We start from the raw sequence: 72,089 nt of genomic DNA on the forward strand, positions 1-72,089 counted from the left end.
TTGCTGAAAATCCCAGTCTGGTGAGCCATGACCTCGACGGCACCTCTGCATCATCATTTTTACCTCCACCAACAAGGCTCAAGATTTCAATAACTTGGTCGAGTAAATCGGGAACAGAATCACTGTCATCAACAGGGGAGGATGAAGGTCTTTGAAAGGGAACCTGTAGCCATCCCACAGGACTGACACTATCCAGGGCTCTGCTCTGTATTGCTGCCACGCTGCCCAACAGCATGACAGGCAATCCCCAACTTGTGGCAGTGGAGGAGGGGATCACCACTCTCAGCAACTGCCTCCCATCTGCCCTCTTCCACCCTCTTGGATGAACACAGGAAAGGGGGTCAAAATGCTGAGAAGGTTCTGTGAAGGCTACTGCTCTTGCCTGGGTTTCTGAATTAGGGGGTTACTGAGTGCCCTAGGTGAAGGGTTCTGAACCTGGTTTAGTTGTCATGACAATTGTGGTGAGGGAACACATCCAAAGGTCTTAACCAAGAGACCGTATGAATGTAAGCCATAAGCAACTGATTAGATTATTGGCTTCTGTAACACTGAAAGCAAAGCCCTCTTGACAGTCTTATCTCAAAGGAATGTATTTGTCAGGCAACAACCAGAGGTGGGGATCTGCATCTTGCAGCATGTTAAAATTCTTCCATGTCTGAAGCAGGGTAGTTCACTCAATCTGCAAGTGACTAAGGAACTCCTTGACTGCAGATGAGGGTGTTCATCTCCACCAAAACACCATGAGACAAGGTAACCTTACTGAAGGTCTCATCTCTTGAGGCAGAACAGGAAAACCACTCCAGGGGTAAGAACAAGGGCCAAGTTGATGATGAGGATGCCTCCCTGAGGTTATTGTGCTCACTGATGAGTGAAATAACCCTTTTGAAACCACTGATCTAACCCTACGATGATGTGGCTTTAGTACAATAATTATCTGGGCCCTTACCACCTGTAAGCATTCAGAACCTTGCAGGAAAAAGTATAGCAGTTAACCATTCGAACAATTAATACTAAGAATATACAACTGAAGTTTTAGTACAAATACATATACTAGTATATATATTCAAAAACATGATTTCCTTAAAAGGCTAGGGGAAACAGGAGCACATTCACTGTACAATTTCTCAAACCACCCACACAAGTGTTTCTCAAAGGAAGAGAGCAACTCACACACTATAATGAGACAGTTGAAGAAAAAGATAGAAGCAAAACCTTAGACCTAACTCGAAAGCATTTTTACAATATAAATACTGATATTTACACTTAGAAAATCAACAAAAGAATCAGTCCATACCAGCTATATACAACTCAACAGGCAGTATGACAACTCTAAGGCACAGCACGGCACTGGAAGCTGCAGGTCAAAAGTAAGTAAAAAGCAAGGCATTCCACCAAACTTGACACCAGAAGCAGCCACTCCATATGCTATAAGACTTGTACATGGTAGTATTAATGAGGGCGACTTCACCACAGAGCTCGATAAGAGAGTGGGCCCAGAACACTATCAACTGAAACACAAAGGTAGATTTACACCTGAAGGTACTTCCCACCATTGTAGAGAGAGAAAACTGTCCTTTCAGTAAATGAGAGCTGATCTGACTGAAATTAGGATTTTGACTCTAAGGCAACGCAACTCCAGCAGTCATAACTATTCCCCCAAAAGATGGAAGCAATGGGAGTCTCCCTAGAGCAAGAATGCTCTTGTTTAGAGAGGACTGGAGACTAAGCACACTGAATGGGGTGGTGGTGAAGTCTCCTGCAGGCACTTAAAGGTGAACAATGGAGAGTGCTTTGCCTGCTGCTCTGATGATGACAGTACGGAGACTGAGCACACTGTGCAGGCCTACTCTGCAGTGGCTCAAATGAGCTTAATGGAGCAGGGCTACCAAAGGATGGGACCCTACCCAAGTCAGAGAGACCTGGAGCATGATGGAGGAGGCTGTTCAGCACCCTCCCGATGCAAAGGCTAAGGCTCAAGGTGACATGGTGAGGTAGCAGGCCTCCTGTCTAAGTGCGGAGATGTTGAAACACTACTGCCATGTATTCAGGTTGCTCGAGGATGGACCGGTGCCTCTGCTCTGCCAATGGGAGTAGAGGTCTGCCTGGACCTCTTCCTAAAGGCCTTGGACTTTCTCTTCATCTTATTCCTAAGGTGAGATGAGTCCCAGGAAGGAGGAGAAAGATGACAAGGACAAGGATGAAGAGCAACGATAATGTTTCTTCATCTTTAATTACATATCCACCTACAAATACAACCTTTGTATCAGAACAACAATTGAACAGAATAGAGAGTTTAGGCCAAAGGCCAACCTGCGGGACCTATGAGGTCATTTAGAGCTGAAACAGAAGTTAACAGTAAAAAGGTTTGAAAGATGTAACAGGAGGAAAACCTCGGAGTTGCACTATGCAACAATTGTTAGAGAGGATGATAAGTGAGATGGAAGAGAATGTGAATGGAGGTACAGTAAAAGGAATGAAAGGGGTTGAAACTAGGGGCCGAAGGCACGTTGCAAAGACCCTGATAGCACTTCCCCTCTAAGGAGGACACTTGTTGAGGCAGGGGTATGCAAGTCAACGTCCACTTGCTCAGCTTTGGGGGATACTCCAGTCACTGCAGGGAACGGGGAAGATGGGATTGGCCGATCTGTGTTCTTTCCTGCTGAAGAATTTTAAAAAGCCACAACTGACAGACTACCATGAATATTGAAGGAAGACCACATTTTATGCAGATATTCAAAGGATGGTAGATCCTTTGCTTCCTATCATCAGGTGAAGGACTGACAGGGTTTGCACTTGAATGACTTACCCTTCCCAGGTGAGGGACAAGGAGTTGAGGGAAGAGGAATGGCAACCAGAAGTAAGAAGGCTCTAGACAGTACGACCAAATGTCGCTTCCATTGGAGAGACATGCTCCAGGGAATCAGGCGAACCCTTCCCAGGCTTCCTCCTCCTCTTGCTGTACTTCTTCCATTGGGGTGATGGCCTTGAAAAGCACTCATCAGCAGGTAGGGCATCTACAAGTAGTACAAAAAATGTATGGATCTACCAGAGTGGGGTATAGTCACTACCCAACTTACAAATGAGTTACGTTCCAGATGGCTGTTCGTATATTGAATTGTTCTAAAGTTGATTTACAATGTGTAGTGCATAATTTTTTTTTTGATGTTTACATTCCTGAGTTAATTTGGGAGTCATAAATTATACTATTTTCACTATTTTTAAATCATGCACTATTATAAACAATTACTTTGGATGTAAGAAAGAAAATAAAATTTAAACTCGTGCAACATTCAAAATTTAGTATTTTTTCCAAGCTTTGAAAATACAAAATTGGAGAGAATTTTGCAAGAGCAGCATCTGACACTGGTTCATTGAGTAAACAATGCACATCGCCATCTGTTGAGAAAAATATATAATAAATGTTTCATATAGGGAGAGGAAATACAGAGAATGGGAATTCACCAAAAAACAAGGTAAATCAGGAAGATAGAAATTAGGAATATTTTAAGAGCATGAACGAGTGATCTTGTGACTGTAAGAAGAATACATGGTAGTTGATCACAAGCATATGAGGGATAATAAGGGAAAGGATTAAAGGAATGGGTTCTTTTTCTTCCTTTTGTTCTGCTCTTTGCAAAAATTCTTACTAGGCAGAATAAGCATGCAGAGCAAAATTTGAACTTACAGGTGGCAAAGGGGAGAGCTCCGAACACATTTTTAACTTGTGACCCTGTCTGTTCGTAGCTCTTGAATGTTTATAACGTGAATGTTTGTAAGTAGGGTGGTGACTATATGAAATGGCTGCAAGGCCACTAACAACCCCCCACAATGATTTTTTTTCCTTCTCCATACGAAAAAAAAAAAAAAAAACAGGACCAAAGGACACAAAAAAAACAACGTAAAGTGACTGCATAATACACAGGAAAGAAACAAAGCACATGATGTCAGAAAATGATGGCGGCCAGAGGAGGATGGAATGGCGTGCATGAGCAGATCTTTGGGTACCTCCACCTCACTAGGTTATCCACCTGGTTTACAAAGATACTATGGCCATTCCAGCCTTCACTGAAGGAAGTCCATATATGAAAAGTGGAGAGTTTCTATCCTGGTAGTTAGAAAAGTATTTTACTACAACAAATTACACTGGTGGTATGGTTAAGCTACTTTACAATGAACCCAACATTAAAATAGAGAAAATAAAAGACAGTGATAATGAAAAATAAAAGGAAGAAAGGAATACCTTTAATTACATGTAATGAAGAAACTTTTTTTTTATACACCAACATGCACTTCCCAGATACCTTGTCCAGTCCAAGCATGGCTGTACTTAAGTCTTTCTTTTTTTTTTGGTAGCAGTAGTTTAAATTCAATATTTCGTCAATATGCAAGCAGAGCAACAATATAGTTACATGTCAATATATATACATTTGATGCTAATAAGGTTTACAATACACTTTAATCTCTAGTGAGTGAGGAGAGTTTTTTTTAATAAAAAAAATACACAATTACTTTCTGCCTCATCACAGACCCAGACATTGTTCTTCATACATTCTTAAGAATCCAAGTTGTCTTCCTCTTTTCTTTCATTAGAATATAAAACTGCCAAGGAAGTACATCCATTGTACTTGGACTAGAAAGTTTTCTTCTAACTTCTCTCAGAAGTCCTTTAGGCTATTGTGTGCCAGTGGTGTGATTGTCATAAACTTTTTGAAGCCAGTTTCTTTTCCACTGAAATGTTTCTTCTTATTTCCTTATGATAATTATTTGTCAACTAAAGTTTTGGGGCTTGAAAACTACTGCCTGTAAATTTCAGTAATCAGATATTTTTACATGCACTGAGAAAAATTAATAACAACTTAGGGGAAAAAAAAGGACAAAGATCTTATCATATTTAAACTTCACTATGGGGATCTTTGTACATTTAGTCCTATAATTAACCTAAAAGCTAATATCATCACAGGGCATGTGTATTCCAGGAATACAATAAAAAACACAATTAACTGATTATTAGTCAGAAACATAACAATAACCTGTGTGGTAAGTGCTACATACAAAACTTGAATGTTAACATCTATATAATGCAATAAAAAACTAAAACATTTAATGCCTTCAAAATACAGCTGTCTGCATAATTGAAATAGCCTGTACAACTGCATATGTACATGAGGTATTGATTAGATATAATTTAATATGCTGATGGAAACTGTACATGTCGATAAAACACCTCCCAGTAAGACCATTCTTGTATTTATGTCTGAAACCTAAAAGTTGATGTAACACACTAAAGGAAAGACTGAAATGGCTATGCCTACATATATGATGTATAAATAAAATTAGCTAAAGAAAAAATCAGAATAATGATGAATGTCTAGCACTACAAAACTATTACACTTATTCCAGAACTTCATGTTCATCATTAAAATTACACGTGCATCTTTGGCAGTGTCCATACTTATAATGTGTCCTATACTATAGTATCTATGTATCAATAATTCCCAAGTCCTATCAGAGATCAAAATGCTGGCACATTTCAAAAATAACAAATCTGTCCAATCTTACTTGACGCACAGAGAATTGATAACACTAGTCATATGTAATGTGCCATGTAATATTTTTTTAAGTGTTATATTACATACCACAATTCAGTAATAGTTTAACTGTCTAAAAATTAAAACAAATTCACGATATGTACCAATGACTCCTTTTCCATAACCTAAAACCACTTCTGAATTAACAAATATACACCGTTTCAAAATTTGTTTAACAATGCAATATGAAATGGTTGTACTTTTCAGAGCTACAAATATGGGGTATATTAAAAAAATTCCCTCTAATTTTACACATATATTACCCTTACAATCAAAGAGTTAGTCTACAAAGCAAAACTGGTGGCCAATATCTATTCAATACTGTACTGCATTTAAATAGACACTGATGTATATTTTTGATGAAAAGCATAACACACTGATCAACTGCAAACTGCTAGATGGGTGCAAATGAAACTTTACCCCATGAATTCACTATACACATATACTGTATTTACATAGAACCTTTCCATAACCCCATCTTCTTACAAACCACTGCCATTTCAATGCTATTGTTCAATCCAAAACTTCGGTGAAGCATACTGGGTATTTTGAAGAACTTTCGTATTTCACAGAACATGTTAAAAAATACTAAATTTTCAGAACAGTATAAAGTAGCTAAATTGAAAATCCTATATCAATACCAAACACACCAGTTTCAGGTAACTTGGCAGAAACATTTGACACTCAACAGCATTCTCATTCACATCTTATTAATACTCCTTTGTATCTGTTGGATCTCTCTAAATTCATGACCATACTTGCTCATGTATTTCCGGACAAAATCTTTGGTCTTGTACTTTACACTGTCATTGCATTCAAGATCTTCAACACTATGTAACTGCTTCAACTCCTTGATCATGACGAAGTGTGTAAGCTGCAAAAGTAAAGCGATATACAAAGATACAAATAGAATAACAGCAGACTTAAAGGTTAAAATAGCACTGTAAATAAAATCATAAAGTAGCACTTAACCTGAAATGTAAGCATGATAATTAATTGGCAAAGAATTAATGATAATTATGAACAAATTATTTTTCATGTTTGTTTTGCCTGATCCTTCTCTTCTTTTCCATATTATCTGATTAACTCTACATAACTGATACTGACTGTATGATATATTTCAGCTACATTACCAGTAAACAAAACTGGAATATACAATTTAGGCCAAAGGCCAAGTGCTGGGACCTATGAGGTCATTCAGCACTGAAAGGGAAAGAGTAAGATGGTTTTAAAGGTGAGTATCCCACTTAATCTAGTCAATTCTCCAAAGACTATATGTATCTGTATGGGTTATAAGTCAGATATTCCCTTTTACACTACAAGGTTACCATGAAATTAATTTTCTACTCTCTTCTGTCATGTAATAATTAATCTAACATCTCCATCTCATCTCCAACTCCAAAAAACTTTCAGATACTTTGCTAATAGAATTCTTAACCTTTCCAAGTATAACTCTCATCTCCTCTGTCCTATGATGCTATAGCCTGCTCTTATTTTCAGGCCACAATACCTGGATCTAACTTTTTTGCTAACCCTTCTCATAACTATTTCAGTTTTCCCAATCCTCCTATTCTACCACAATTTTATGTCCTCCTGAATATTCTCGTTCACGATGCGCAAAGAATTCTTTCATCTTTACAGATTGTCATGATATTTGACTCGGATCCTACTCCTGCCAGGTTCCTTAAATGGTCTAAAAGTGAAGTGGCCCTAAAATTTGCCATCTTTTTACCTATAATTAATTAATCCTACACTTATCCTTCTTGGAAGCAAGCTCAGGTTCAGCCAGTTCCTAAGATATAAGCCATGCTATCCTTCTGTCTACCACCCTATTGCCTTAACTTCTACTATCAATAATGTAATCTACTATCAATAATGTAATCTTAAGATGTCCAAAATCCAACCCCCCCATCTTTCAGAGCACCAATATGGCTTCTGTAAGGTAAGATCTACTTGTGACCCTTCCTGTCTCACGTTTAATCTCTTCTGTAGAATGTATCAGAATCACTTAATACTGCCCTTGACGTCTCTAAGGCATTAGATATTCAGGCATAAGGTCCTGTTGGCCAAACTTGCTGCTTATGTCATCAGTCCTGGCCTCTCTAAGCTCATTACTCTCTTTTCATCTATCTGCAGCCTTCCCCAACTACTCTATACCTCAGGGTTGTTTCTTTTCATTTACTCTATCCTTATCTGTCACTGATGTTCTCCAGCCGCTAAATTTCCACCCTTTTACTCAATTTCCACCCTCCCTATTTCTTCATTCACCTCTCAAAGCTCCTAATCTCAAATTGCTCTATATTTATCTATTCTCCTTTCTCTGCAACTTTTCCAACTTCTAAGAAGGGTTGACATTTCTGACAGCTTTCTTCCACCTGGCTCAGTGAAACACACTGTCCTCTGACAATTGCTTGTCTCTCAGGACTTCTTTAACAACATCCATCCACCTTCGCTTCAGTCTTCCTCACCAGGCAACTCCAACCGCATCACTCTCCTCCCTACATATATCTCACCCCTTTCTCATTACATGGCCACACCGCTGCAGCCTTCTTTCCTGGGCTTTTTTTAGTGGTTCCATTTGTTCTTTCGTTCTTGATCCAGTCCATTTCGTCGCTCCACATGTCTCTAAGTATTTTCATCTCTACCCCATCCAATTTCTTCTCTTGCACTCTCTTTACTGGCCATGTTTCAGCTGGTCTAACTACTGTCTTATACACTCTTCCTTTAATCTTTATGTTGATTCTGCGGTCACACAAGATTCCTGACATCTTTCTCCCATTTTTCCATCCAGCCTGCACTCGATGTTATTTCTACAGCTCTATCTTTATCTAATAACTTGTATTAAGTGAGCCTGACTGAAATGGGGATCCCTAAGTTATCAATTCAATGCCTTCCAGACAAATTTTTTTTGTTTGTCCCCTCTCCAACTCAATTCTTCAATTCCTTTGGATGAAAATTTAATTGAACTCTTCACTTCTAATGTTAATTGTTGAAATGACAATTTTTTATTAATTTGTATTTTTCATAGCTAACAAACCTACTGTCTTAATGTAATTCTTACAGAGCAGCTGGAAACTAGTAAAATCATAAAAACTTGTAGAACAAGGAATTGGTGGCAACAAGGTCCTTGTCTAACAGGTGGCTTCTTTTGTCTCCCCTCCTCAATAGGAATGAATCTGACAATTAATTTCATCTATGATCTCGCTCTCACCTGTAAGACAGCTTCACACACATCTGGCCAAGACTGAGTCAGACTCGGCAACAATTTTATCCCTGGGCACAGGCACCACAGAGACTGAATCACATTTTGTTAAGAAAAAAGATTCTGTAATCTGGGAGAAAGTGAAGTTTGGTACTGTGGAACCTGACATTGAATAAGAGCAACCTAACTGACAAAAACACTAGCTACAACAAATGCCAATGTTTAAGAAGTGGTAGTTCATTCTTCATGAGCATCTGCGCAAATTGCACTCTGGAAACTTGTTTCACTGAGGAGGTAAGACAAGTAGGGGGAAGAAATATAACTGCTGAACCAATTAAAGCATAACCAAAAAGATTTTTGGTCAAAACTAAAACTAACTATATGTCACATGTTCAAGTAAGCTAACCATCACAACTTTGCTTCAGAGTAAAATATGAAGATATAATATACGTAGGTAGAACCGAGTAAAAGATGAAGATATAATGTAAGTAGGCAGAACAGAGTAAAAGATGACTTACGTACAAAATACAAAAAACTGTAACAAGAATTCCAACCTTACTAGAAACCTTGTCACTAAAGAAGCATTAAGATAAAAGAAATATTAGAGCTAACAAAACAGAATTAAAAGGAATAAATGTGCACATTAAGGAAGAGAGGGAATTAAATAACTGATTCTGGCTAAACAATCAGCCACAAGGTCTGAGTAGTAGTGTCTTGTTACCAACATGTTTTGCACAAGAACTGTGGCTCTCGCACACCCAGAACCAAAGGATCAATGTGTCACATACATAGCTGTCAGCCAGCAGACAATTTATTTAGTGAAGACGATGAATATGGGAAAATTATAAGTACTGGGTTTGATGAAATACAATAATAAAAATGTGTTCACATCTTATAACATTACAAAAACACAACTATTGTGATAATTACCTTCCGTGCTAAATACTTGAAATCTTCATTGCACGTAATTCTTCCAATCTTACAGTCATCTTTCCTATAAGGATTTAGAACAGACACAATATATGTAGCCATCTTTGCCCTGAAGTTTTCTTTACATTTGCGAGCTGAATCACTGTTATCTGCAATTGCTGTTGCAGCCCTCTCCTTGCTCTGCAAGCATGAATATAAATCAATTAATTGTGGATGAACAATGATGATTACCTGTGAGAAAATACAAACAAAATTAACCTACACAAACTGCAAAAACTCCTAGTCGACCTACATACTTCAGTTTATCAAAGAAGGCAAAGGATGTTAATAAGAAATTTCCAGAGCATGACATGCAGAAATCCATCTCTCCCTCTGCCATCTTGAGTACTTTGTGCATGAATTCCTATCAGGTCCAGGTCCTCATCTATGGTCGTCTAAATAGAAAAAAAAAATTTTCTGGCCTTTCCTAGCAGTCTTCATCCTGCTAGTTTCATATCTACTTAAGCACTAATTGACCTTTACTCTTCCCTTCTCATCCCATGTCCTAACCATCTCACGTATATTGGCATCAATAACCTAGATGATGTAACAGTACTGGAGGTGTGACATTCTTACATGCATAAAACTGATCAAAAATAAAAAATTTCATGTCCAAATGCACTCAACAATGCTGTTGGAACAGACACCTGCTCCATGTCATAAAAGCATCTGCAAATGAAATTAGTCCTTCACTTTCAACAATTGGGTACACCATGTGCTCAAAGATCTTTCATTAAATATGACCTGTGAAACAAAATTTAACACTACAAACCTATAGTCAATACTGACAGGTTACATGAACTTCCAGGTTCCTGCTGAATGACAAAGAAATAAATGTCCAGAAATTCAAAACGTACCTTGATCTTTTCACGAATCTTGGACTTTTCACGATACTCGTGTCTTTCCTTTTCCATGGCAGCCTCTGTTCTCTCCAGTCTTTGAATTTTTTCACTTAGTGGCTCAATTTCCTCATTTGGATCTAGAACATCTGGGCCAGGGTCATGCAGTCTGTCTTCCTGGCGTTCTTGGCGCAATTCTTTCTGTGCTCTTTCTTTTGCTTCCCGTCGCTCACGTCTTGCTGCTTCTTTATCCATCTCCAAAACAGGCTGTTCATTCAGGATTGAAAATAAAATATAAATTTAAAAGAAAACACTTAAATTTTTTTCAGCGCCACAAAACATTAAGTTATGAAACCTTTAATCTGGCCTCGGTTCAGACATTCCAAATTAATAAATTTTTTTCATATTCCTTTGTATATTACAGTACACTTGTATACACAGATCAAGGTGGTTCCTATTTAGTGGTAATCAGGAAGATCATCATGAAGCAATGACTTGTACAATACTTTATGAAATTAAATACAAATTTTTCAAAAGGCTAATTAAACAAGTCACAATTACAGACATTAAGACATGTGATAATTTCTGAGGTTGATCATTTACCTGGAAAAAAAAGTAATCTGAAGGATAATGTTTAGTGTATTTACCTGTTAACACATTCTCTGCCTAAGGCTTAAATAAACAACACCAAATTCTTTCAACACCATACTTGGCCTTAAAATGAAAACTTATACTGTATAAGAATACAGCTGGAACAAAGTATTTTGCCAAGAAGTCAATGTCAACTGCACTACAGACAGACCTAACAGTACAATCAATTCTACAAAACTGTTCTCAAAAAGGCTGATAAACTGCCCAAGAGGTAAAGAGGTAGATTAAAATTTACATTACCAATCACCCAAACTGAAAAAAAACAACAGCACACACTTGAAAACGAGTTCCTGAAAAAACCAACCACATGTACCTTAACCTATACAAGATCCAAAGACTGCTCTGGAGCAGTTGTTCTTATAAATGTCCTTAGCCTAGCTTATCCCCATATGAAACAAGGATAAAGAAAAGAATAGGAAGAAATGTGGGACCTACCACAATCTGAGAACTGCTGAACTACTCAGTAATGTGGAAGTGGTGGCCTAAAGGGTGTTGCAACACTGTCAGAGAAATGGGATATACTCCTGAAACCTAACATGTCAATAGCTGAAATACTGTGCTGAAAGAAGAAATGACAAAAATGACACTCATAGGCAGCTAGAGAGATGACTCATGTGACATTCGATGAACTGAAGCTAACTTTAGAAGCAGAATTAGGTATTCGAGCACTGTGATCTCCCAAGTTTTAAGAATTTATTATTTCTAAAATGTTGCTATAGGAAAGAGGTTGAGCTGGGCCTGTCAGTTTGCTAGTTGATGGATTCATTCTGATTTATCAGATGGTAAAAGATAATTACCAATCCTCAGCCTAGTATCCTGATGCAGCCTGATCTTAGCCTGCTTTCCCTTTCAGTTCTAGTCTACAATATTTTAAGAGTTCCTGTGAAACCCTGAGACCAGCTGGTGCATTTGAGCTGCACTTTTTTGCTATCCACAGAAACAAAACCAATAACTTTCTGTGGTAGCCAGATATCATCTTATCCAGCTAGTCTTAGTTCTGCTCTCAGCTGAAGGTTCCTTATTGTCACCTGAAAAAATGGAAGACTGATTTCTATCTGTTGACCAAGTTAGTAATCAGATGCTCTGAACAAAACAAAACATTAAGTAAATGCTCTTTAACAAACAATGGTAGTTACCAGTTTCTGTGAAACACTAACTTTCAAGTGAAGACTTCTGAAAGATGGAATTGAAGCACTGAAAGAATTTTAGTTACTCAACAGCCACAATCACTAATGGGGAAAACAATATTTCTAAGAAGATTACCAGAATGAGCGAAGTGTCTCCCCTCCTGACTAAAAAAGATAAAGGAAATATAAAAAAATGGTACATCATCTAAGCCATCACCTCAACAGAAAGCAAAATAGCTTGAAATGACAGCTTAAGAAAGTGAAAAATTTATGAAGACATGAGTAGAATACAGACTAAGTAGATGTCTTTCCCGCTTAGCATAAAGTCAACATCCAAGATGTAGGTGATGCATTAACAAACGTGATTAATACACATTACAATAATGCAACAGCTAGAGCTATACAAAATGTGAAGAGCAGCACATGAACATGAATGCTGTATAAAATATTAAGATTCCTATCTGTGCTTATAAGGAAGGTTATAACATCAATAACATGAAGTTGATATTTAAATACTGACATCCATTTTAGAATATATATATATATGAAAGAAAAGACAAAACTTGTCTGACAAATGTCAAAAAGATACTTTACATGCTTACTTGGTAGACCAAGGTAACATGATGCGTAAATTGGAGGGAACTCCCACTAAAGGGACTTCTCACCTGTTAGTTAATTATGAATGAGGGTATTTGCAATTCTGGATTTGTCTGACCTTCTGCTTTATAAAGTTTATAAAGCAATATTTTTTCCTTCCCATAAAAAAAATCAATTACCTAAAAACTAAACCTTATCACATGTTCTTCCAAACTCCTTTATTTCATTCTAATCTCAAAATTGTTTCCAAGCCCAAGTATGTATACAAGAATCTGCGAAAGATAAAGAGCCCTACTTACATTACTAATATAGACACTACCGTTTCCTTTGAACATATGCATCAAATAAAATCAGCCACCAAATATACAGTAGTACATGTTTGTAATAAGAATGATAGATAACTTTCTCTCCATCTGCATGATTTTTTTGAAGATTTATCTCCACTATCTATACGGCATGGTGCATACAGTACTATAATCAATAGTAAAATGTACTTCATCAATACCTGTCTTTATAACGGATAATAATAATGACAGAAATCACCACTAACACCTACTAGTTAAAGTATACCTAAAATACCAAATTCAATTTGTATTTTTCCTAGGATACGATTCTGCTCCAAGTACTCTATCTACGAAAGCGTAGGTTCATATTCCTGTCGGAACAATCTGTTTACCTTTAGTAATTTTAAGTTACTAAAATTTTTAATAATGGCATATCTACAACCTAGTAAGATGATAAATCCAATCTTTCAAGCAAAATACTCATGATTTTTGAGGTAGCTCCATATAAAAACAAAATACCAAAATACCAGTCCCCAATTTATGGCAGGTCCGGCTTACGACGTTCCGAGGTTGCGACGCTTTTCAAATATGTTCATCAGAAATTATTTCCCAGTTTACGAAGCATGTTCCAGGGTTACGATGCCGATCCGACGAATAAATATGGCAACAAAACGACAGATTAATCAAAATTTGGAGGTTTTTTGATGAAAAAATCAATAGAAATGCAGTTTACATCATTTTCAATACACCCAAAGCATTAAAAGTAAGGTTTTCTTAGGATTTTTGACGATTTTCAACGATTTTTTGGCTTACGATTTTCAGCTTACAATACCGCGTAGGAACAGAACGCCTGTTGTAAACCAGGGACTGCCTGTATTGGCTGAGGAAATTCCTGTAGAAAAAAACTTCAACAACTTCAGTAGCTTCACGTACCTACACGAAAGGCTCACTACCAGCTTGTTTATCCCCTATGCAAACACTGCAATAAACCTCTGCCTGACACAAACTTCTGTACTAATGCCCCTTCATTCAAACTTCCTTTTCACTCTAATTAGCCAACACTTTCTAGGTCTTGCTTCATCAAACTTCTAAATTATATGCACTTGTTTACATCCCATAGCCTCCAATTCACTCCACCCTTAATCTTGGTAACAAGTTAGTTCATTAGTTCACTCAGAGAGAGAGAGAGAGAGAGAGAGAGAGAGAGAGAGAGAGAGAGAGAGAGAGAGAGAGAGAGAGAGAGAGAGGGGGACCACCGCACTTGCCTCAGAATCACCAATCTATCTTTTCCTTTGACTGCAGGAATGAAGTGGGGTGGTTGAGGTGGGTAGAACTTATAAGACTGAGTCTGGTTTGTATGCCTAGGAAAAATACAAATTGCTTCAAAAATGTATTTGTTCCTCTGGTGACACAACCATCACCTTTCATATATGGAGCCTTACCATTCAGGACATTATTTTGGAGGAGCATGACATCTACCATGGAAGTTGTCGGTAAGCACCATTACTCTGGTTATTAATAAATAATGGGTTCAGAAAAAAGTTCTACCATGTCTTCCTCCACCTTATTAAAAGAGAAAGACACAGGGTGACATATTCTAAGCTACTTAGAACAGGTGCTTTTGTATACTTTCCTGTATCTCATTTGATTCCAACATGTATTTTGGCCCAGATATGCTCAGGAATGGAAAGAAAAAAAAAAAAAAAAAGAATCATTCACTCCTCATTCATGCTTCTTACAATGAAATACCAAGCTTATATACTCAGGTGAGTTATGGAGTATCCCATCGGGCCTTGCTGACTACACAACTTGTTGAGCAGCTACCACCAGTCCCGATGAGAATGGGTCCAGGGACTTCGAGGTAACATTCCTAGTTAAGGTAGTCTGGCCACGCCAGACACCTGCCCTCATAACCTGAAACACTGTGTACTTCTTCCAAAACATGAGTGATGAATCTTAGGCTCACTTGATAGCTTCACAGAGCTAGACAGAAAGGGCATTCCTAGACAATATCTTCTTGCGCCTAATACACTAATGAAAAGCATGAAAAGCCTTCTACACTCCAGCCTCAAGAAGTGGGTCCTTTTTAGATGGGTCCTTTTTAGATAATACTTAAGGGCACAGACCAGGTACAACAGCATCTCATCTCAGTTTCCACCCATGATCACCAGGCAGTGATCTGGCACCTATGCTCTCCTGCCACAAGGAAAAGTGATGGGAGATGTCCACCTGGACCTCCTCCAACTAGCCTTGGACTTCCCCTTTCTCTTCTTCCTATGCCAAGGAAGTGTATCCATGGACTGGGAAGAAGGGCAAGAATGCTTCTCATTTTTCTCCAAATTGTCCAATCTCAAGTAGTTTTTAAAAGCTCTTAAGTAGATGATAAACTAAATTCATCAAATTTTCAGTTCCAAACTTTATTTTTTCAAATGCTAAGAGACCTATCTTTTCATTTTTTCCCAGCTGACAGAACACTGATTTGTGGAAGTTACACACACACACACACACTCTAGACAGGCACAAGTTAAAAAAAAAAAGGGGGGGGGAATTCACCTATCCAAACTATTTTTGGTTATTAGAATTTATTTAAACGAATTGCTGAATCAAACTCTAAGCAAACTGCAAACCAAAGATGATGGTTTGGGAGAATGCTGCAGTTATGGGCACAGTGTGGATGCGGTGAGTGATGTTAACAAAAGATGACTGTACTCCGTGGATATCAAACGAATCAAACGTAACAAATTCACAATTTTTTATACCTTCCATCTGTGCAATTAGAACAAACTTCAAGACACTATGGTAATGGGCAAACCTACTAAAAATACCTTTCCCTGAACCAGAGCATTTCCTGTGCTGAGGTATAATGATATTAGTAAAGGACACTTAACATAAAATCCTATGAAGATTAGATAATATAAATAATAACCTGATAATACTATATTAAAAATGCTGGTGTCTGTCTAGCATGAGCATTGGGCCATTTGTTACCATAGAAATGGAAGAAACTACAATGGAGCCCAGGGGTGGGGGGCCCTGGGTTGTTCTGTGCAAATGACCTAATGTTGACCATAGAACCTGAGAAGTGGTAGAACTGTTTAAAGGAAGTAGTGTCGAATGGAGAGAACACTGACAATCAATGAAAGCAAAACAGCTTATGGTGACTAGAAAGAATTAAAAAGAAAAAGTAAACTCCAGAAAAGTGACTGTGGTTAAGGTTTAGGGGTGAACTCTTTATGTACATGTAATAGATGGGGTCACAAGGGGTGCTCACGATTACAAAATATAAATGGAGTATCAAATTTTGATGTCTACAATGAGCAAATAGTGAAGAGAAGAGAATGGAGAACCCTGCTGTGATAGTGGGCAATCTTACAAGATGTGGAGCCTTTCTTTTTCCTTGGGGACACTTCTGACTATGAAGCAGCAGGAGTTAAAAGAGCAGTAATACTATTTGTAAATAAAAATGTTCCATTAGTAGAGAGAACAGAGACTTACAATGGGTACATTGTGCCAAAAACATGAGTTTTGACAAGGAAAATGAAGATTTTGAAAAGGTATGGCCATAGAATGTTAAGAATTATGGTTGGAATACAATGAGGTGGTCATATTATAAATGTGGAACTGGGGAGATGTGGTATCATGGACCAAGATCTCAAAGACTGAGGTGGTTTGGGCATGAGATGGGAAAGGATGGTACAGCTAGTCAGAAGAGCAGTAGATATGGAGGTAGCAGTGGAATGACCTGTATGAAGGCTAAGGAAATCATGGAAACGAGAGATAAATGAAGAACCACACCTTCATTAAGTAGATTAACTCAACCACTGAGCTAACTTATTTAGCTCTAAAAGGGCTGGCTTAAAATATATCTTATTAATGACAAGGTTCAGTTTTTACCTATTAAATCTAAGCTCTTTAAAAACTTTATACTGTAATTGGATTAACTGAAAATGGACACTCAAAAATAATTTCTTGACACTTTTGTTTCCAAAACTCATCATTCATTGTTGATTCTATTTTGGACATTTACACAAAACATTTTTGACAGTAAGTATTACTCTGAACTCCGTACATAAAGGAATTGGGTCATGTGACCTCTTCATCAAATATCCGTGCCCTTTTGACATAATGAATTCTATATATTCCAACACTGAGCTTGATCTTATAACCTATCATATTCATATGCTTTAATGCCTGTGTGAGCTGAAATCCAACATATGCCTACATTTTTACCATCTTTGTGTAACTTGTAAAGTTAAAATTTTATTATAATTTCAAAGGGTTTCAATAGAATTTCTCAAAATGCTAAAAATTACAAATCTCTGTGATGGCATATCTTCTATCACTTCAATGGCTAACCAAGTTGCACATAATTCTGCTGTGAAAGCAGAAGCATTGTTACGCAAGGAAAATTGGCAAGTTTTGTTGGGTGATATGGTTATATGCACAGTTTTTACATAAATATTTCAAGTACATACAAGGAGGAGGTAGTTTTATTACTATTAGTTCTAACTAGGAAAGGTGATAAGTAATTATTTATAAATATTTCTCTTTGATCATAAAGATCATTTGTTGGTGAATCACTTGCATGTATTTTACTGCATGATGAAGAGTTAAGATTTAAAAGCTAATGTGCATATTCTGAGTCCTTCATTATGAACTGGCTCTAAACTTAAAAGTAGTATATGAGGCTGAACTGTATACCCAACATCCATAGACTTGGATAGACATATCAGTTGCTTTGTTAAATCAATATCAAGGTTGGTCTGTCAGATCCTCAATTTGTGCAAAATAATTTTCTTAATTAGGCTAAATATAAAAGCATTTTAACATCTGGCGTCTATGGAAGCTATATGGGCCACCCAGTTTAGTGTTTATCAAAGACTATACCTAAGAATGTTGATGATAAAGAGCTCTGAACAGAAAGCACTGGACAGGAGATGGAAGAGAATTCAATTCACATTTAAGAATATAAGGAGTAAGGGTCATAAAAATGTTTATGATGATAACATATTAAAAATATTTATGTAGAATTCAAGGTACTGAACTACCTAATAACTCCTGTAAGACAGAAAAAGGGGAAGAAAACTCATTTCACTTCTTTACCCACAAAGGGATAAATGGACATAAAAACTTTTGCAAAAATGCATTAAAAAAAAATATTTAAACAGTTCAAAGTGCTGAACTACCTAATATCTATCTTCACACAAGATGACCACAATCATAATAAAAAAATGAGCAATTTTGCATTGTAAACATGAGCATCGTACATTCATATGCCACAACAATTTTCTATGCCATACTTTCTGAAACCTTACAAAACTAAATACCAATTCCATCCACAAGCCACCATCAAATTTTCTGTAACTGTAATGACAAAAGAGAAGTAAAGGCAAAAAGAGACAGACATCAAAGCTGTAACATGGCCAACATGTACATGGGTGAACCAAGAGAAGACCGGGAAGGTTGGCAGTCAGCAGCAGCAGATGATGAACATTACAAGGTCACGATCAACTCATCCATGGATGAATCACCCACAAATAAAATCTAGTGCCAGAGAACATAGGCGACCTTCTTGAACCAGGGAGACCATTAGGAGAGGGAGACATCCTTGGAGGTGAGATCCTAACAAATGTGAAGACAAAGAGGTGGCATATTCAAGATGGCTGAAGTCTATTACAGGCAGTCCCCAGTTATCAGCGATCCAGTTTTACAGCACTTGTTTAGCGATGACGATTCAGCACCAATCTCTGATTACTGATGCCAATCCCCACTTAGAGGGGGTGCCAATCTCTGGTTATCGGCACCGATAAAGCGCTGTTTATTGGCAATTTTCGTTTATTATCACACCATCGGGAACGGAACCCCACGGTAATCAAGGACTGCCTGTACACTGAACAGTCTTACAGAGGGCAGCATCAAAGACGAAACTCAATGAGAAAAAGAGGAAGGAGGCTCACTAAATGCAGTGCTGGATACACAACATTCATATACTACCCTCTGAGTGCAGAGGAATCAGTAAAACATTTTCCCCAACACCAGCACAATTGAAGGTAAGTAAACAAATAATTCAAAATACAAATATCTTAGCAATATGTCAGCAAACATGATATGCACCCATGAACAGCTGAAACAGATCTAGAGAACCAATGGTAACTGTTATTCTAAACTGGTGAAAACGGCAACATATTTACTGAATGACAAATAACCCAATAAGGAAACCGAAAGAGCAAAATTTACTATCTACAAAGTTCATGTGATGACAGAAGGAAAAATTTACAAAAATTTTAAAGGATCCAAATGAATAAAGAGATTTCTGAAAAACTGAAGAAGCAACTACTCTCAGAAAAAATGCAGTAGCAAGAAAGCCACTACATTGTGACCAAATCCATCTGCATGGAGTAAAGCTGTTTTGTGATAAATGAGTTTATAAGCAACATACTGGCTATACCATTAATATTTCTATCTAATAAAATTCTCATACCATTAATATTATCTAATAAAAATCTCAATCACATGAATCACTATAATGGCAAAAAATTTTACACTGATGTAAGTGTAAATACATATTTTATATTTTTAAATGCAGAATATATTAAAACTTACATCAGTGTGGATTTTCTCCCCACAATATTGCTCTCATTACCGTTATAATACATCATAAAAAATAACAATCACGGTAATTATAAATTTACCATAGGAGTATATATAAAAAACAAAGGGAGGATTATGGATATGGATAAAATGGAACTCTAAAAGGAAATTGTCTTCAGTTGAGACAGAAGCAAAACTAGAAGATGACAAATGAAAAATGAGCTTACACAAAATCAATTGGATCATTTCACACACACAAACAGATTAACAAATGTTTAATTGTTCTGTAAACCTTAGATGGTTTGTTCTTCAAGCTATCCAACTGAGACTTGTATAGGACAATAATTGTAGTTTCATGTGAAAAAAAATTACCTAATGTGACCTTCATGTTAAAATACTTTCATTTGCATGTTGATGCTATTACTGACAATAATATTATCAACAGAGTTTAATAAAAATAAAAATGTTACAATTTTCTGGTGAGAGACCTAAAAAAAATTGTCACACATCAGCGTATCATTAAAAAATTTTATAAGCATGAAGAAAAAGGTGTATGGATATTTTGTATATGAAACTGTTTCTAAGGTTGCCTAATTTTAAATTTTATCTGCAATTTTAGCTACCTATCCTTATTTCTATGTTTGTATACACAAAAATGAATCCCATTTCAATGCTTTTGAGAGATTTTAAGACGTTCTGAAGAATCAGAACCTACTCTAATGGAGTGTAAACTGCTGATAAATGTAAACACAAGACTAAACTTGTATACTGCTTGGGAATTAAATTTCACTAGCTTTTAAATAAGAATAATTAGTGAAGATATCCTAAAGCTGAATTCCAAGTAATACAAGATTTATGCCAAGAATGCCAACAGGTGAAATTAAGATATATTTTCCTTGCAAACCAAATTCCTATGCCTCAAAATGTAGGAGTTTCTTATACAATGAACACAAGGAGCAACAGGCTGCAACCTCAAGGGTCACAACCTCACGTATTTCCATAATTCATGTGAACTAACGCAAGGCACTAAACAAATTACTTCAACTTGGCATCACATTAATAAAGAAATATTTCCTTGAACAGCTGAGTGAAAAACTTAATTTACACAGATTCTTCAAACACATTCTAAAAGGAGCCAACATAGCCTTGGATATCTAATAATGTTAAGTTAAATGCATAACCATATTATATACAGTATACCTAATAAACTTCAATTCCATTTATTACAATGGCAAAATGTCAATAATTCCCACATATATGTGACCTACACTGAAAATTACCTAAAGATCATTTAAAAATTATGAAGTAAGAGACTCAGTGCACTGTTATTATTACAAAATTTAAGAACTTTACTGTCTGGAATTTAATTACAAAAGAAATTTACTTGAAAAAAAAGAATGAAAATATACTACTCTCTATTTGTCTTGATATTACTTCTAAAAGCATTACGAAATCTACCCTCTGAAATCATAGTACAGAAAGTACAAACAAAACTGGTAAGCTGAATATTTGATATATCAAAGTGTATCCAGCATTTAATATACTTAGTCTCCCTTAACATGGAGTAAAGTGCTTGACATTTTTGCAACTACCCAAGGTAAAAGAAATTTATGACATGTATTGACACCTAAAAATGCAATGCTGACTCCCTGTAAAGCAGGCATTAACATTAATCCTCTAAGAGCACAATGTAATTTCATGCTTTACTTTAAAACTACCAACAGTTTTGCCACAAGCTAAAAGGGAAAAACAGGAGGAATAGAGGAATGTAGGTGTCAACCATGGGCTACCAGAAAATGACTTGGGAGACAGTAGGGAGTTATAATACAATCATCATTAGCTGTCGGAAACAAATGATTTTACACCAACGAAAACATGTTGAGAAAAAGGTCTCCTACTCGGTGGGGATTAAAGTTCCCATGGTTGTATTGTCATAGTGAGTGAGTGAGTCTCCTCAGCAGGGGGAAAGGGAATCAACATCTCTGTACTTACACTGATCACTCGTTCCTGAACCAGTGCTTCTGATCGTGGTTTCTTTGCCCGATGCCGACGGATCATCTTCTCATCGCATAACTCACCAATCTCGACCGTAGTAACCTTCACCACCTCCTCCTCCTCCTCCTCATCACTAGAGAAGTCTTCGCTCTGAGCAGGTGACACAGGAGCCTCAAATTACATGACAGAACTTGCTAAGGAAACTCTTCCACAATATGACATTAATTCATGCAAAACAGCATAACACTTAAATCTGGTGAACAATGCCTACATAAGCAATAATAAAAATAATAAACATCCCTTTCTTCTCCATATGCATAGCATAAGATTGTAATATCACTCACATCAGTAGTACTGGTTGAATCTGAATCTGAAGATGACGAATCATTTGAGTCCGAGTCTGACCCCATTTCTGCCTCCAACTGCTGGTGCTGTTCAAGAGTAGGTGGTTCCCACTGGCTGGTTCGACTCTTCACATGATAAAAGTAGACATGACCTTCTGAGTCTCTAGCCATTTTCCAACGTGGTGGCAGCTGTATAGTAATTGGTCCTGGAGGTGGTGGCGGTGGCTCCTCACCTACTACAAAAGGTACAGCAAGAGCACTGGTACCTAAGTTAACAGGCATTGTCGTTGCTGGAGTCACTGCAACGCTGGTTTCTGCAGGCACTGGGAAGGTAAGCACCCGAGCACCCTGAGGAGGAGTGCCTTCAACAGGTACTGCTTGACAAGGAAGAGGCTGGGTTGGAGAGGTCTGTCTAACTTCCCCAGGAAGAGGAATAGTCGCTGGATCTATTCTTGGATCATCATAATTTGGTGTGGCTGCTTCACTATCGGGGGCAACATGGCCAGCTATTGTTTGAGATGCAATGACATGACCAGGAGGCATCCCAACAATCATAGGAGAACCATCTCCACTCTCACTTGGACGAAACCCATATGCTGCTGGTACTGGTATGTTTGGCTCTAAAACACAGAAAAAATAAAACCATATTTAAACTATCAGTCCCCTATTATTACTGATGAGTTAGACAAAAAAAATAGCATAATTCATTCATTATACATTAATATAATGCACATTAAATACAGAATACAAAAATCATGTACAAAAAAATACTTAATACATCTAATTTTAATACAAAAACATGGAGCCAATTAACAAGTGCTTATCAATTTACACATTAATTGCAAAGAATTTCATAACTGCAATGTCCAAATAGACACCCTCCATTCTATATTTACCTGTTCCATTATATGGCTGCCATGATGCAGTGTTTGGATCCCAATAGTACTGACATGTTGGATCAAAAATAGGTGTAAGGTAAGGGTCTTGCCCAAGAAGTCGACAGCGATCTACATGCATTGCCCACATTTCCTCCTGCATTTTACGTTGTTTGGCCTCCTCTTCCTGCTGCACCTAAGTATTGGGTAAAAAATTCAATAAAAAGCTTCCTGAAATAATAGTAAAATGCTTGTGCACATTTAAACCAGACCATTGCACCAAAAATAGTTAACTCACCCGATAATAATAAAAAAAAATTACTCAGAACTTTTTACGAGCTAGTGTATTTTAATCTCAACAAACAATACCTAACAATATTATCTTGGTAACTATAAGATTAAAATACTGTCCTGTATAATTGAGAAAGTGACAAAAATAAAATCATAAATTCAAGTTTTGGAAACAAGGTTCTTGATTTTAATTAGAATTATGAGTCATAATCACTTCAGAATGAAAAAGACAGTTTCTATAATGAACAACAATACAAAAGAAAACATAGGACAAAAATCAAATACATAGATTTTGTTAAACCACTGAAAGACCACTAAGACATAAAAAACATATGAATTCCCGATACCAAACCATGATTTTTCGAAATTAAGTACTCCAGCCAAAAACATTACATTTTCCAATCCACTTACACTGAAGCCTCACTCAAAAAAATTCATGATGCAGAGATCATTTTTATGTACTTCAGTCAATTCCAAAATGTTTATGATGCTTTTGCTTAGTTCTGAGAAATAACCTTACAGTCTGCCACACATGAAGATTTGAAGTGTCACTGTAATCAACAGTTCTATCTTTATAATCATGGCATGGTTGGGGGAATAAAGATACCTGAATTTCAAAAAGTTGTCTCCTCTGTTCCTTAGACATTTTTGGGGAATCAGATGATCTATCTTCTCTTGCATCTCTATCCCCTCTACTTGATCTCCTACTATATCTGTCCTTTTCTTTTTCTCTGTCAGGAGACCGACGTCTCCTATCAAAGTCTCGCCTATACCTGGAAGGTGAAGAAAAGCTATACACCCCAAAAATGAGGTATCCAAAAATTAGTATGACTATAAGCTAGCGTTTACTTAAATCTGGTAAATTAATAAAAGCTCACAAATGATATGCAGACCAATTCATGCAAATACAGAATGTCAAAAAGAAACAACAAAAAATTAGAACCGAGACCATAAGGACAAAGCACCAATTATGCTGACAAAATAAGGATAACTGACTAAAGATAAGAACTACTTTGTCTACAGTATTTTACAATGCAAATAAAATAAATTCCAGATTATAGTACTTATCGCTCTACAGGAATCAAGAGTGCATGCCACAGCATAAGCAATTATCAGAAGAAATTAATGCTCTACTGTAGATTCCTAAAATCACAGGATATTTAATGACCCCAGGTATTTTTAAGCCCAACAAATGATGAAGAGGTGCCTTTCTCACCCAAAAGCTCATGCATTTACAAACAAGACCAAACCAAACACTGTCAATTCATGACTTTTAGTGTTCAAGCAAATTTAACAAACACCAAAAAAAAGTTAATCAATCTGACTCTCTTCCAAACAACGTTGTTTTTAAGCTTGATATATACTAACACAGGATCCTACTTTTGCATTAATTATATTATAATTTTTCTTGTGAGATTGATATGCACATATATTAATAATATATGCCATCTTCATTTGATTTTAGTACCTTGTATACATGTTAGCACATGGTGATCCAATTACTTGCATTGTGGCCTCATATAATAAATATATCCATGTTGTCTAAAAATATACTATGAATATAATAGAATAACAGTTAGCAAAACTAACTTTATCAAAATATTAAAATTTTGTAGTAAACCTTAACTATATTAAATTTGATAACAAAATTTATAACCTACAAATAGGTATCCCCATGGGCACTAATTATAGCCCTAACACTGCCAATTTAATTTACATTTTCATGAATAAAAATTCTTGAAAAATAATCCCCTACAAGGAGGACTTAGATATAAAAATAAATACTGATCTACAGATGACCTATTATCACTCACAACAGATATATTATTCGATGTCAATTCAATATATACCAGAAGTTTCTAATAAAAATAACGACCCTTTTAAAACAGGGTCATTCTTAGATACTGATATAAAAATTAATAAATTTCTAACAAAAGTTTATGATAAAAGAATATATTTTACTTTTGAAATGCAGTATGCACTTTGGTGGCTTGAACCCTAGCTCATTTTTCACACACCTTAAATGCTTTAATGCCTTTCTTATCAACGTCACCTGGTTACATTTATGACCACAATCTAATCCATTCTTCAAGTGAAATTACCTTTCCTCTCCCTTTTTCTCTGGCTAGACAATATTCAGATATATCCAGCAACCCTTCTCAACTAGCTCTTGCATCTTTTCTTACCCTTTTCCCATTCCTTTTTTAGTTGTTACTCCTTTGGAAACCATTCCCAGATATTTCTGTCAAGCCTTCCACTAACTCTATACCACTAAAAAAAATCTACCAAAACATTCTCTATTACTATTTTCCTTTCCCAAGTATACTTATTCTTTTTTGGAAGCCATGCATACCACAACCACCCTTTTCCATCCTCCAAACATGTGGAGTGCTTAAAATGAAACTTGTTGCCAAGAAACACAGTAGAATACATATTTTTCCTCAAACCAACATGCAAAACTTACTTGTCCTTCTCTTTTCGATCCTTGTCTAGCCCCCTGATTTCTTCCTCGACTTCCCTCTCGTGCTCTTTCATCAATTCAATTCTCTCCTTCTTGGGTATACGGAAGTATTCCTTCAAATCCTTCCACTGTTCCAGAAGTTTATTGGCTAACTCCACCATACTTCCATGAAGGATGAGGAGTTCTCGTGAGACAACTTCATCCTGTGGGGTAGCTGCTGCAGCTGTATCCCCTTCCCCTGGTTCAACTGCACTCTTTTTCTCATCACTGAGGTTTGAATCACTACTATCATCTTCTGCTAAGCATCCTTCCAAACTGGGTTTACCCTTCAGCGCTTCCTGTTCTACATCAACGGAGTCCATGCTGATGTCGTCAACACTTGAAGAATCTATTGCAGCTGAAACAGGTTTTGTATCCATTTCACCATCTGAGTCCTCACTCGTGTCACTTTAAAAGAAATGAAAAAGACATAGCTATCAAAATGAGAAATCAAAGTTGTTTTTAAAGTATGTCTCAAGACACCCAAAAACATAGTACTGTTATGAACTATTTATGTAATAACTACTAATTTCTAGTAATGATATGTCTTTCAAGAAAAACAAACTAACTTTGATATTCAAAAAGTTATATGAAAATACAAAATCCAATAACCAACATACCCACATACTGTACATGACTTTCCATAAAATCAAGAATTGATACCCACTTTGCAATAAGGTAAACAAAGCATTACATTTCCTTCAAGCATTTGTTCCTGAATACAGCAATGCAGATTCTTTTCAATTTCCATTTTATTTTCTTATTGTTTTTGTTTCTATTATACTTGTCATCTTTTATAAGCCTTGAAACTGCAAACCTAATCATCCACTGCTCTAAAATAGAGAATATTAAGTAGGTACAAAATTCTGTACACTGATGTATGTTTGTAATGACTTCTGCTCAGCTTACCTCAATTTCTTCCCAGAATCAGAATCAACATTCATTAAAACACACCCAACAGGTCTGGGTGGCGGTGGTGGTGGGGGAGAACCTGAGATCGGCACTTCGACTGACTGGGTGCTCCATCGTTCTACTACTCCAAGTACACGACTGTCAGTCAACTGCGTCTTATTGGTGATTGGCAAACACTCAAGAGTCTTCAGTATCTAGTAAAAATATTCAACCATGAACTCAATGTAAAAACTGTTCTTAACAATAAAACATCAATGTTGATTACACATTTCAACATACAAGGTATTTATAAGTTTCAAGTTTTTTAACAAATAATAAAATACAGTAATGTGATTGCTAATGAAAATAAACCAAGAAAGTACTAAGGAATGGTAAACAGTAGTTACTTCCTAAATATCATTTTTCAAAAAACAATTGTAACTCAAAAAGCTTTCCCAATCAGAAAAATAGCCTCAACTTGTTACTCAAAAAGATTTCCCAATCAGAAAAATAGCCTCAACTTTTTACTAGACAAAATATTGCCCTTGCTGTACACACGTCATTACTGTGCTGGGATGGGTTGTAATTAACTGTGAAAGATTTCTGAAACAGTAGAATAACATGAGACAAAAATTCTAGTTGTTAAATAAACCTGGAAATATGTATACTGTCCTGAGGTTTTAAATCATAAAAAAAAATATTTCTGTACTGCATTTCAGAGAATTTTCTTACAAGTTATGAGAGTTGGCTGACTCAGGATGGAAAATCTTTATTTACTGGTATCTGACTCTGATCCAGAAAACAGGGACATCATATATGTCCATTATAGCCCAAAAATACCTTTCCATGACCTTTCCACTTCTTATCCCCTTTCAATTTTTCCAAAATATTTATATACTAAATTTATATACAAAATGCAGTGCAAAACAGTAGCTACCTGCTCGGTAAAAAATTAGCCGACAAATGCACTAACACACTCACATGCAGTGCAAAGGCACTTTTAATACTTTATTAATCCTACGTATGTTCTTTCAGTTCATTACTGAATTCAACAGCTAACAAGACCCTCAAACCTTATGATGAAATAATGCTACTTAAGATAATAGGAAAAAGAATGAGACAGAGTTACAAACAACTGTTAAACTGGCTCTGGGGTATCAAGTAGCCTATACTACCATGTCTTAGAGTCTATGTTACTTATCAGAAGGTCAGACCACCATGTTCATTAAGCTGAAGTGCAAGTGTAAACTAGAAAGAAGTTATTAGCAAACAGATGAATACATCTCACAGTCATGGTAAATAAGGAATTCCTAAACTTAAGAACAATTATGGACAGCAGCAGATGTAACTTGTCTACAAGACAAAAATACATGAAAAATATAATAGAAAAAAAGCGAACAAACACCATGCCTAGACATATCAAGGCGGATGGTTAAGGCCAAGAAGGTAAATCATGAAAACTATGTTAACTTGAAATTTTTAAAGGCAAGCACCACAATCACCCAAACCTTCCCTGTAGTCTCCAAAATAAAGTGAAGTAAAGAACTGTACATTACTCTTCGGGACAGTACAATGAACAAAAAAGAACATAAATGGGTAGCGCTAACAAGTTTACAACTCATTAGCTAGTTACAGGGAAAACTACAAGAGGAAAACCGTCACCAAATGTATAGAAGTGATTTACAAAAAATTAATAAAACAAGACTGGAATGAGAAAACTGTGAGAGAATGAAATTCTCTGGTAGCTAATATACTGAGTTCACAATTAATATAAAAATAGAAATTTTTATAAAATTTATTTTCTAAATAATTACCTATATACGACAGCTATAAAGTCCAAAACCAATGGGAGGACAACCAAGTATAACAAAAAGAATTATGTAGATCTACCCTACCAGTTATACCATCTATTGACCCCTCCTTGTCAGGGAGAACAATGGTTCATGTGTCTACTATCCACATGAGTGGGGACGTTGGGGGTAAGTATTTGAAAAATTAATTCTATCATAAAAAATTTCTATTTCTGAAGTGAATCTTACCTCTCTATTATGACAGTTGATTCCCACAATTGAAAAGGAAGGTGAGTAAGTGTATGAGGACCCAAAATTTAAAACCCAAAAAGAATAAAATAAATTCCATCCAGAATGAGATACTACATACCGATGAATATTCAGGATACCAATTGGTAAATATACAATTGACTGGTTTGTGACCATACAAACTTGACTTAACCTTTATCACAAACATGGTATTGCAGTCTGAGAGCAGACCACCACATCAACTTAAAGATTAAACCAACTGAATATGTGTCTGGACCTGTTACGAAAAGACTGGATTCTGTTTGCTTGTCATGTGCCCAGTCAAATCAAATATTATAAACTAGAATGGGATAGTCTATATTGGAAGTTTCCCAAAAACACAACCCTTAAAATTACTATAAAAGAATATCAACAGAACATCCCATGTGATACTAAAGCCTCAATCTTGATGGAAGCATGTTCATAGGCATAGCCTAAATCAGCCATCCAGGACCAAAGAAGAGAAAGTCCATGATAGTCCATAAAGAGCCTTTTGCAAGCTGAGGTGCTGCACTGGACAAGACGAAGGAGCATTACTCTTGAATTGGAATTGTCTGCTCTAACCATAAGTCGACACAAATTGAGGATATCCTGTCGTGTTCTCAACTTTTTGGCATTGAGTTTCTCTATCTCATCTTCAAGCTGCAATAAGTAACAACTGATAATTATGACAGGAAAAATTAACTGTTACATAATTAAGCAATTTCATAACAAATGAGAATATTCAGGATAATTTGTCCTATTTTTCCACACAATACTGAAACGCAACTAAAAACACAAAAAAATTCAAGGATTAGCCGAAACTATTGATTCCATCATTTTTACTACCACTACTGGTAGTCAGATAGTTGAAGCAATATCTCCTATTGCTAAACTGAGACTTGTGATCTAATGAAAGGTGAAATTTTGACTATGACATGGATAAAGAACTGGACACCTTAGAAGAAGGAGCTCCCTTCCATATTAGACTAAGTAGAGCAAACTCTAAGAGATAACACCATTGCGGAGTTTTATGACAGACATTTAGTATTCTTTATGACATAATGTACAATGCTAAAATGGTATTGGCATGATGTTCGTCCATATCACTAAATTATATTTTGTTTCCGTTGTCTTACTTTTCTTTCTTTGAATTTTCCCTCTGCTAATGCATACAGTTTTTACTTCTAACTGTTTTTAGTACAGACTGAGGACTATTTTCTTATACTGTATTCAATTTTTTATATAAATTGTTTTTATGGATGATACCTAAATATGCTTATTGTCTCTTCTCTTTTCATAAAAAATATACATTAGTAATATACATTTCAGCATGTGATGAGTGGAACCAAATACAGGATTTAAGCCATATGCCAAGCACTGGGACCCATACGGTCATTCAGGCCTGAAATGACTGAAGATGAAGTTCAAAACTTGTGTATATATATATATTTGCATATACCGTACATTTAAACAGGTATACAAAAACATTTACACAGGTTTACCTACACATAACAGGTAATCTATACACACACAAATACTGATAAAAATTAAAACTTACAAAAATAATTTATATAAGATTGTATAAATTTAAATATTTTTTAAAAACATCAAATCTAATGTACTGCCGCTGTCATCTAAAATTTCACAGAAGTTTTTGCCTTGCAGCTGATGTCTGTGGCAAGTACAATGATAAAACTCACATCTACAACTACTGTATGTGGTCCACTGTCAGGCCATCTCAACAGTGGGGACACACAGGTGGATTACCATTCTCCAATCAAAAATGAGTTAAAAAGGAGCAGCCAATTATAACATGAGAAAGACGTGTCTTGTAACCTCTATTAATGTTATACACGAAGGCCAAAGTTGTACAACTGCCTGTATTTTTTTATGTTCTTTGTTATTTAGGAGTGAGGGACAGGCCCACCTCTCTTGCCACACTTTTCTTATGTACTGACATACAACAGGTTTTATGTCAGTATGTGGCACCTTCCTGTGACTGACCACATTTTCTAGAGACACCTTCTTTGGTGCCGAGTTACGTAGTCTCTAAAAGCGGGAAGTCAGTCAGTATGCTTAGGCCTTGACTGTGATCAGTCCAAGTGACAGGAATCCATTTCAAGGAAGAAATGTTACATATAATTGATGGGATGGTAATGAAATAACCGACAATAACTCATGCATATTTAAACAATTCCTTTTCTATCACTAAACACTTGACCAAAAACTGAAAAATGATAAGATGGGCAACTTATGCCCTTATCCAGCCTCAATTTCCCTGAAAAAATTGTGAAAAGGTGATGGAAAATCATCCAGCCCAAAAAGGAAGGGTAAATGTTGCTTTTAAATGAAGGAAGTTACACAAATTAGGGAAAAAATATTAAAATGAAAACTTACATCAACATCTTCAACATAAGACCGTTTCTCCTCTCGTTTCCTTCTGTCTCTTTCTTGTCTTTTCTCCTCTTCTTTTTCTTCTTTTGTTTTTTCATCAGGGGATTCACCCAGCCAACCACGGCATATTGCAGTTCCACAGTAACATTTTTGTGGTTCACGGCTAAAATTAAAATGAGTAATAAAACATTAAAAGAATTTCACTTAAGAAAAACCAAAGTTCTGTAGTATGTTGTTAATCTTTAAAATCAAATGAAAGCCACTGTAAATTGAAAAAAATAAAACATCGAAAATTCAATTGTAGCACACTAAACCAACCTATTTTACAGACATTTTTTATCAACATTCTTTGCATCTAACACTAAAATGTCTAGAATAGGTTGAAAACGCCAAGAAAAATGAGTAGCCGTGACATATAAAAAAAAGCTTATTGTAATCATCAATAGATTTCCTTAAGCAAGGATGACTGTGAAATAAGCTCCCTCCAATTTCTACCTGGTAGAGGTCAGATGCTACACACCACTCTAATTTTTCAGTCTTTCTACTGGTCTTCATTATGCAATACCTACTACTTTTCTTATTAACAGCTCTTCCCCTTTCTCATCACATGCCCCCATCTCCCATTAGCTTCTAATATAGTTTGATCTTCCCCCCTCTAATTCAGTTGTGAGACTTGACCTTGTACTGTATGGAGTTGTCACCACTTTCAAAATCTCCATTTTCTTTGCTAGTTCTCTGTCTCTGTTCCTGGTTTAGTACAGACATTTTCACAGTTGATAAAGTTTTTATTCTGTTCACTGATGGGTTGTCCTTACTATTTTTCTTAATGCCTTCCTTAAAATCCAGTGGCTCCCCTAAAACATAACATAAATGTCTGCTGCTACCTGGTCTTACACTTTTAACACAAGATTGTCAACTACTCTCTTTCCTATGTTCTCTACTTAAACATTTCTGGTATAAAAAACTGCCTCATTCCAATTTATATTTTGCAATTATGAGCATTTCTTATAACAAATTTCAATGAGGACAAGGATGGGAGGAGTAATATACCACACACAGAGTGCTGCAGTAAAATTTGTGCTCATAATACAGACCCTATTTAACAGCCATCACTGTAACAAGCAGCTCTTTTTCCTTATTTTGTTCAAATAACTGGCATGATTCCAAACAGATGCTGACAGGGTGAATTCAAGAATTTTCCACTACAGTACCCCATTTATAAAAAAAAAAAATTCATCCCACTGAAAACACTTACCCGTAACGTTCTAATCGATAATCAAAATTGATTTCTTCACCAACTTCAATCATCTTCTGAGCAAAGAAGCCAACTCTGAGCTCACCATTGACTGTCCACTGAAATAAGATAAATGGTTTAGATAAAACATTAACTAATGAAATAAGATAAATGGTTTAGATAAAATGTTAACTAATGAAGACTAAAAATAGATAAAACCAAATCAAATTCCCATAGAAATACTTGACCAAGTTGCTATATACCCAGTCCAAGTTAGCATACAACAAGATATGATATAATGCTAAATTTTCCTCTTAGCTGAAAATTACATAAATAGAACCAAATAGAGCTTAAGAGAAATTTAAAGCACAAAAATATAAATAGTTACAATATACAATAAAACACAAGATTATTTACAGCTGTATAGCGTATATGAAGGTTTTCATGCACTTCTTGGCATACAAACCCATTAATCATAAACAGCTGTATTTGGAGCAAACAGCTCTCCCGTATCAACAACTTGATATATCTTGAAAGACAGAAGACCTCACTGAGTGTAACCAGATTACACCCTATCTTTCTACAAGGGGACATTCTTACAAGTCAACCTCAACCAAGAAGAGTTGTCTAGGGATGACAAAGAGCTCCAAATTAAACTTAATGGACAACAAAGGTGAAATTGCACTTCTATATTTCATAAGCCTTATTTTGAGCTAGGAGAGATCTACCAATTATCCTAATGAGCCCATAAGATAACCTGACATTGCCAGTAAAATATCTAATTCTGCAGGACCCTAAGACTCCTATAGCTGGTATGAAGGAGGAAGCGAGAAGGTCTTGGTATTTGGGCCCACTGGAGATGGATACCGACAGCTCTCACTGGACAGAAGGAATTAAAGACTTTCCAGGTCAGAAAATATAATTAAGTCAGACATAGCAAAGAAATCTGTGGAGGAACAATGTTTCTGTGAAGACTGTGGGTCTTAGTTGATACTGTGGAGAAAACCAAAGTGATTTTGTTTCATTTTGTGAGCAAATGCTCCGAAATTCTAAAATCTGTGGTTAAAAGGATAGTGACTACACTGTATGTGTACTGTAGAATAGGAAATCATTGTTAATAAAAAGTATACAAACAATCCTTTCAAAAAATTTCTTTTGTGACTGTGCCATGCTTCTTCATTTTACTGTGCAAGTATGGCCTCTGAATTTCTAAGATTTGTGGTTAAAAGAAGTGCAATCACAGCCTTTAACCTCCACATCCTATGAACTTGCTTTATTATATACCAATGAAATTTAGTAATTCTGACTCTGACTAAAATCTCAAGTCACCACAAACCCACAGGGATCTCGCTACACCAATGCAAAATTTCCTGTACATTAGTTTGGTATTTTGATAGCCTTGTACTGTATCGAATGTTCTGGTTTTCATATTTTGTCACCTTCAAGGTAAGATTTTGTGCTGCATGTGCAGTAATTATTTTCTAAGTCTGTGCTATGTGCATGTATCAATACATAAACAAGCATCACATCAGGAAACAGTGCAAATGTACCATGCCCTGTGTCAGCCCTCCTCTCTTTCTCAGTATGCATGTGTATACTATACGCATGCAACACATCAAGAAAAATTCCATATATACTGTTACCAAATGCAGTAGTTCTAGTTATTGGGTATACTTACCAGATGTGTAAAAAATAATAATTGCAGTATTTCTAGTTATTGGGTATACTTACCAGATGTGTAAAAAATAATCATAAATTATGAAAAAAAAAAAACCATAGGCATCTTTGTGATTGTTTGTGCATAAAATATTTGCGCTTAATGTGGCCTCCTCTGCCGCCTCTCTCTCCCTGGCACAGCATTTTTATTGACTTTTATTCACGGCAGCACAATAGTGTACCTAATACACCAATGTAGTGTTACGTATATATATTTTTTGCAACCACGTATTTTTCAGAGTGTGAGAGAGAGAGAGAGAGAGAGAGAGAGAGAGAGAGAGAGAGAGAGATGAACTACCACTTATCCACTTACTGCGTGTTTAACTGATAAATTTGAATCAATGAACTATGGTGATAAAGTAGGAATGCTATATGCATATAAAGGACCTAATAATGAGACAATCACAAACAAGGAAGCAGTTAAAGACAGTGTGATGTTGAATAGGAATATGTTATGCAATGATCAAATAGCAATTCTATTGGCAAAATGCAAAGCAAAAATGGGAATGTTGTTCCGCACTTCAAAACAAGAAAAGCTGAAACACACATGATTATGCTTTATAAAACGTGCGTGACGTAGTCCACTTGAATATTGCAATATAATATGGTACCCACACTACAAAAGGATATTGCACAAATAGAGAGTGTACAAAGGTCATTTACAGCTAGAATAGAAGAAGATTAAGGACCTTGACTACTGGGAAAGACTACAATTCTTAAATTTATATAGTCTTGAAAGGAGAAGAGAACTACATGGTAATTCAAGCATGAAACAGATAGAAGGAATTACCAAAATATCATGGAACTAAAATTATCAAAAAGAGCAAGCAGAGGTAGATTAATAGTGCCAAAAAACTATACCAGGAAAATTAAGGAAAGCACACAGGACATTAATCCACCACGCACCAGCATCGATAATGCAGCGTCCTATTCAATGCGCTACCAGCTCATCTGAGGAACATAACAGGAGTGAGCGTAGATGTGTTTAAGAATAAGCTCGACAAATATCTAAGATGCATCCCAGACCATCCAAGACTGGAAGATGCAAAATATACCGGAAGATGCGTTAGCAACTCTCTGGTAGACATCAAAGGCGCCTCACACTGAGGGACCTGGGGCAACCCGAACGAATTGTAAGGTCTGTAAGGTCTCTCTCTCCCTCTCTCTCTCTCTCTAGTGTATTCTTTAAAAACAAATAAAATACTGTGTATGTATGCATGTGTGAAAAGCAAGTGAAAGCAAAATTCTTGAGAGAGAGAGAGAGAGAGAGAGAGAGTACGGTAATTCCATACTTTACCTTAGCACAATGCATGTGTATGTATACACAGGCACACATACTGACTTAAAAATTTATGTATAGCACACTATATTACTATGTTAGATATGATACTGTCCTGCGTGCAATAAACATCAATAAAAATACTGTGAGACACACAACATTAATATTCTAAACTGAATGAAAATTTCAAAAGATCAGTTAGGCTAAACTATTTATTACTTTACAAGGAACAGGTGCTTTACACTACAAGCTAAGGAAGTTGCTCTAAGGTACTGTATTTTGCATTTAAGCTATATGCCAACCTTTATTACTTAATGGATTTTATCACTTCATAGTAGTGAAGTTTGTGATTAAGAAACCTTTTTTTTCTGTTAATTTTTTAATCTGTTGGTAACACTTATTCTGCAGTTTGTCACTTCACTAAGATAATTATAATTTGATTTTTAGATCTGTGAGTGACCAGTTGTAAACCCAAACTTACAACATGTGTCACTGAGGGTTTCTTATTGTGTTGTATATTTTCATGTGACTTGAATTTTCACTACTTGACTGCTACACCAATGCTGCACAGAATTGTTAAAGCTAATTTTATATTGTGTGTGTTGTGGTGATGATGTATAGTTCTGTGGATACAAGGAAAAAATAACTGTTTTGAATCTAATTATGTTCTTAGAGGAGAGCCACACTTGTATCACTGTTTTATGTAATCAGGCTGTTCCTTCAAGCATAGATCTGTTTGCTGTTTACTGTATGAAGTTTACAGTTATTATTGTAGTGACACATACAGTAAATTTTGCTTAGTATAAGATTACTGTTAACTGTAAAAAAATTCTTAACATTAGTATTAGTTGTATGACTGTGTGTGCATATTAATAAAGGTACATTTCAAGAAAGTAGTTGCTTTGTAAACCACCTAACACACATACTTCACCCCTATCACAACTTAGTGGGAGAAGTAGAAACCCCCAGCTGCCCATTAAGTTGAGATGCCACTATCTGTATTATGTGGATTTTAATCTTTATTCTATTAATTAGTTTTATTTGGGATGTCAAGTTCATGAAGTGTTTTTAAAATGTGTGAAGGTGCAATATAATGTTATTCCATATTTCTGATAATTTCTATTGGCATTTAGTTTTCCTTTTTCTCAGAATATACGCAACTGTTGCACAAACCTACATCCTCTGTACTCCCACCCATTTGGCACACACTGAGACTGTTGGCCAAAACAATATCTGATGAAATGCTGCTGGGCAGTTCAATACCAATATGTTACTTGGTTATCTGTTCAAGACTTTGCTTTCTGGTTTGTTAACTTCAGAAAAGCTTACTAATATAAAATCAATAAAGTTGAAGCAACATAGAGCAGAAAATTTTCAAAGTACAGGAACTGAAAAAGTTACAACAACCAACATGCTGTATCAGCCAAAGGCACAGAACCTCATTGTATTGAAACAGTCGAATGCAATTAGTACACCACCCAAAAGCATTCAGCTCATGAAAAGTTGTGTAACTTTCTTTTTCCAAAACTTTGCTAGTTAAAATTGCTAGGTAATTCTACTCCCAGTAATAATGAGAGTGATTCCACCAACCAAAAGTTAAACAAAAACATCAATAAACACTGCAAAAACTCATCAATCACTACAAAATCTTCAGAATATAGCAATCATAATAGAAATTAAAGAAATAAATGAATGGAAGAATAAGACCGTGGTAAGATGAGTTCTCCAGGTGCATGCAGTGGTCTTTGTCTTTCAATTTCTTACAAGCTCATGTGACTGGAGAACTGTTTGGAAAGAATAAAGCTATTTATGACTAATGGGTCTGTATTAATCTGTATTAACCAAAAACCTATGAGGCAATTTTCATAGGGGGAAAAAAGTAGTCTTACCTTTTGGGTCTGAGCATTAGGATCACACGAGTGATTAATGAATCTTGATATATTTCCCTTCCTGGTTGCATCAATAAAGAGATCACCCTTAAGTGCCATGAAATAAAAATGGGCACTGTGATTACGGGAATACTCTTTTCTTCGTCTCTTAAACTCACGGGAATCAAAGACCTCGCCAACGTACTCCATGATAAAAGTTCCTCTGAAATGAGAATCAAAATTTTAAAATACATATCAAAACCCACATTTATTCAATCTTTAAAATACAACAGTTATCTCAATGGTCTCATTAAAATACCTAATAACACACTATGGTCCCATTAAAATACCTAATATGTAATAATATAAACAGATTGAAATTTAAAAAAAAAAAAATCAGAGCAAAGTTATCAAATTCAACATCCCCTATTTGATATTTCCTAAGCAATAAACAGTTGATTTCAAAAGGAAAAACTGTTGCCCACATTGTAGTCTTTATCTAGGTTAGAACCTTGTACTGTATTAAGACACGTCAAGATCGTCAGCCTCATCCAAATCTGGATTTAATCATATTTTCACAATGAATTACAAAACTTAAACTATAAACATAGCATTTGCAAATCAATTTGAAAAACTGAAGCAATAAACTTGAAGCAAATGACACCCACAACCTACAAATAAGTTTGTAAGGGATAAATAAGTTTCGAGTCAATGGAGACATGATAAAATTTTAAAGTACTTTGTATTTTCCTTTAGTATATATACCAGAGCCTCTTATGTAGGGGTATTCCTCAGTGCTGAGCTGTAATTGGTCTCTGAAGATCGGTAAGATGATAGTTCACTGGTTGTTGGTGGATGGAAGGAGGGGGGAGGGGGGAACTCACCTGCTGTCATAAAGCATTTTTCTTTTGGCAATAACGGTAAGTCAGGTGATGAAGGTAGGATTAAGATAAATGCAAATTCAATCTTCACCCAGAAAAGTCGGGTGGAACGACGAGTCCTGTAACCTACTATGCCAAAGCAATAGGGCCCTGAACCTGAGGGAGAGGTGGCTTAATTATCACTTCTGTAGGAAACCCTCGGAGAACTAAGTGTGACCCCTATGAATGGCTGACAAGTTAGAAGACAGTTAAATCTTGTCAATATAAACTGATTATCTCTTTACTGTACCACCTTTCCTCACCCTTGTTACAAGGGAGACCAGAAGGAGTTGCACTAATATGCCAAAGCTGTGACACAGGATGCTCAGTGGTGGACTTACCACATCTGTGCCCAACCCAGCATGTGCTTGGCCCAAGCTGCTGCCTCGCACAGAGAGGAAAAGATGAATGAAGAAAGAGATGAGCCAGTCATTTTAACATTCAACCTCAGCCTTATGCCTCCCACTACCTTAGCCAAGATGCTTTCTTTGGGTGACTACACAACATATTGAACAACCACCAAAGGTCCCATGGCAGAATCTGGTAAAGGTGGTCTGGTGTCAACATACACTCGTCCTCATTACCTGTGCTACCAAGAAGATACTATGAAATGCAAAATACAGTCCCACACTCAACCTGACAGCACTTGACTTAACTCTATGTCTGTTCACTTCATAAGCTGTGTCATAGACTATTTTTAATTGTACCAAATAACCAGAAAGAGAGGGTGCTCCTGAACACCTTCCATTGCCTGCCATTATTGACAAAGAGGCACCCCACTCTGGCCTAACAGAGGTCAAGGTCTTCTTAGGTAATACCTCAAAGGGTTCACACTGGGCAAAAAATCATCTCATCCATATCACCAACAACAAAGTTCACAAAACAACAAACTGACACTCTTGTATCTCTACTCAGGAATCAGTGGTTTCTGAGCTTCTGCCACAAACTCATAAATGAATAAGGACAAAACATTCCAAACCACCTTGAGTGCCAACAAGAGAGGACAGGTCATGTAACAAGCCATTATGGTTCATCAAGGTTAAGTCTAGCAAGAAGATGGTCTTGAGTGTGAGATTTCAGTCCAAGCCCTCCACCGAGGGGTCATACACCACCCAAGTTAGTTTGCGGATGATGAGAGCCATGTCCCACTCTAAAGGTTAAAGCTTCCAAGGAGGGCAAGACTGCTTGAAGCTCCTCGCGAGCACAGATAGCTGAAATGAAGCAGTGATTTATGCCCTTCAATCTGGAGACTTGGTTAAATGCTGAGCAACAGCCCTTCACCAAGGAGACTGAGAGGAGCTAGCCTCAATGATGGTTGATGAGTAAGCCTGCAATCCACTGTGCAGAAGTTGTGACGATGATGTTTGGAGGTACTTTGGCAGTCTTGCAAGAAAAATCCTCACAGGAGCTGCTGCATAACCTCCAAACATGTAGCTGGAAGGTATATATAGACCCTTGACATCTCTGAACATGTGGCTGATGAAGGAGAGTGGGCCATGGGGGAAACTCTCTTGGCATCTTGGTCAAGAAACCTAGGAAGTCAATGACAAGGGAAGGAGCTTGCTCAATCTGCTAGTCAGCGAACACTCCAGTCAGAAGATCAGACTGACCACCAGACAAAACACTGCTAGTTATCTGTGACCCTAGCAACCTGAACCACCGTCTCACTTCAGAATTGCATCTGTGGGTGACATCAACATACAGGTACAGATGGGGTAACAGGATTGCTTCCCCAAAATCACTGCACTTACTATTGAGCTCAATGATCTCTCAAACGTGGTGTTCCAACTCAGCCTGCTGGGGATCTGATGGAGCAGGATCCTCCAGTCCCATCAGATATTCAAGAGCACAAGAAGGATCCCCTCCCAAGAGAGAGGATAACACCTCAGCCTGACCTAGTGACCATTCACGGGAGTGAACCGAGGATGACCAATGAACAGAACGGGGTTCCAAACCATAGTATCCCATTTCGTGAGACTCCCCATGCTTTGCCAGAGCCTAAGCAGAAGTAGCCATGGGTGAGTGAGCACAAATGCTACTATGAATGCACACGCAAGGGGCTCTGAATTAACAAACCAGGAACCAATCTAAGTGCTTCATGGTTATGCACATGCAGACTGTCACAATACCAGTAGGTATCACACAGCAATGACCTGACGGCATGAGCATTGCCTGCACCTGTACGATCAAGAGACTGTGCCTGCACCAAACAAAATGGCAGTGCTGACTCTACTCCACATACCTCAGCATAAGTACAGGACTATGAGTCTACGGCAATTCTCCTGTCCAAGAATGCACAGGAAGACTCCAGACTCCCAAAGAAAACACAGGAACACTGCAGAAGAGCAAACACTGCTGCCAACCCTAGAAGAGGAAGATAATTCTCTTAAAGCCTACCAAACCTCTGATAAGAAGACTTCTTTGAAGACTTCTTCTTCCAGCAAGAGGAAGAAGGGGCAGAAGACAAGGAGGAGAAGTAAGAATAAGCATGCCTACAATTCTTCCCTTTACTCCTTAAATGTGTCTGACTCACCTTGCACAGTGTAAACCGGTTGGGGTGTGGAATGCTAACTTCAATGAAGTACAAGCCATGGTTGATGGTGCAAGGGAATCTCCCATGGGTAACATGGCCACTACTGGAGGCTCAACAGAAAGCTCCTCAGCTGGTACAGCAACAGTAGACGAGATACTGATGGCTTAACCAAAGCAAAGAGATCAAAGACTGAAGTAAAAAACTGACTCCTCAAAATACCATGAGAAGGCTATAACTTCTGTAAATACTAGAGTGATATCGCTGTCCTGGGAGCAGCCAATGTAGCAGGTGTACGAAGTGGCAAGGTACACACATAGTTGGGGGTCTCACCTGGAGAGAACCCAACTTGCCCACTTGTCACTTTACAGAAGAGCTCACACTGGTCACTCACTTTCTTACACAAACCAACCTTTGACCAAGCAAGTGGTGTTTGCATGGAAGGAGCATGGAACAGCTGGGGGAGGCGGGAGCTGAAAAGATTCAGTGTTATCAAAGGGGAGCATTCTCTCCAAATGACACCAGTGAACACTCTTTAGCCTTCCTCCTCTTCTGCCCTAACCTTTTCCTCTGCAAAGGAGACCAACTCACACATTCTGTGCAAGGAAGGTCAGGACTGCATGCCCTGCCTCTACAGAAGGAACAAAATTAGTGGCGATCCACAGACACAGAGGACAAAAACCATGCATACAAAAACCCATGTCCTTTACATCTCTAATGTCCTTCACATCTTCTCTAATCATTTTTCTTTGTTCCAATTAAGAAGCAAACAAATCACCATACATACATACATACATACAAAAGAAGGAATTGCTTCAACATGAAAGGCATAACACAGCCAGACATCTATCCAAAGCAGTGTTGGAAGCAAAAAAGCTTAATGACATGAGGTGAGTTGGGGGTTTTCACCACTCACCCACCTACCACCAGGTTACGACAATAAAGGCAGTTTAGCATAATTATTATTATTAACAAAGTGGTTTAACAAGACCACAGAGTCACACAGCTAGAATTTCACAGGACTAACCCAAAGGATTTGTTTTCAGAAGGAGTTAAAAATGGAACAAAATAAACTCAAGGAGTTAGACAACTAAGTGATAAGAAACAAACGGGAACACATAAAAAGTACAATGCTGAAAGCAATGAAGCTGGAGCTAAATATTGTAAAGAGCCTTAGTACCATCTACAGTGTGCCTTGCTAGGGGCACCAAGGTGAGTGAAGTAAATAAGGGGAAAAATAATAAAATGATTCTTGGTGTCGTAATGAGTCCGTCACATGCCACAATTCATCCATTCAGTAAGGTGTCTTTATGAAAGTCCTAATAATGAGAGCAATAAATAATAACAAAAGAAGAATACAATGTATCTTCCAAAAATACCTATGGTCTGACCAAAATTTAAAATACTCACGCAGGTATTGGTTTGCAAGCTCGAATCCCACATCCTTTATCTCCTGCATTGAAGACTTCTACATCTGCATACTCATAATTTTGGAATCTCTTGTTTGTACATCTCTCTCGAAGTGGACACCGTGAACCACTGAAAAAACAACAACATCCACCGTAACCATATACTTTCACATTTTTCTCTGTGATCTGGTTTGTTCTTTCGGCATTTTTCCAAAAAAGGTGAGCAGCCTAAAAACAAATCAAGACAACAATCATAATAAATAGATATAAACAAATAATTCAAATAACTTCACTAAATGTACCATACCTCTCAGTTCTGCATACACTCATGCTTACTGGATACTAAAGACCTTTCTTTCCATCCTTATTCCACTGTCACACAAGTACTTTTATTACCGTTTCATCCCTCCTAAAGGGAACCTAAGATTACAAATTATTTTAATAAACCCACTCTGTCTCTCTCTCTTACTACCAAACCAACTATTATACCTCAATTCAATAAATATTTTGACCACTGTATCTATACATTTCTCATCAATTCAATCATTCCTATGAAAACAATACAATCTACTGTTTTCTACAATTTTACCATCCTTCACATTTAACAATACTTACCTTTCATATACGTAAAATGTGGATCAGCAATCCCTTAACATTCTATCTTTTAACTAGGCTTCGAGCTCTACACACAAATATCAAAAATCTGGCTCAGTGGGTTGGCTAAATTACAGAAAAGGTGTCTGTTAAACTAAGTGGGCACCTGCTAGATCATGGATCAGCAATCGCGGCTTCAGTTAATCGCAGGTTTTTCTGTGGAACTTATCTCCAAATTTATCACAGAAATTTCACTAATTCAAAAATTTTTTTCGGAGCAATATTCACTAATTACTGTATTTTCATTTTATTTTCATGAATAAATACATACACATCCTTTAAGGAAAAAAACGCAAAATATCAATAAAATGTTACAGCAAACCCTCCGTATTCGCAGGGGATGCATACCACACACCCCTGCGAATGGCTAAAATCTGCGAATACTTAAAACCCTTCAAAAAATACTTAGAACTGCCCATTTTGATAGTTCAAACAAAAACAACATAAATAAAAATGCTTATACAGGTATTATCCTACTTACGATGGGGTTAGGCTCCAAAAAACCGATTGTTTGTTGGCAAAAACGTATCTCGAATATAATCTAGCCTACACTAGGGTATTCAGTACCACGTAGACATATATGGTAGCCTGGCCTACACTATAAAGTATATTTTATACATATACAGTATAGTAATTATTAATATTAGCTAATTCTGGAGGTTCTTGCAGACTGACTTATGATAATTCAATACCAAGAGAAATTGAATAACAAACAAGAATTGGCTGAGCCTACACTATGGTGTATCGTATACATATACGGCAGCCTAGCCTACATTATACTGTATACAGTATTCACATATTAATATCATATTATACAAACACATCAACACAATGAATATGCATCTTTTCATTGGAACTTTAAAATGTTATGCTTTCCTTCACTGTATCCAATAATATTGTATACAGTATATTCTTATATTGCTTTTTTGTTATAAATTGCAATCATAGTGATCAATGTTTTGGTTTGCAAATCGATTATGCGGTAAGTTTATTTCGCGGTATTCAACTCGGTTCAGAGCGCTTTTCTTGCTTCTAATTAGCGTCAATGAATCTCCAGATACTTTATTTATATAGGACAAAGTTATTTTTCGTTACAGTGTTTTTAAGTCGAAATATAACTCATGTCTCATTATGAAATTAATTTAGCTATTTCTTCATCTATAGATGACGTTGGCTGTCTGCGGGCACGTTTGTTTTGTGTAAAAAAAATTGAGATTCCGTTCCCTATTTTCACTTGATTTCATCACAATACAAGCTTCATGTATTTATCTTTTATCGGCATGAAAACAACAGTAATATGTGTTCTTTATGCCCAGTAGTTTTGAGTAAAATACTTTCTCTCCAATTTCATTTACGGTCAAGTTTCATCCACGTTGCCAATGCACGAAAATTTATAGCCATTTGCAGCTTGAACATTGTTTTCTCAGCTTCAACTACAACTTCAGCTTAGATTTAACAGTATATTTCCTTGGCAATCTTTTATCCACAGTGAATAAAGGTATAATGTCAATATATATCAGTCCTATTCTACTTAACGTCATTTGTAACACAATTACGGTAATTGTTTGACTACCATACGATGGTTGAAATACAAGCAAAGGAGCTGTTGTTATCAGATTCGGTTATAAGCAAAACGACAGTTTCTCGTTCGGTTGTTTTTGACTGTACGCATTTACGCAAGAGTATAACGTTAATAACAATACTTTTATCATTCTCTTTTACTTTTTTAACCAGAAGATGAGATTAAGAGATGAAGGAAAAGATGCACTAGTGCTCCTGGTTAGTTGGCAATTCATTTTTAAAAACAGCTCTCTTAACCAAGTTCATATTCTTTAAAACACAAATACACCCATACTATACTCATTGTATTGAATCTTTGAGATAGTGAAAGTAAAACTTTAGGTATAAACAAAGGCTACTTCTGATAAAAGAAAGCAATCTGTTTAACTAATCTATCAAGAATATTCTAAAGAAATTTACCTCAGTAGGAACAGCATCAACTTACCATTCTATCATAAGCAGTCGGTTGAGACAATCTTCACCACAGCCAACTTCACCACGAGCAATTTCCTCTTTCGTGAGAGAGCAATCACACACCATTCTTCTTACTTCCTTACTTCTTTTTGACTTCTTTCTATCACTAAGGTATAAATTTTCTTGGATGTGACCAAACAGTTTCATTCGTTGTTCGACGACAATTTTGTTTCTCTCCTCTTTTGCTTCTATATCTCTCTGAATTTTCCTTTGATACTCGAGTTTTTCATCTTCTGAAAAATCTCTTTCTTCTAGTTTTGGTTCAAGATTTTCTTTGTCATCATGAATTTCTTCTATCCTGCTACTTCTGACTTCAAAGCGTTCATCTCCGTCTTCCTCATCCTTAACAGATTCAAAATCTTTCATATGTTCACTTTTAACATCATACCTTCCTACAGAAGGTCGATCATGCCTGCTAGGTGGATTTCTCCAGGTACTTTCAAGAGAACTACTTCTAGTTTCTTCTTGGGGACTTATACCTCTTACAACACTTATAATTTGCTGATTAGTTTCGGAACATTTAGGAGGAAATTCTGATTTACCATACCCACTACCACCAGTTCTCTCTTTTCTTCCAGTTGGAAGTTCAGATTCACTTGGTAAAGGAATGCTGATAACATCATGTTTACCAGGGTAATGGTGCAAATCTTGTGAAAGGACGGAATCAGTTTCATTCTGTGATGACACAAGTTCTTGCATCTGAGGTGTTAATTTAACCTCCATGTTCATTAGCGATGACATTAGCTCTCGACTCTTTGGAGACAGAACAATTTCACTGCTACGTGGAGACCAAATTCTCTCTCGAGGTGGAGAATTCAATTCCTTGTCACTTGGCATTCTGTATGTTTCTCTTGTGGGAGACAATGACCTTTCATCCTTTGAAGACCAAGACGACTCATGGTTTTCAGATGATGCTTGCATTTCACTATGATAAATATGTGGTTGACTATTACTGGACAATGCATCCTCCCCTGACTGATCCAACTCATCTGCATAGGACTCAATGAACTCTGAAATTCCCTCCCTATTCCCAAAGTCAAGGTTTTCATCATCTGAGGTACTATCCTTAGTATCTTTATCAGACTCTCTAAATTTGTCTTCTAGCCTTTCAGACCCATATATCTTGTCTGAAGATTCAAACTCCCCTTGATTTTGGTTATGGCTCCAATTTTTCCAGGATGAGCTCTGTTCATTCCAAGTATTGTAAGGCTTACTGGCAGCGATGTCCTCTGATACATGAGCTCCTCTGTCACTTTCTTTCCTACCAGCTACTACAGGATGATGCTCTGAAGGTAAATCCTCCCACTTACTGTAAGAAGGAACTCCAACATTTTGTTGCTCTGTCCATTTAATACTTCTCCCACTGCTACTTTGCAAAGTTAAAGAAGAGCTACTCTGGTAGCTTTGTGCATTTTCCCAATGACTCCCAGATGTTTCCATAGTGTCTTCCCTAGCAGACCACCTAGATACTCTTCTCTCTCTAGTTTTAGGTTTAGGCAGAGTCTTACTTTGGGATGGATTACTTTCTTGCTTACCAAATGAACTGTAACTTTCATCTCTTGTGTGAGAAGATTTTCTTGTAGATTCAACAAAGTTGAATATTTTACCCTCAGTGGTTTCTGGAGAAATTCTGTCGTCTTCCTTGCTCTTCACATCATCCTGCTTAGGTGGCGCACCTGACTGATTGCCCCGTTTCAAAAAACTCAAGATGTTTCCTATTGAACTATTTCTTCTTTCCTCAACTAAGTTGCTTTCATCATCTGTTACCTTACCATGTGAATCACCTACAGGTAGTTTAGGAGTGTTTGTTTCCAAGGTGCTCTTGGATGTCTTCTTTTTCTTGGTTGCAAAACTACTTGGAATAAGGGGAGTCATGTCTTTTATACTGTCCCATGTTATATTTCCACCCAGATCATCATCATCTTTTTTTGACGCATCTCCACATTCAACAGTTGAAGAATGTTTTTCCTCTTCAACATTTCTCGAGTCATCTTCGTGACTACTGGTGTGATGTTCTTGACTGCATAGGTCGTCATCATACTTAGCTTCTAATTTTTCTTCTGATGCTTTCCACTCCTTTTCATCTTTCATTTTATCTCTTACAGAAGAGTCATGGTCGTCCCTCCTCCACTTTCTATCATCCTGCCGCTTACTTTCCGAAAACTTTGAATCAGCCTTATAATTTTTGCTACTACTCATACTTTCTAGTTTCTTGGTAACATCTGGACGTTTCAAAAGACTTAGAATACTACCCACAGAGCTCTGCCTTCTTTCTTGAACATCAGGCATCAGTTTCTCTACACTAAGTGACTCATTCTGACCTCTTTTGACATTTCTTTCTGAGCCTGACTTACTTTCACCTGATATTTTTTTCTCCTTCACAGTTTTCAATGCATCCGATGCACTAAAACTTTCTCCCGTTAACACCGTAACTGGCTTTATGGACCCTTCCTGTTCTCTAAACACATCTGTATCCTGACACTCCAAACCAGGTAGGTTTTCTATTCCCTGATTAGCATCACTGGGTGTTTCTTTCTTTGCTGAGGCGTTGAATAAACTATCATCACTTCTCCGTCTTTTCCTTTGCACCTGTTCTTCATCTTGTTCATCCTGACGTTTGCGTTTTAGGTCCCCTTCCTGGCCTGAATCTAAAGTACTTCCAGGCATATCTCGCTTCTTTTTATGCACTGGTAATCCCTCTATATTCTGTCCACTTTCCTCAGTTTCAGTGTCACTGCTCTGCTCAGTTCTATTTCTTTTTCCTTTTGAAACTAAACCTTCTTTGGCTTTTTCATTTAAGTCACCTTGTGCCTCTCCACTGGTCCTTACTTTTTCTTTTTCTGTTTCTTGTGAACTTTGAGAAGGGGGAGTAATTTCCACATTATCATTTTCTTTTCGTGCTTTTACCTCCAAAGGAGGATCTTGAATTGAGGGTATGAGGGAAGCACCAGATGTGTTCACCTTAGTTCTGGTGTTTTCTGGAATATTTGATGTTTCTACTGGTAACTTCTCTTCATGAACAGTTTTAACATTTTCCTTGGAAGTCAGTTTGGCACTCCTACCTCTTCGCCTCATAGGAGAGGAAGTCTTATTCTCCAAACTGCTGGTACCCACTTCCGGTTCATTGCCTAATGAAGAAATTCCACTAAGCTGTGATGAAAACACAGATTCAACAATTGAAGAACTGGACTGGGCCCTGCAACCTGAAGCTTCATTCTCTGAAGAGACTGAACGTGTATGACGACGCTGAGGGGTATAAACTTTTGCACCAGCCAAGTCCAATTGCCCGCGAGGAGTGGAAGTTTCAGCTTCTGAAAAATCAACTTTCCCTGGTTTTGGATTTGGCTCCAAAGACATTTCTTGATTGCCCTCATCTTTAGAACTGTGCTGCTCTATTTTCTGAGAGCATGCCACTTTTGATTCATTTTCTGCTGGGAAACCCAAAAGCCCTTTTTGTGCTGGATCTTCCTTATCTTTCACCTTCAAGTGAGAATTTGCACATTCCTCCTCATTTTCTCCAGAAGATCCAACTAAATACTGCAAGTCTGTCCTATCTGATTTTATGTTCTGAGCTACATCATCCTTCATTTCAATTGTCGACTGGTTCTCAAAGCTCGGCACTACTCCATCATTAACATTCAATGTATCTGGTGACAACTTAAGTTCATCGGGCCTCTTTTTGTCCACAAATTCATCCTCATCTTTATAGGATGTGACTACCCCTTTCTGCACAACTTGTGTTCCTTTGACCTCTAACTCATATACTTTTCCAGTATACCAGAGTTTGGGTCCCTTCTTGACATGCTGCTTTGTCTGTACTTACTGAAGAATAGACGTTGTCTATCTTCTCACTGGTTACTTGACTGTCAACTGGGTTTTTTAGTTTTGGAGATTCACTGTGACTGCTGGCCTCCACTATACCAGATGCCTTGGACAACTCAGTGCATGACTTATCTTTATCTGTACTTGAAATATTTTCCCTTTTAGAAGTCTCGGATTCCACGGTCTGTTCAATTTCTACTTTCTCTTCTACACTTCCTTTGATTTTCCCTTTGGTACCTTTCCTACCACGTTTCTTCTCCTCCGGGGGCAAACTTTCCAAATTATCCTTCCTTGCATTGCTCCGTGTTCTTCTCTCCTGGGGCTTTTCTTGGGAGGACTTTAACCTACCCATACTGTCAGAGTGAGCTTCGTTTTCATCCCCAAGACCATTTATAGAATCATTAGTTGTGCTGGGGGTCTGAGATACAGTGCTTGCAATGTTAACAGTTTCTTTAGATGACTGTGTGCTCTCATCAGTATCCTCACACTCGCTCTCCCTTTTTTTACCTAGTTTCTTCTGTCGTGTAGGTGTGCCACTCACAGAACCAGTAGTGTCTGAAGTTGAAACACCAGCAACAATCTTTTTAATGCAACCATCTAACTCATCCTCAGCAAAGCGAGAATTAGGTTTTCGAGCACGGGATGAGCGCCGGACAGGAGTGTTGCATTCTCCCGACTCTCCATTCATTATGATGATTACAACACCAAGTTTTCTTGAGTGTGCGGCCGCTTTCAAAACATTCCTGAAACAAAAATATTTATTTTGAGCACATTTTCAACATTAATTATATAATATTAACACCCTACATTTCCATGATTTCAACTACTTACAGTTAAAGCTCATTCTTAACAATAAATAACTTCCAACATAATATTTTTTTATTTTTATTATTCCTAGGTATACAAACCAGACCCTTTCATTTACGAGTATCTTTCAGCATGAGCTGGAAACGGTTGCAAGCACTTTTTCCTTTGTCAGAAACTGACTCAGGAATGGAACCACATCCCTACAAGTGCCAAACAAGATGAGAAAGACCATGTAATTTCCTTGATAAGCTTTGCCTAAGGTAATTCTAAAAAACCCATCTTGAGTCTGAATTCTTAGCCTGAAGCTTTATACAGCACTTGGGTTGCACTGTAGAGGAGGAGGATCAATCCCACGCGGGCAAGGTGGAACAGTCGATTTCCTCTTGTATTTCTTCTTCTTACCAAAACACTTTGATGGCTCAGGAGACCAATCATGACAATCAGAACACAGGTTACTTACATTGCAACTGCTAGATCTGCATCTGCTACAAATCGTATAAGGATCAGTACCAAAAGAGGCTAAACAATGAAAGCAAGGATTGTCACCTACCCCAGGGCATCTGAGGCAAAGCCTTCTTAGGTGAATCAAGCATCTACAGTACAAGCAAGATGGGAAGACTCCAATTTTTTATGAAGAAAATCAAAACAACATCTTACGTACTCTAATGGAACTAATACTAGAAACTGATATTAGCTGCTTCCACATAAACAAGCTTTGTCGCGAATGTGCTTATCGAGTTTATCTTCATACATCATGAATACAAACTTTAAATGCCACTCTTTCTTTTTAACTAACAGAGTACAAAGAGTATCCATAATTGTTGACTGGCACCAGTCAGTAAAGGAATGTAATCTCTGGTGTTCCCTTGGAACATATTCTTGGTCCACTACTCTTTATATCATATATGTCAAATATGTAGTTTCACCTTGAAAACATGTTTACTGCTCTTGCAGATGATGCTATTTCCTTGCATCAATCCCATCTCCTGTGTATAAACCTGAGGCTGAGAGATAAAGCACAAATAAATGGATGGCTCAAATTCTGGGGATGAAATTAACTGCTAATAAATCTCAAGAATAGCTATTGGTAGGTCTAAGACACTGAAATCATCACCAGAAATTTCAACTGACATGTGTTTAACAACAAGAAACTCATTTAAAATTATTGTTGTCACCCTAATACTAAATCACATTTATAACACATTATCTCTTTTCCAACTGCAAAAAAAGACCTGTCTTGGAGGGTCTTTCTGGATTTTCAGAAACCTAATCATGATTATCATCATCATTATTATTATTCAGTAGATGAAGGCCATTCATATGGAACAAGCCCTCAAGAGCCACTGACTTGAGATTCAAGCTTCCAAAGAATATGATGCTCATTAGGGAGAAGTAAGAGGAAATACAGAAAGAAGAGATCTCACTTGTTAAAAAAAAAAAAAAAAAGAACTAAGATAAATAGATAAAAATGTGCTAAAATGCAGCAAGAATATTATTAAGGTAGTAATGCATTGCATTTCTGCTTGAACTTCCGAAGTTCCAGTTGCACGACATCCTCTGGGAGGCTGTTCCACAGTCCAAAGGTGTGAGGAATGAAGGACCTCTGGAAGTGAGAAGTTCAACAGCCAGGCACGTTTACTGCTGCATGTTGGTGCTGTTGTTCAGTGATTCTGCTTGCTCTTGGCAGATAAAAGGGATCACGGATCAACTGTGAATGTGAAAGATCACTGTTGAAATACAACTTATGAAAAAGTAAAGGAAGTACAAATGACCTAAAACAGGCTGCACTGATTTTATCACTGTTATATATATATGAGGCCCTACAAACAATATGGTACCTAACTTCCATGCAGCATTTGCTGAAATTTTCCATAGATGTTTCTTAAAAGTTAGGTGTATGTCAAAAGTTACACCTAGAATAGGTAAAGCTTCAGACTCATTCAGCAAGGTTTCATCCATCTGAAGGGAGGATGGGGTGGGAAACCTGTACAAGATCTGCTAATCAACAGTGTTTTCGTTTCACTGGAGTTCAGCCTCATACCCCACTGACTTCCATTCCCTGATCCAGACCATGTCCCTATTGAGGCCGAGGGTTGCTTCACTTCTCGTAAGTGGAGTCTTTACTACACTCACAAGTGTACACACAAGTGTACTACACCCACACAAGGGAATGTTTTTAATCTTTTATAATGCTGTTTTAGATACTGTTCCTGTTTGGTCTTCAACAAGTGACCCACACCTTGAACTGTTAAACTAAAACTTGAGCTCCATTCAATTTCTTATTCTTGATCTTAGTATCAGCCTCTGGCACCAACATTCATTTAGCTCACTGTGCATGCTATATAAAAATTTTCACGATTCTCATCTTTCACAATATACCACACACTGTAAGAGGCAAGCAATTAACTCTCACAGTCTTGTCTTCTCTTCTGTGAAGTTTAATATACAGTTTTCTGGAGTTTTATTCTTGCTGTGACTATATCTTGGAATGATCTTCCTAGTTCTGCAACTGAATTATCGGAAATTCATAAAGTTCAAACTTCATGCATATCAATTTTTGTTATGCAAGCTAACTTGAGTCTCACTTCACAGTACAGTATAGCACTCAATTTCTCTTTGTTAACCTTATTTTACTTTGATATTTCTCTTTTAGTTTATTCCTTGCTCAATTTTTTTTTTAAAACTGGGCTGCTTTCCCTGATGGCAGATGAGTGATGGTTCCGAGTTTTTGCTACAAACTCAGGAAAGATGATAAATAAGAGGGATCCCCAAACCTCACTGTCACACTGAGTAAGAGAGACCATGCACTTCACAGACTCTCAGAGATGCTAAGGCTAGCAGAAAAACTGTCTTGAGAGTAATGTCTCTGTCCTGTGTCCACAGCTTCCCCAAGAGGGGCTGTGGGTAAGAGTATGGAGGATTAGTCAGGCCCCACTCCAGAGGCCAAGTCTGCTGGGTGGGCTAGACAGTTTCAAGCTCCTCAGGAGCTGAAAACCACTACAGAGAAAGAAAGGTCCATGCCCTTGAGCCAAGGGGCAAGGGAAGGGGCTAAACTTAGCCCTTCACCACAGAACTGAGAGGAGCTTTTCTTTGCAGTAGTGGTCTAGAAACACCACAGCTGACAACAGACACCCCTCTGATGACATCAACCAAAGATGGTGCACTCGGCCTGGTAAAAACCTACTAAAAATTTCCTGAAGGTACCCAATAACTCCCATTCAAACAGGAGATGCTGGATAGTCTCCAGCTGTGAAGATTGAGTGACTGCAGAGGCTGGTTAATATCCTAGCAGGTGATACTACCTAAGTAGTGTGATGAGACACAGATGCCTTGAGAAGGCACAACAAAGCAGGTTACCACTTACTTTGAGGCCAGCAAGGAGCCACCACGGCCACCAAAAGATTGTGAGTGACCATTACTCTGATCACTCAACAAATCAGACAGAGCAGTGGAAAAGCATAAACATCCACGTTGTTTCAAGGGTAATGGAAGATGTCTTAAGATGTCTTCCAATGCACCAAAAGGATCTGGCACTGTGGTGAACTGATCAAACACCAAGGTTTCCAAAACCTCAACCCTGCTACATACAGGTGTAGAGACCACTCCATCCCTAAGACCTACCCCTGGTGATGAGCAGACCTAGGATGTATCTAGCTAACAGCTCTGACATGAAAAACCACAAACAAGTGTGCACCTACCTTGCCAACCCCTGTTGTGTTGTAACTCATCAACACAACTTAGCGTCTTGTTAACAATACCTGGAATGATGCTTACTGTGCCAGAGGTATTTTGCCCCATCCTGAAAATAATGTGCAAGTGAAAATACTTTTGGGGCAACACACCTGTGATGGACAAGCTGCTCAAGTGTGCTCCCCATGCAACTTTAAAAGCATCCAAGAACAGAAGCACCTCCAGTGGGGAAGCGTTCAGTGAAACTCTCATAAGGAGATTCCTGTAGTCTGACCACCAAGCAAGATCATCCCTCACCTCCCTGTTAAATGGAATGGGGATGGTGGGGGATCAACAGCCTGTGGTGCTGGAGTTTTTCCATAGACAATAGGTAATCAAGAAGAATTTGCCAAAATCAAACTGGTTGTTCACGTTGCGACAGAACTACTGTACACCAGTACCTCTAAGTCTGTGGATCCAAGTGTCTTTGATCAATCCAAGAAGCAACTTCATCTTGAAGAATGCATGATCATGATACAACACATGGATCCCAAATAAATGAGCCCAAAACAAGTACCAGAGGAACCCTTTGTGTGAAAACCTGTGAAGTTGACAGGAAAAAAAATTGGATAGCCTGTCCTGATGCAGATGAAGCAGAGCTACTTCTGAGAGTCCTGAATAACCCCAATAGATATGATACTTGAAAAGCATATACTTCAGATCTATTGAAAGCATGAAATCAAGGTCTAATAAAAGCCAACAAAGTACATGGGGTTGCCATGATAAACAAACTGATGAGAGAACTCACTGGGACGGACCGGTCATTGACAAGTCTCCTACCTCCAGTTTACCTTTGCTACCAAAAAAAAAAAAAAGAGATGACTGGAAGCCTGGCAGAGTTATCTACATGTTCCTGTGCATCTTCCAGCACTGTCTTCACATCCATTGTCAGAGCAGGAGGTTTGGATGACCCTTCAGACTAAGGAACTGGACCAGCCTGTGAGCAAGGGAAGAGCATTAGTCCTTGAAGAGAAGTTTGTAACCATCTTACCAAAGACAACATGGTGCCCAAACAATGGACCCAATATGTGACAGGCACCCTCCAACTCGTAAAGTAATACAAACAATGGTTTGTGTGGATATCTGTTGGAAAAACTGTTTAATCTTACTATTATTTCACTGTACATTGAGATTATAGTTCTCCCTTCCCTCTGTTAAACTTTTCAATTTCCGACTGTCTCTTAAGCCTGAGTCCCAACTAAATTTTTGTCTCTTGCTTCATACCATAGGACATAAAGTAGTTGACATTTTGTTTAATGCCTGTGTGCATTCATCCTGTTGGGAAATTAAGGGCGACAATCCCTCCTGCCTGAACATCTGCGTTACTGTGACTTACTTAAAGCTTTGTGAAATCAGGCAATTCCAGTCTCTCACCTGTATAAAAAAAAAACTACCTTTATGGACTGGGTGTATTTCTTGTCATTCAAATTGATGAAAAAAATTTCCAGATTGTGTATTATTTAATCTCTATATTGAGATTTTATCAAAATTATCAGAATTACTGTAAGAACAGCTGAGTGCAGCCAATTATGGCTTCAATGTCCTTTCAGCATTCCAAATAAACTCTGAAGGAATCTATACAGAGGATAAAGGATTCCCGAGTGTCAATTTGCAGTTTCTTTACAGCCATCTCGACCTTACTCTTCGGGAAGAGCGAGGAAGAACCCGAAATCAATCCACTCCAAAGAGCAAAACCCTCTCTCCATTGTAACCTGCCTTGAAAAGGGACTTACCACACTGTCACACCATTGAAAGACCACCCAAGCCCAAAGATTTGTGGAATGGTGGGAGGCAACTGTCCTTCCTTCACCCTTATGCTTCTGAGTTTCCAAGCTTAATCCTTCAACAGGCCTAAGTAACGACTGTGAAAAAAGCAATATTAGGGTTTTGACTGTTTCTGTCCCCAAAAGGCACTCAGTCCACCAAAATATGTTTGCACAAAACACAGTCGCCCCTTCTAACTTTTGGTTCCATGTGACGAGGGCAAATTCTGCCCTATGTCAGGCTACTTCTCCTGCATAGGCTAGCCCTATCCCAAAGTCAGACTGCCTGCAGTTTTGAATTCTTCCAAAACAAACTGACTAAGCTGCACACACCTGGTAAGCTAGCCTGCGTACACACAAATAAAATAACGTTGAGTAAGAGGGCAGGAACAGCTCAGAGAAGCCTGAAAGTAAACAGACCCACTGACAGCCTTACACAGGCTACTTACGAAGCCTAGTCTGGCAGGCCATCCAACAACGACCGAGAAGCTAGAATCTGAGCAGTACTTATGCACAGAGCAAACGAACGTAAAATTAAAAATGAAAATAACCCGGCCACAGCCAGCTGATAAATCACAAAATGGGAGAATGCCTTCTTTTCCGTCACCCGGGACCACTTCTAGGTGTCAGTCCCCCAAAAATCCCACCTTCATCTGGACGGCCCCTGACGAGCAAATTCAGCACGAGAGCCGAACGACGGCACGGACGACATGAAACCTCTGAGTAAGATTCGTTTCCCCATTAAAATACCTGGAGTTGTGTCCGATCTCCAATGGCTGTCCTCGTCCATCGACACACGAAATTTCACGTCCCTTCGGTATCTCTACCTCAGTTCCAAAACGGGGGTCCCCACGACACTCGCTGTCTTTCAGTGGCGTCACTGCTTCATTGGACTGTCCTTACTCGATATATGCTTCAGATAACGTTAAATTAATTAAATTACATCATAGTCGCAACGAAAACTCAAACGGATACAGAAGACCGACTACACTGTTGTGTCTCTCCCCACAGTTTAACACACAACCATGATGGCTGGTCGGGACGGGGGTCACGTGACTAAACCATTCGGAAGAACCGCCCGTTTCGAATTGCTCTTACAAGAAGCGAGGGCATAAGGCCTGTTTCATTAGCACTGTCAAGAGATTTTCCTTATCATAAGGGTGGATTTGTGCTGTTTAAGGGCTTCGCGAAAGGCGGTTTGCAGGCCCTCGCTTGTATTTTTACGTACACGTTTGTAGGGACGCTAACCGAGTTGCACTGCATATTCAATATGATTTATCGAATCCTCAATTTAACAATGCTCAGGAGCAAGCAAGAACGCCTTTTCTGTTTGAAAGCGTTCAGGACCATAAGGTAATCAACAAATTCGGCAACTAACTTGACAAAATGTTAATATCAAATGACTTTTCGTTTATCAACAATTAATTTTCAGCGTTCTATTACAACTCAAGACAAACATTTACAGTACATTCACGATTAGGAAAAAATTGTATACACTCTGTATCCACCTCCAAGCTTTGCAGTTTCTCAGATTCACGCTCGAGGTGCCCAACTTGTCATAAAGAAATTACAAATTTCAAATTGATTTTTTTGTTACCCAGTCTAAACTCAATATGAATTGTGAATAATCAAACAACTGAATATGTCAAATTCATTGTTGGTTTGCATGCTCGAGGTGCAAAATACAAAGTATTTAAGGCTAAAACTAAATGAAAATAAATCTGATTTCATGTTGATAGGGAAGAAATTAGCTGAAGTAACTTCGATGCTAATGTGGTTCAAAATACTGATAAGGTCTGTCACAATCAAACATGGTGCTTGATCATATAATATGAGATTGCATAGGCATTTTTGAAGGTATGACCAACATGCTTAAAGTATAAAACCTGCTTGATCGTGTGTGTTCATGCATGTGCTTGTATGTATGTATGTATGTATGTGGTGATGTATGACCAAGCATGCTCAGTCTCACAGTAACCGTCAGTTGTATTACTGAAGAAGATTTTGAGTATTTGAAAGCCTACTTGTATGACAGAAAATATCATGTACAGATTGGGAACGCATACTCATTTTATGAAACATTAAGGAGAGTACCTGAGGTTGTACGTGAGTAATAATTTTTATTTTAATTATACATTGATTGGATTGTCAAACCTACTCATACGGGGACGTTATTTGCAGATGATATCCAGTTTTATCTTTACATAAACAATATTAGATACATATGAGAAAGGATGAATTATATTTGAGCAGTTTACATTAATCTAAAATGAAACTGATCTTAAGTTGGTAGGAAGGAAAAACTATTTAAGAAACCTTGGCGATTTTCTGGTCAATTTAAATGGTAATGTAGCTCCGGTCGCTGTGTACTACTAGGCTTTGACTCTTTGTGCTGAAAAAAATAATGTTGTAATGGTTATCGTCATCATCTTAGATATTGCTTTCATTAAGAAAAATATTTTTATTGGTGTTCTATATAAAAAAAAAAGCTTATGAATGATTGTGCATTAAACAGACTGGCGATTGCAACTCTGTCATAATCTCCATAAGATGCAACTTAGGAAGCTGCCAAACATACTAAATAGAACAGCAAGACCAATAAAGGGTGTTGCACTGCGTAACAGGATTACGCTTGTATTATTTAAGCTGCATTGGCTCCTTATCCAAGCTAAAATAATACGAGGTATCTAGACTGAGTGTCCAAATGATCTGAATGACTTGTTGCGTATAATACACAAGAATAGCTACAGATGGTATCGAGTTATTCAGACCAAGATGCAATTCGAATATAGGCTTTAATGCCTTCAGATTTGTCACTCCAAGACTTTACAATTAGCTCCCATTCGATATCAAGAAAAAATTTAAGACTTTTTTCTGAGTGCTACGAAAGTGTAGATTCGACAATTAATATGGAGTACGCCATATAAAAGCGAAAAAATCTTGTAGTGTCTGAATTGTTATGTATATGACGAGTTGATTTTGAGGGTCTCACAGAGTGCCTTCAGTAGGACCCTAGAAAAAATAAAAAGGAATAAACAGTCAACAGTCAGCAAAAGGGCAAAACTCTCCTGCGTTTCGAAGAAGTATATATATATATATATATATATATATATATATATATATATATATATATATATATATATATATATAAGCATCTCACTCTCTCTTGGCTATCAGGAATGACGAATAGTAGTACGGAGCTCAAAAAGAAGTGTTAAGAAAACTTAGTTCATAGACTGAGAGTGTTGGCCCCACAAAGACTAAGAAATGTAAATGATTCTCAACAAATGAAATGTCTGGTAAAGATACTTGAGCACTACTTTATACGCTTCTTCAGAAATCAAGGAACTTCAGCCTTCATAACGTAAATGTCTTCTTCTTCTTTCTCTGCACCTTTTCCCACTTCTATGTGGGGTCGATATTTCTGACAGTTTCCCTCCACCTGGCTCGATCAAACACATCGTCCTCTGACAATTGTTTGTCTCTCAGATCTTGTCTAACTGCATCCATCCACCTTCGCTTTGGTCTTCCTCTTGCTCTCCTCCCTACATATGTCTCATCTCTTCTCATCACATGGCCATACCACTGCAGTCTTCTTTCCTGGGCCTTCTTTGATAGTTCTACGACTTTAGTCGTTCCTCTTATTCTTTCATTTTTTATCCCGTCCATTTTTATTACTCCACACGTCCACCTGAGCATTTTCATCTCTGCCGCATCCAATGTCTTCTCTTGCACTCTCTTTACCGGCCATGTTTCTGCTCCATACATCAAAGCTGGTCTCGCTACTGTCTTATACATTCTTCCTTTAACCTTTATATTGACACTGCGGTTCATAACCTAAATGACACCTATATATATATATATATATATATAATGTATATATATATATATATATATATATATATATATATATATATATATATATATTGATAATCTTGGTGATGGCATAAATGTAAACGACAGAAGTCTTGTTGATGGAAATTGGTAGTTGGAACGACCCAGTAAAAAGCAGAGCAAAGTCGAAGTCTTGTTTAGTGTTCCACCCGACGCCATTGAATAAGCTTAAGTTCCGAGTATTAGGAAACTCCGTTTGTTTTTTATTATTATTATTATCATTAAGGGCGTCTTTTTTTAATATTTATTTTATACAGCGGATGAAAAATATGAAGAAAAAACTCACTTATATAATTTTAGAAGGTGGATTTGAGGAAGTTAGCTATTTGAAATTAATGTTACCACATGTAGATGAGATACTGATGGGAGGGAGATGGGGATGGCTGGACCATGTCCTTCCAAAAACCCCGGGAGAATAGTAGCCTATATATATATATATATATATATATATATATATATATATATATATATATATATATATATATATATATATATATATATATATTTTTATATATAATGGTATATACTATATGGATTATTCTCGGGGTTTTTGGGAAGGACATGGTAATCTCCTCTACTCTCGTCAACATTATTCCCCTAGTATCATTTCTCACCTTCGATGTCATCTGATTCGCAACATTCTTCTTATAACTATATTCTCAGATCAAAATATTTTTGATATAGTTTCATTGCCATATCATGATTCAAGTACACATAGCAAAGTCCATATTTTCTTTCTCGATATATTTTTGTTTAGTTTTTCACCAAATTTGACTCGAAGCAGCTCTTAACAGGAAAAAAACAACACTTATAATGGTAACTGAAGATCTTCAGACGGTAACAGTTCTGATATGATCCATGAAAAGATGTGTATAATAATCAAGCATTAATACATTAACATTATACAATAATAACATGAACCAGACACTTTTCTGGCGTGCTTTCAAATCTTTCTGCCACCCTTCGTTCTGGGTACCCTTTCAGAGAGAGAGAGAGAGATATAGAAAAACGCGGTCAAGGGTTACGGTAAATCAAAAGCAGGGACGACTTTACTAAAGTTAGATGTGCCTACAAATTCAAAGCAAATTTCTTTTCATATTTTGTCAAAGTGATTTTCTTTGTATTTGATCACAATGCCTAACTACTGTACAGAGTTCATTTCTTATTCCTCTTACAGAAAAACAAATGGGAACGTAGCTTTCATAATTTTTTTATGTATTGTATACAGTACTTCGAATACTTCTGCCATTTCTGTTCTTTAGCGTTCCTGATAAATTTTAGGTTCATATTACTATACTTTCGTGCCAAGAAAACTTCAGAAAAATTCAAAATTATAAATAAAAGAATTGTAGTAGGAGTATAAAATATGCAGTATGAGTAAAATGAATGCAGGGCTTTTTGTTATTGCATATCTTATTTATCTATTTATTATTTTGACTGAATAGGTAGGGTGGATGAAAACTCCCTCCTGCTTTTGTTGATGCATTCTATAATTTCTCACAGTAAATAAAAAGTATTATTACATAACTGTTGATTTTCTAGGACAAAATGTATACTTTTTTGTACACATGATATTAGGCATGGTTCAACATTTTTTTTATCCAACTGAAGACACCCATTAACATGGCAAAGGTTTATTGATGAAAAACAAGCGTGCTTAAATGTCCTGACAAAATCGTGTTTAATTCGTTCTTTTAATATCTCGTCCACTTACCCAAAGTTCTGGGACAGATGTAAGTTAAAGCCCCCTTTTATTTTCTTCAAGAACAGGTAACATAACATGCAAAAGCAGTGAGCGGTGACTGAAGCCTATTTTCATCTTTCTGCGCACACACACGAAAATTAACAAGAAAACTGAATAAAAAGATAAAATTGCATACCACTACCGCGACCCTTTAACTCGGCAACTACCGGTTTACGTGCAAGATGGACGCCGTGTTTTGCACCAGCCCTTCGGGAAAGAATGTCAAAATTCAAACAAACGTCGGCAAATTTCATAAACATAAACGAAAGGCATATAAACGTGAACAAAACTGGGCAAATATCTCGGTTGGTGATTGACGGGGATCAGGCCGCGGTAGTAGTCCGCAATTTTAATATTAATAATAATAATATAATATAATAATAATAAAAATAAAAACAAGCTTGGGTAGGCTGGTTTAAAAAACGAGTTACACGAGTTTAGGCTCGGAGGTCTACTTTCTATGACGGATACTTTGCCACGATCTGTTCTGTTATTGCTGTGTCACCAGTGACACTTCAAGTTAAAGTTGCTTGGTTTCAGTTCTCCACCACTTTAAGGTGCTCAGGCGCACGTCAGCTAGGTTAACTTCGGATAAATAAACTGACTTTCCTCCATTATGCGCTGTCACAAAGATCATGGACAGGCCTCAGCTTCCTTTGTGACGTCCTGAGCGATGGCACGCGAGAAAGATTCTATTTTACCTAGTTTTTATGTCTTTAAGGGTGTTCGTAAAATATTAAACCAGCTTTGTGCTGGCACGGGCTTTCGCTCCTCGGCAGCCCGTGATTTAAGGGTGGAAAGAGGAGATACCAAAGGCACGGGGAGAGAGTAATTACGGGTTCAACAAACTCGTTCTGCACCCGGTTTATCATCGCCAGATAATGATGGACTGTTTGGACTCTGTATCAAAGGTGCTCTCTCCTAACTCTCGTGATAAATATTATACTTGCTTTCCTTTTCCATTTTCAAGTAGTTGTTTCAACTTCTGATACTTTCCTTTTCTCATTCTGAACTCATGGAAATATTCTCACTTACTCTCTTTTCACTGAATTAGAGGCAATATTCTTACAAAACTTTCGAAGGAAGCCCACCAAGGGCTTGGAATGATATCACAGGTTTTAACACTAAAACTACTTAATTTGGGAGTCTTACCTACTGTATACGATAGCTATAATAGTAGTAGTAATACGAGTATTGGTGTAGATTTTCTCTAGAAACGACTCCTTTGCTTGTTTTATTTACTTATGTTGAAAATCGTTATGAACAAATATCAGATAAAAGGGCTGGCGAGAGGAACTATCCAGGATCAGTATCCCCCCCAAAAAAACCCATTCAACCTTCGATCATACGTAAGAGTATATTATAAATATTGCCACATAGAATTGGCCTCAAGAGTTATCAACTTGTACCGTTTATCACTGAGAACAGCATTTGAGAGGGTAGTTTCTCACATTACTAAACGTTAGGGAAGAGTCAAGTTGAGCTCAATTCGCTAGATTAGATTACGCTTTTGTTGATTATATATGCAGTCAGGACTCTGAAATTAAGGTTTAGATATTCAGACTCCTCACAGGGGAACGTACATTACAGAAAACTTTCATGCTCGGCAAAGGATCCGCAGCCATTGTCTTTTTCAGCTTCAGTGTCCAGTATTTTTACTCCCATTGCTATAGACTCTATAGCAATGGGAGTAAAATTAGTGTCCTTTGAGGACATTATCTTAGTTGAATCTTGGTAAACATTTATGAAGTCGTGGGGTTACCAATTCAAGGTCTATGGTAGTACGATCGATGACTTTAAGTGTAATATTTATTATATATATATATATATATATATATATATATATATATATATATATATATATATATATATATATATATATATATATATATATGAATAAATATTACACTTAAATATTATATATCCTTTTGGCTAGTATATGTCTAGACCTGTCTTTTATCTCATAGAAGCATCTGGCAACTAAAAAGTGCTCTGCTTAACCTTAGTGTCGGAAATGTCTTGAGTGTTTATCACGCCATCTCCTTAATAATATGCATTATATAACCTGCAAAAACATCAGCGTTGTGAAGGAAAGATCCATCTCTATCGTTTAAGTAGAGATCACGAGGGTGAGCGTTCGTAGAAGTGATAATAACTTAAAAAAAGAGACCAGAGTAGCCATCTTGTCCAAGAAACCGTTGGCATTAGGCCTAGTTTAGTTAATACTCCACACATGCAAGGAGACTGAAGGAAGATGCTGTTCGTACCGGACCATACCAGCGCCTTAATTTTAATACCGTTTTATTGCCTTTAAAATACTGCAGTTGATTCAGGTAGGATATCTGTCACATTATTTTTTCCTCTTTGGTTTACCTGTTACGTAGGCCTAGGTTTCGTAGCATGTAAGGTTAAGGCGAATGTTGTGCCTAGGCCTATATGGATACTCCTCTACAAACAAGACAAACTTTTCCTGTAGTGCCAGGTCCTGACCTAACCAGATATAACCAACCTAACCTAACAGAGGGCGGCGTGCCCTAACCTGGCTGGGGGGCTTCGCCCCCCTGGACCCCCCAAAAAGCGTAGGTTCGCGGAACTACTTACCTTGGCAGAGTTATTGTAGCGCGGGCAGAAGGTGTTACGTGGCCTGGCAACCGAAACTGTAAACTACCTGCATTTTGCACTCGAAAATATCGTTTTTAACGTATGCTGTGAATTTAACATATGCTTCAAATTTAAAGTATGCTTTGAATTTAACGTATGCTGTGAATTTAACATATGCTGTGAATTTAACATATGTAATTCAGTGTATTTGAATTTAACGTGTGCTTTAAATTTAATGTATTCTTTGAATTTCACGTATGCTTTGAATTTAACGTATGCTTTGAATTTAACGTATGCTTTGAATTTAATGTATACTTTGAATTTAACGTATGCTTTGAATTTAACGATTAATTTACGTATGAATTTAACGTAACGTATGCTTTAATTTAACGTATTTGAATTCAACGTATGCTATGAATTTAATTTGCTTTAATTTAACGTATGCTTTGAATTTAACGTATGCTTTGAATTTAACGTATGCTTTGAATTTAACGTATACTTTGAATTTAATGTATTCTTTGAATTTAACGTATGCTGTGAATTCAGTGTATGCTTTCAATTTAACGTATGCTGTGAATTCAACATATGCTGTGAATTTAATGTATGCTTTGAATTTAACGTATGCTTTGAACTTAACGTGTGCTGTGAATTTAACGTATGCTTTGAACTTAACGTGTGCTGTGAATTTAACGTATGCTTTGAACGTTTCTAACACTTACATCGTATAATTTGGGGAACCACAAACCCAACCTAGGACGCTGGGTCCTCAACTAGACCTAGACCCCAGAGACTGACCTAATCTTGGGGGCGGCTTCTTTATCCAGTCGGTTGGTGGGCTGTATCCTTAACTAGTCCCGGTGGGGGAGATCCTTCCCTCCCTGGAGACCCCCCATGTAATGAAACTTAGAAGGTTTGGGGTCCTTGCCTAGACATGAGGTAAAAGTTCGTTTCTGGTCCGAACTTCAAGTTCCACATGGGGCTGGTAACATGGGGAAACAGTGATTCGCCTACACTTTTTCGCCGTGTTTGGTACTAGCCCCTGGGGGATCAAATGTATTTCGCTGTATTTAGTACTAGCCCCTGGGGGGGTGTCAAATGTATTTCGCTGTGTTTAGTACTAGCCCCTTGGGAGTCAAATGTATTTCGCACGTGTTTAGTACTAGCCCCTGGGGGATCATATGTCGTTAAGTGCATTTCACAAAATTGAAACATGGAAAAAATCATCAATTATTTATATTTTATTTTTTATTGTGGTAAATATTATTTTCCAAGAATTATGTATATAAAATATTTTTTTCATTTGTTTATGAAGATTTGAAAGATATAATAGAAAATTGAGTAGGGATGTTTGGACCAGAAACGAACATTATTCAACCTGGGCCCCTTACCTAACCTTACCTATGTGGGCAGTGGGGCTTTGCCCCCAGGACCCCCTACAGACTAGTCAACATCTTCCCTAGATGTTGAAGGCTGTTGGGTGTCGAGCTGTGGACGGTTAACCAGTGGTTCAAAAAACAAAATTAACTCTCATGGTGGAAATGACATCACAGTATTTTTTTACTTCATAAGTTTCACTTTAGCGCATCAATACCATAAGTAGCTTTGTTCCTTATAATTTAAGGAAGAGTTACACTTGGGAAACTGCGAAGAATTGGGTAAAACATGTTCCCGAGGGAAAACGAGAGGGCCTGTGTAAGGAGAATGAAATGTGGCATGGAATTAAGCCATATAACAATCTCTCCCATATCTGTATTAATATGTCTAAGGCCCTGCCAGATACTGGCAGGGAACTTCAGGATATGGTGAAATAACCTAGCCTATATGGGTGTAAAATGGTTGCTTTATACCCCTACACCCCCAACTTTGCCAATGCTAAATAACCATTGGCTGTACACTAAGTATATATGCTGATTAACAACAATGCATTTCAAATTAAAAAATGGATGTTAAACCTTAAGTTACTACCCTTTTTCCCCACATTTGTAACAAGATAGGCATACACAACTCATATAGGGTGGGCACTGTACTTGTGGTACCGTACATTACTGCACTGTATGTTGCGTGAAATGACTCTACTGTTAAAGATGGCTATATATTCTTGTTCTGGCAGGCAAGTCAGCATTCAAAATAAAAGATTGCTTGGCTGACCCAAATGACTCACTAGTTCACCTCTTCTCCACAGGTGCATTTTGAATGTTTTAGCTTGTTTCAGAATTCTTCATGCCACAACTATGGGCGGTTGTCAGTATTTCACTGATTTTGCTGACGGCTGTTTTCACAGTATTGTAATGGTGCCTTTGTTCTTTAGGAGGTCTTTAGGTCAACTTTTGTTTGAGCTGAATAAATCGTGGGTAGCAGCAGCCAAGCCTTAATTTGTCATAACAAAATGTAAGAGCAGGATGTGAACCTTATTTTAGAGTCATTCAAAGTTTAATGGATTATAGGGAACTGTTCTGTGGCCATCCATAGTGTGCAAATGTTTTTGCATTCATCTGTGAGAGGTAAGGTATTAGTGCTCTTGCCTGAACTCAAGACTGCCTTGCAAAAGTTAGAAGAGTGTACTGCCAGGGCAATGTGGTTCTGTGCCCTCCATTAACTTCCTTTCATTCACCATGTTCGGATACCTGTGTAGTGTGGTTGGCAAAGGATCATTTTCAGTAAATGCAAATCGTATCGTCATTTCAACTTCACTGTTAAAATGATCTAATAATGATGTTAGCACTGCCAAGATTAAGAGTATAGGTATAGACAGTGTTATTTAAGAAATAATATGTCTGTAATGTGTTGTTCTAATTTTGATGTTATGTCAACTTATCAATTATTGAACTAATCTCATTTATGTCTAATTTTTATTCTAAATCCAGGTCTTCAGCCTTCTTTTTGTTGAAGATTCAGTTTTATTTGCTTGTCTTGGTTCTTTGAAGAGACATGTTCTTAAACTAGCAAGGTGCTTTGGCCGATGCTGAGGTGGAGGTTTTGTCCAGGTCTCTGTTTTGAGTTATTGAAGTTTCCTCTTATGCTGAACTTTTCTCAGTACGATGGTCTTTTCTCTGCATCAGCTGAATGAGTATGTTCGCCTGCTTGTACTGTACAAACTTGGGGGTGGAGGAGAGAGAACAATTACTGTATTCTCTTGTCTTTCATCAAAGTTTCTCATGCACAGGAGATGGCAGCTGTTTTGGTTTCTTCTTTGTATTGCCTTCTCAACCCGACTTTTTTTTTTTTTTTTTTTTTTTTTTTTTTTGTAAGTCGATAGGAGAGGGTATATTGGTACAGGATAATAGAGAATTTCTTAGTCTCAAGTCTGGAGTGAAAAGGCCTGCCTCTTCTCTTCCTTCGGACCCTTCAGTTAAAAGTCATCCCTCTTTCTCATAGGACTCTTTTTCAACTGCTAAAACCTTTTTAAGGTTCATTCAGCCCTCAGATTCCAGTAGGAGGCTGACTGCAGGCCTTCTGACATGTCTGGGGAGACTTCAGAGCAGAACCTTGGGTGGTGGCTTCTCCAGCAGAAGTATCTTATTTTGCAGAAAGAGGTTGTATTTTGGTTAGAGATTACAGCAGAGCAGGTGTTGTAAATTCCCCAGGGATTTTACAACTGACTTTTTTCCAATGCCACAAACATCCAGAGATTGGCGTCCATTTGTATATGATCAAGATTTAACTTGATTTATATATATCCCCATTCTCCATGGAATTATCCAGCACAGTTCTAGTGGCTTTCCAAAAGAACAACCTGATGATTTGGTAGACATGTAGGATGGATATTTTCACATACCAATAAATCCCCAGTCGTTCCAAGTTCCTTCCTTTTGTATTCACGGGGAGGTATACCAGTTTAAGACAGTTTAGCTGAAAAGTTTGTTTCAGCCAGTGTACAGCACCTCAATTATTTACAAGGATTTTGTCACCCATAAGGGAATGGTGTCTTCTTTTAGGAGTAAGAATTTTTTACTCAGACAACTGGTTCATGTTGGCCAGCTCTTTTGACAGGATTTCAAGGGCCAAGGATCTTTTGCTGCGTCTGGCGCAGTCGCTTGTCATTGTGAGTTTCAGTAGTCTTTCCTGACCCCTTCTCAGCCTATGTTCTATCTGGGGATGAGAGCAGGCTCTCGCAATTTTAGGTCTCTTCCATTGGAGAGATGAATAGACACTTGTTGGTTGTTCTTGAAGAATTTTACCCCTTAATTAAAGAAGCTTCTTATGAGACAGTTGCTTTCTTTGTTGGGACAATGGCTCACTGGAAAATTTGTCACAATAGCAGGGTTCAGAAAGCAGCCAATTCAGTTCTTTGCAGCAGACTTGGGCCAGGAAGTCTCTTCCAGACTCAATTTAATCTCAGTTTCAGTAAATGTTCCAGAGACGTTAGTGTGGTGGAAAGGCCATTGAACATTCCTGGCAGGTTTATCCCTAGGAGTAGTGAACCCAGACCTCACCTTGTTTTCAGATGTATCAGTGAGAGGTAGGGAAGTGTGTCTGGGTAACTTAGAGAGGTCAAGAATGTGGTGGTCAAAAGAAAAAGTTGCACCTAAATAACCCCAAACTCTTGGCTAAATGGAAGAAACTTCTGCAATGTGAACACCTGGCCAGAAACTAGGTCTTAGTAGTATTTTCAGACAATATGACCTCTTTGGTATAAATCAGGGGCCATGGTGGCTTGAGGTTGTAGACAGTGTTCCTAATAGCAGAAATACTGCCTCTTTGGGTGAAAGAAAAGGATGTAGTATAGGTATCCCAGTTCATTCTGCAAAATGACAATGTTGAAGTGGCTGGATTGATCAGGAAATGACAAGTTTGTCTACAGAGTGGTCATTACCACCAGTCACTGTGGAATTGGTGGGGCGTTCCAAATATGGAATTATTAGCAATGTTGCTGAAGAGGATCAGCCAGTCTCTTGCTTCCCATTCCAGGGCCCTCAGACTTGGTTGGTGGATACGCTTCAATGAATTTTGAGTACTGCATAAGGAATTGTGCAATGACACGTGCCTTAGGAAGATGCTAGTGGCCGATAGATTACATAGACAATTCGTTAGGGTACACCATAAGCCTACTCAGTCTTTTCCTTTTGTCTTCCAGTGTTGCTTCTCCATTAGCCTACCTGGTAGACTAGGTTTATACCTCTCTCACTACTTCTGCTCTGCCTTCTTTTGCTCCCTATGTGGTTCAGGAGAAAAAAATAGGTAATTGAGAAATGTTCTTTTATTATTGTTAGAAATGTGACCGTATATATTAGGGCAAAGATTCCCCCTCCCATCCACCACACCCCCCATGATCAACTTTTTTCTATTTCCTCGTGAGAGAGAAGGTGTCAGAGCCTTGGTGTCTGTTTGTAGCCTGCCCTCTGGACTGCGCTGGGTCTGTTGGCCTAATTGTGAGGCAGAAGTGCCTTTGAATTCGGTACAGTATTTCATTCATAGCACTACAGCTTGATTACTGCAAGAGTACAGTAATACATATGTTTGATTATACAGTACTCTATATATACAGGCAGTCCCCACTTATCAGTGGCTTCGGTTAATAGTGCTTTGGTTTTACAACACTTGGCTAACTATGTTGTTAACCAGATTTTTGCCGTCGGTAAGTAGTTTAGCAGCACCAATAACCGATTAACAGCTCTGTTAAGCTGTTTATCGGTGCTTACGGCTTCGTAAACGCCATTTATTACCGTAATTATTGTGATGTTCTGGTTAACGATTTTTGGTTAGCGGTGCTTGGTCAGGAACGGAACCCAAGCCATTAACCAGGATATACAGTATATAACAGGCAGTCCCCGGTCATCAGTGGGTTTGGTTATCGGTGATCCGGTTTTACGACGCCTTTCAGTTCTGTACTGCCAACTAGAGATGTGCAAAAAAGTTAAGTATACCTTAGTTTTACCAGACCACTGAGCTGATTAACAGCTCTCCTAGGGCTGGCCCGAAGGATTAGACTTATTTTACGTGGCTAAGAACCAATTGGTTACTTAGCAACGGGACCTACAACTTCTTGTGGAATCCGAACCACATTATAGCTGAGAAATGAATTTCTATCACCAGAAATAAATTCCTCTAACTCTTCATCAGCTTTGGCAGAATTGAACTCCATTTCATCAGGACAGTCCGCAGCTCTACTGACTTGCCCAATGAAGAGCTAGAGCAGAGGAAGGAGCGTGTATCATTGCTCATAAGACATTACAGCACTCTTTATTGCTTCTTAATACTGCACTAATCTTCAAGCTCTTACAGTAAATTTTCTTCAGCAATATGCTTCATGTATAGAACCTTCCTTATTTGAACTTCACTTAACTCTGACATTCAGAACTTAATTAATCCAATTCCTACCCACTATTTACTCCTTGGGGATTTAATATTCTTAATTCCTTATAGGGTGGAGGAGCCTTGTATTCCAAAGGCATGATATCAGACAATATCTTGGACACAGTCTAGGTATATAAGGTCTGCCGACTTGTTTACCAAAACATGAACGGTTTGTGCATGATGTCATGTGATCCAATGAGTTTTGCCATATTTCCTATGTCAGTTGCCAGTTTCCTTTTATGTTACTTGTTCCTTCACAAAGAAAAAGGGTAGTAAAACATCAAATTCGTTAAAAACATTACCAAAAATTTATTTAGTAGAAATATATTCATAAAACAAATTTAGAAAAATAAAAAAAATTATTTCTTAATCTTTTCAAACTTTTTTCTTATTTTACAGCTCAATTCACTCTTTTTTTTTTTTTATCCATCTTAATTTTCTTGTTTAGGTATCTCATCCCAAAAAATTCACAGTTTTACAAAAAATGAATGACATCATTGGGAACATCAACACCTGTTGACTTCATTGCACAAGCAAGCATTTTTATAGAGCGTTTCCCCCTTGCTAAGACTTTCGCCATTAATATCTGTGAAGGCATCTCCCAGAAAGCTTAATTTTGAGAAGAAATGTCCAGATGGCATATAGAATTGACGTGTCAGTTTTATTGATCCAGAAACATTGATCACTTTGACTGACTGTCAGTTGCCTTTTGACCTAAATGAGGATACCACACTGAAAATTTTGTTAACAATGTAGCCACCTTTATATTGCAAAGATTCTTCCTTTGTTACATCAGATATAAAATTTGAATTATTTGGATCTATAATGACAAACTGGCCATATCTAGAATGTTTCTGTATTGTTGGTCTCAAATTCTAGATCCAAGTCTACATTTTTAAATAAGACGCTGCTTATGCAAATTTCTAATTCAAGTTCATGCTCAAAACATATAGGATTTGGCTTTGCTTGAAGCATTCGTTGACATCAGCTGAGCTGGTGAGCAATCATTATTTTCATGCTTTCTATTTACTTTTTGTTTTATCGCTGATTAGTGCAACATTCCCTACCAAGAAGCAGCTTTGTAGTTAACAGCACCCGGGTGATCATGTGGTCCACTCATCTGTCTGTAACACTCAAAAAAAATTTTATAATGGGTCGTGATTCAATTTTTGTGCTAATATATATTCTGCATTTTAATTATTATTAACATTTCACATACTTTAGGCCCATTAGTGAGTGACACAGTAAGATCATGCCCATTTTGGAATTGTAATGTGTGGTTGATTTTGTATTAAATACTCTCATTTTGTCATTACAGTGATTGCTTGATATAGAAGTTTTCTGGCTATCTAAGCCAGTTGCATAAGCATTCCTTGATTTTACATCTCCATTCATGCATAATGAATTCATGAGATCAAATCAGTCATTTATCATAGAGATAGATTCTGCAGTAACCTTCCAATTACTGCTTCCTAACAGCCCCCTCTCTCCTAAATATTCAATAGACTTAGCACAAGTATTTGACATCAGCTACACAGCATATTTTACCCACTGAAGTTCAGTTTTTTAAAGTTTATATGAATTTCACTAATCATGTGATCTAGACAGCATTCTGTGCGCATCTTAATGTTTACGTTATACAAGAATCGGAAATCAGCGTTCCATCTTCAAAACAAAACCCCTTAGTTACACAATGATTTCTTATCAGTTTTATCATATGTAGGGCATCAGCAAATACAAATATTTCCCTATCATGACATGGGGTTTTAATTGAAACTTGCTTTGATTCATTGGGTGTATCCCAAAAACCTTCCGTAATTTAATGTTGCTCGGCCCTAGATCATGAACAATTGCAGTTACAGGGTAGCCTGCATTCTCTACTTCCACAATTATTCATATTACCATCTCATAGACATGATTTGTTTTTTCTAGATCATGAACAATTGCAATTACAGGGTAGCATGCATTCTGTACGTCCACAATAATTCATATTAGAGTATCATCTCCTGGGCACATGATTTGTCAAAATCAGAAAAGATGGGTCATCTCCATTTACCAATCAGACCCCTCAGCATGATAACCTGACATTTTCGTGAGGTTTATATAATGTATCCGTTCCTTTATCATAACTCCAGAGCTTTGTGATGTTCCTTTCATCAAAAGATATTACGGCTAGCCTCTCTTCTACAGTAAAAATTTCAGCTTTGCTTTTCATTAATGACAAAACTGATGTCACTATACCTGGCTCACAAGGGAAACTTCCAGCTCGCTTTTTCATGATGTCATGCCTCCCTACTGCGGGCCAGGTAGCCTGCGTGTCGTTTGACCTCACTGTATATACCTAAGACCGTGTTCTCGGATAACATAGTATCACAGGGCTAAATAATGGAGCAATGACCTTTTCATAGTTATAGACAAATTCAGCTATTGATAAGTGTTGCTGATCTAATATTTATACAGTACAGTACTGATTATTATAGGTCAGTAAATGAATATCTTGATGGGAATGACCATTTTGTTATCCACAAAAAACCCAAGGAAAATGCTTCTGTAGTTCTTCATAAATGGAAGGTAGATTCTCAAACATATTAGG

At 37.4% G+C, this 72,089-nt stretch overlaps 2 protein-coding genes across 5 annotated transcripts; both read right to left on the reverse strand.

Annotated features, from left to right (window-relative positions):
* Window positions 1–4,226: 4,226 nt before the first annotated feature.
* On the reverse strand, window positions 4,227–49,407 carry Set2 (SET domain containing 2). 4 transcript variants are annotated; one of them, XM_067095264.1, is made up of 15 exons: window positions 44,814–49,407; window positions 42,156–42,284; window positions 37,317–37,518; window positions 32,454–32,551; window positions 31,202–31,361; window positions 29,222–29,464; window positions 26,763–26,959; window positions 25,818–26,261; window positions 23,961–24,126; window positions 23,084–23,258; window positions 22,188–22,807; window positions 21,841–21,993; window positions 10,617–10,865; window positions 9,721–9,900; window positions 4,227–6,462 (listed from the first exon to the last, which is right to left on the reverse strand). In XM_067095264.1, the coding sequence occupies exons 1-15, from the start codon at window positions 48,428–48,430 to the stop codon at window positions 6,289–6,291; spliced, it is 6,807 nt and encodes a 2,268-aa protein (XP_066951365.1). In that variant the 5' UTR covers window positions 48,431–49,407; the 3' UTR covers window positions 4,227–6,288. The 4 variants fall into 4 exon arrangements, with proteins under 4 accessions (XP_066951365.1, XP_066951364.1, XP_066951367.1 ...); XM_067095263.1 differs by having other exon boundaries at window positions 23,961–24,144; XM_067095266.1 differs by lacking the exon at window positions 21,841–21,993.
* On the reverse strand, window positions 47,595–49,352 carry LOC136833308 (uncharacterized). The gene has a single exon (XM_067095267.1). The coding sequence runs from the start codon at window positions 49,350–49,352 to the stop codon at window positions 48,600–48,602; it is 753 nt and encodes a 250-aa protein (XP_066951368.1). The 3' UTR covers window positions 47,595–48,599.
* Window positions 49,408–72,089: the final 22,682 nt, after the last annotated feature.

The sequence above is a fragment of the Macrobrachium rosenbergii genome, chromosome 51 (assembly GCF_040412425.1).
Source record: "Macrobrachium rosenbergii isolate ZJJX-2024 chromosome 51, ASM4041242v1, whole genome shotgun sequence".
NCBI lineage: Eukaryota > Metazoa > Arthropoda > Malacostraca > Decapoda > Palaemonidae > Macrobrachium > Macrobrachium rosenbergii.

Coding starts and splice junctions, on each gene's coding strand:
- Set2 (XM_067095263.1), bottom strand. CDS start 48,430: ATGAAGGATGATGTAGCTCAGAACATAAAATCAGATAGGACAGACTTG. Junction 24,145..25,817: donor GATCGAAAAGAGAAGGACAA/GTAAGTTTTGCA, acceptor TGGGGTGTATAG/CTTTTCTTCACCTTCCAGGT. Junction 6,463..9,720: donor TCAAGTATTTAGCACGGAAG/GTAATTATCACA, acceptor TTACTTTTGCAG/CTTACACACTTCGTCATGAT.
- LOC136833308 (XM_067095267.1), bottom strand. CDS start 49,352: ATGAATGGAGAGTCGGGAGAATGCAACACTCCTGTCCGGCGCTCATCC.